This window comes from Protopterus annectens, chromosome 13.part0, assembly GCF_019279795.1.
Source record: "Protopterus annectens isolate FY-2018-M chromosome 13.part0, PAN1.0, whole genome shotgun sequence".
NCBI lineage: Eukaryota > Metazoa > Chordata > Ceratodontiformes > Protopteridae > Protopterus > Protopterus annectens.
The window spans coordinates 1,178,789,203-1,178,861,291 of NC_056747.1; positions in this window are offsets into that span (position 1 = coordinate 1,178,789,203).

Below are 72,089 nucleotides of genomic sequence, written 5' to 3' on the forward strand. Positions count from 1 at the left end.
ATGCATGCGCAGCATTTCTGATATCCGGACTGCTGGTGAACCAGTCTGGAGCATGCGCACAAAATCCAGACTGTCTCACCAGCAGTCTGGATTAGGAAGACAAGGATTCAGCAGCATATCCCAGGAGTCTATGCAGTTACAACTGCATAGGGATTGGACTGCAATGTCCACAGACTGGGTCCTACCCAGCCTACTCTCACGGGAAGAACACATCTGTATTGGGGCTTTGGTTGGATGCTCAACTGTAACATCCGTGGGCTTTTGCAGGAAGGAACACTTGGGTTTATTGACTTCAGCATCCACAGGTTATTGGATTTACTGACCTCAATTACTGCAGGAAGGCATATGTACTTTAAATGCAACATCCGCAAGCTATGGAACTAGACAAACTGCAGGAAGGAATACTGTGTGTGTGTTTGCATACATACTTTAATGCGACATCTGCAGGCTATGGAACTAGACAAACTCCACAGGAAACTGCAAGAAGTAATACTGTGTGTGTGTGTGTGTGTGTGTGTGTGTGTGTGTGTGTATGATGCCCCAGTTGCTATATGGTGGTAGATAGAGAATAGGGCTTGAGCCCTGTACTTGGGGTCCAGGTGGCAAGAGCCTGAATTCCCTACCCACCACCATTTGCAAAAAATTTGCAGATATTTGCCTCATATTTGTTCTGTTCTGTTACTCATAAAATCTGTGGTTTCTGACTATATATTTGTATTTACCCAGTCAGTAGTGTAATGGTGCAGTGGTAGCATTGTTGCCTGACAACTACAAGTTTGTTGGTTTGATTCTTAGCTGGGGTGCCCTCTGGTTAGAGTCTGCATGTCCTCTATGGGTTTGCTGTGGTGTCCTCCCATCTTATAAAGACATGTGTCTGGAGTGTTTCTCCCTGGGCCTCTGTTGAAAATTGGCTTTTGTTCCAAGTTAGACTTTCCTGGTTAACAAATGTGAAATAAATAAAAATGACAAGCATTTGAATTTCAGACTTCATATCCTTAAGAAAGTACATGGTAACACAAAACCTTTTATTCTAGCAATTTTCTAAGTTTATAAGATGGATATTTAAAATTTGTCCCTATTTTTGGGACTGTATTCCCCCATTATTGGCCTCATCCAGGTTATTTTTTTGTTAAGTTTGAGAGCTATGGTGAAAACTGAATATGTTTGAGGGCTGTATTCCCCCATTACTGGCTTTGTAAAGGTGTTTTGTGCTGAGAGGTTGACAGCTATGGTGAGAACTGAATTCACTAAATGGTAGCCATTTAAGTTTCAGTCTTCCTCTTTTTACTTTGCCATAGTGTTATGTTATTCTGACTGTGTGTGTGTGTGTGTGTGTGTGTGTGTGTGTCTAATGCACCAGTTGCTATATGGTGGTGGGTAGAGAATAGGGCTTGAACCCTGTACCTTGGGTCCAGGTGGCAAGAGCCTGAATTCCCTACCCACCACCATTTGTAAAATAATTGTAGATTTTTGCCTCATATTTGTTCTGTTCTGTTCCTCATAAAATCTGTGGTTTCTGACTGTATTTTTGTCTTTGTGCAGTCAGTGGTGCAGTGGTAGCATTGTTGGCTAACAACTACAGGTTTGCTGGTTTGATTCTTGACTGGGGTGCCTTTTGGTTAGAGTCTGCATGTTCTCTGTGGGTTTGCTCTGGTGTCCTCCAATCTTACAAAGACATGTGTCTGGAGTGTTTCTCCCTGGGCCTTTGTTGAAAATTGGCTTTTGTTCCAAGTCAGACTTTCCTGGTTAACAAATGTGAAATAAATAAAAATGACAAGCATTTGAATTTCAGATTTCATATACTTAAGAAAGTACATGATAACACAAAACCTTTTATTCTAGCAATTTTCTAAGTTTATAAGATGGATATTTGAAATTTGTCCCTATTTTGGGACTGTATTCCCCCATTATTGGCTTCATCCAGGTTTTTTGTGTTAAGGTTGAGAGCTGTGGTGAGAACTGAATTCACTGAATATGTTTGAAGGCTGTATTCCCCCATTACTGGCTTTGTCCAGGTGTTTTGTGCTAAGAGGTTGACAGCTATGGTGAGAACTGAATTCATTAAATGGTAGCCATTTAAGTTTCACTCTTCCTCTCTTTTTGAGTTGGCATAGTGGTATGTTACTCTGACTGTTTTGCACAGGGTCCTGGGTTCAAGACATGGCAATGAAATGTATGGTGGTAACTCAGCATTTTATATTAGCAAGTTTCCAAGATTATACAAGTAATGTTTAAAACATGTTCCTGGTTTTTGGGCTTTTGCCCCCCCCCAATAAATGTTGGCTTTTTCCAGATTTCTTGTGCTGCAAAGTTGAGAGATATACAGTTGAGTGTGGAGTAGATTTTACACTATGAGCTGAGAGCTGCAGGGGAAGAGAAGTTTAATGTTGCTTATGGTAAGTCTGCTTGCATTGTTAATAGAACAACAGGTAGCATATTTGCTTTTGATGCAAAAGGCTGTGGGTTCTACTCTCACAGGGAGTGGATACTGCCATACTAAGAATGTCCTCTTTGGCGAAGATACAGGCACATTATTTGTAGATGAAACTATGAAATATAAAGTTGTTTGTTAGCAGCAACCTCTTCATTAGTTACAGATCTCTTTAATGTGGAATTTCGTAGATGACTTTTACTTCTACAGAGATTCTGTATATTTACTGATACTGGTGGACTGTAGAAGTTTAAGTAGACTTTTATGATGGAAATGTTCTCAGTTGGGCAGTTTTGTCATTATTGGTGCATGTATTTTGTTTAATTGTTTACTGGAAAAATGTTCAAAACAATAAATTTAAAACACCCTCTAACAACTGTACTGTATTATACAAGGAATATGATTTAATACAATTAGGAAGGTCGGCACATAAAAATCAACTACCAATCATTAGCGGACCAGCGTTCTGCTGTGGCAACCCCTAACCGGGAAAAGCCGAAAGACACAACAACAACAATTAGGAAGGTGTATCACACAATGCATGTGTGTCTTGTTTGCAAGGGGTCTATCATTTAAAAACAGACCAAAGTTAATCTTTATACTAGCCAAATGTATTTTCTTTGAATGTGGATTTCAATGCTGTTTCAATAAATGTGAGTTTCAAGGGCAGAGAAGATTTAATGCTAAGTCTATTTTCATTGTGAGATTGCATTGTTTAGCAGATGTCTTAGTGTTTGTGCTGTAAAATGCAAAATAAAACTTTCAAATGAAATCCAAATCATTGTAGAAGTAAAGCAGTATGCACATTACAGTGTTTATGGTAAATGGGGTGAAATACCCAAGTAATGGGACATTGGAATTGCTGCAGTGGGATGCTCCATTCGACCATGATTTTGGGAGGGGAAAGGGCAGCAAACTCAAAGACAGCCCCGGCTGAACTATACCTCTCAATTGTCCAGATTTTCACAGAATTAATAGATTTTTGATTCTTATTTTTGGTTTGTTCCTCATAAAATATGTGGTTTTCTGGCAAATCATTTAGGAATTAAGTCACTAAATAATGACAGACATTGAGTTTCAGACTTCATAATCTTCAGAAAAATGCATGCTAAAGCAAGACCTGTTATTTTATCAACTAAGTTTATACAAGAGCACTATTTAGTACTGTTTGTATGTTCCCCCAATATATTTGGCCTTGTCCATATTTCCTGCATTAACAGGTTGAGAGGTGCATGCAAATAAATTGCTTTATAGAATTAGGCATATCTAAACCTCTCAACTGTCCCTGATTTTGGCTCAAAATGTTGCTCTCCCTCTAATAATCCCTCTACAAAATGGCAATTTTGGAAGAAAACATGGAGGGTTTACAATTACCAAATAACTATAATAATCAGAGTTGTAGATTACTTTTATTTCAGAAATGCATGTAGATTTGTTTATTTTGCCAGCTGCTCAAGTTAACAGTACTAATATTTAAAAAGTGTCTTTTCTTTGACAGGTTCCCAGCTGTATTGTGTGGCTACTTTATATCTTTGCATCATATTTTTGGTCCATTTTTCATAAAATTGTAGTTTTCTGGCAAATTAGAGGCAAATCATTATAGACTGAAGTTAGAAAATAATGACAGACATTTGAGTTTCAGATTTCATACCCTTCAGAAAATTCATACTAATGCAAGACAAACTATTCTATTAGAAAGTTTATAAGAGCAGTATTTAAATATTGTCCTTATTTTGGGGCCTTTGTCCCACTTCTATGTATGGCTTTGGCCAGATTTCTTGCTCTGAGGTTGAGAGGTATGACAAATGTGTCAGGGCCATCACAGTCAGCCAGAGACATTTCAAATTGCGACATACTTGTTGCACCCACTCCCCCATGTAGTGACTCTGGATGTGTCCAAGCAAGGCAAGGAACAGTTATGCAGTGTAACTGTTCAGAGTATCCTGCTATCCAAGGTAGATAGGTACTGCAGTGGCTTTTCATCTGTCCTTGCTTGATTTTGCAGAATGTTCTGTTTTTCTGTCACATTTTCATACTGTTGATTTATGCTTCTTATTATTCAGAAAATGCCCGTTGCTCTGTGTTTAATTAGCAATGCTTTCCTGACCATCATGTAAGCTTGTCTGAAACTGTAAGATGCAAGTGAACTTTAATAAACATACTGTTAAAGAATTACCAACGTTGAAAGCCTTTTTATTGTTGCTATGCAGAGAATACTTACAAAACTAGATAGCGTATAAGCCTTGGGTAGTGAAATGCATATGACAGTATTTGTAATAAAGGACAGGATTACAGTATTTTAAGAAGCTCATTACCTTTGTTGGAGACTTGCAGTCATCTTTGCAGGCTTTACCCATAAACTAAACAGAATGCCAATCTATCATGTGTGGTCTATAACCTGTGCAGTAATCCTTTAAGGAATTTATCTTGAGCTTGTTTCTTGTTTGCTGTTCATTTTTTACTTTGATCAAGTTTTCCCCATGAAACAAGTAGATGGTTGTTGTCAGGCAGCAGGTCTTTTTTAGATAAGAAACATTTTTACAAATGGGAGTATCACAGAGATTGCTACTTTCGGCTTGTTACTTGGTACTTTTATAAAGTTGAATATAAATTATAATTAGAACTGTAGTGCAAGGAGACGTGGTTTGAGTTGGGTGCTGCTTGTTTTTCTTATACTTGACTTTGGCTGGCATTCCAGTAATGTATTTAAAAAGTAATTTTTTTTATGCCTTGCAATCTTTTTTGTTTCCATCTAGATATTAAGTAAGCTGTCATGCAGCCAATGCATTGAAATATTTTTTTCTTCTACACTTCATTTTGTCTTGATAGGACTCTCAAACATAAAACTACTGTTCAATCTCAGCCTTACTACAGGATATGTACCCAAAGAGTGGCGTACAGCAACAGTAGTCCCTCTCCACAAAGGTGGTGCCTCAACAGATCCTGGAAACTATTGCCCCATAAGCCTGACTAGCTTTGTCTGCAAAGCTATGGAAAGGATCATCATGGACCTCATAAATAAAGATATTGATGACCTACAGACACTGGATCCTACCCAGTTCGGCTTTGTTAAGGGCAGATCCTGCCTCTTAAACCTGGTTGATTTATTTGAAACAGTCACCAAGGCCATTGACGAGGGGAAGGTGGTCCACACAGTCTACCTGGACCTCGCAAAAGCCTTCAATACAATACCCCACTCAGGCATTATGGATAAGCTCACCAGCTTAAATATAAACCCCTATGTCACTAGATGGGTTGCAAACTGGCACAAGGACAGAACCCACATGGTTAGAATTGCTGGAGCCATGTCAGACTCCAAACCAGTTACAAGTGGCGTCCCACAAGGCTCAGTCCTGGGACCTCTCTTGTTCGGTATATATTTCTCGGAGGTACAGGCCAACACGGAAGGACTGTGGCTGACCAAGTTCGCAGATGACTGCAAACTGGGTGCCATAATCGACTCTCCAGCCGACACAAGCATCCACCAAAAGGGCCTCATAGAAACAGACAACTGGTGCCAGAGCCATGGCCTCAAGCTAAACACCAAAAAGTGTATAGTCATCCCCTTTGGCAAAAACAAAGTGCCCACAAATTATCACATAGGTGGTAATCCATTAAATACAGAAGAAGTAATTAGGGACCTGGGGACCCATGTAGATAGCAATCTCTCATTTGACAACCACGTGGCCAAAGTGGTTAGAAAAACATTTTATATAGCCCACCTAATCATGAAGGGATTCACATCTAGATCAGGGGAGGTCATCGTACCTCTTTACTCATCCCTCATCAGGCCCATAATTGAGTACAATGCCCCTTTTGGGATGTACCTTACCAGACACCTGCAGCAACTGGAAAGACCCCAAAAGTACCTCACCAAGAGGATCAAAGGGCTCAAACAGATGCCATATGCTGCCCGGTTAAAGAAACTCCAGCTCTACTCAGTGGCATACCGCCTGCTCAGAGGCGATCTGTGCCTGATGTATAAAGCCATGTCCAGCCCGAATTAATGGACATGCTGCACCTCAGAAAATCCAAATCCCATCGAGCTACGCGCTCGAGACTTGAACCTCAGCACTGAAATAAACAGGACATGCTGGAGGGACAGATTCATAACCCAGAGGCTCCCTTCACTCTGGAATAAAATCCCAGCCCAGGTTAGGCAGAGTCCCTCATTGACTCTCTTCAAGAGGAATCTTGATGAGTGGATGGGAGATCGTAGGTTTACCCCGGGTATCACTTCTGTGTCACTGTTAGACAGAGGCACAGTATACTAACCTCGAAAAAGGGCATAGCAAAATTAATTTAAAATGGGTGGCGAAAGCCAAACACACTCTGGCTAGCCTTATAAATGCCCTAGTGCAGATAGCCTAGTATGAACCTATGAACCTATGGTTTGGCACCAGGGCAGAGTATTTAATTAAAGTTCCAGTGTTTGTGGTTTTGAGCATAGCTCCTTCCCTTTCTAGCTGGCCGCACCCCTTCCCATTGGCCCAACCCATTCAGCTGTCTCCTGCAGCCCCCTTTGATTTGAAGTCACCAGCCACCACTGATGGTGGAGCAATTATGCTTATGAATTAACTTAGCTTGATTTTCTCTGAACTGCTGCCATAACACATCATGTTAATATTATCACCTAGGCATTACTGTCATGCTTGCCATTTCTGTCACCAGGCTAATGAGATAAGTGCGCGCTATGGAACAATTCTGTGGAAGTAATACTTTTGGTACATACATACATACATACATACATACAGACATACATACCAGATGAAAAGAAAAATTCAACATCAGCTCGAGATCCAGTAGACACTTTTAATAAAACAGCCATTAAAAACACAACAAAACAACCTATGTTAAGCACTTTTGCCTTAAAACCAGAACAGTGTGTATAGAAACTTTTTGTTGTGTCTTTCAGCTTTTCCCGGTTAGGGGTCGCCACAGCGGAACTCCGGTCCGCTAATGATTGGTAGTTGAATTTTTACATGCCGAGTTACCAGCCCTGATGCACAACCTTCAACGAATGTATGCCCTTTCACGCATGTCTCCATGCAGAAGATGCTCTAGCTGAGAATTGAACCGGACAGCGTCTGACTGTGAGGCGGCAACGCTATCGCAGCACCACCACCGCGGGTAACAGTGTGTATAGAAACTAAAAATGTTTAAGTACCCCCTTATAGGTCTCCGCTCACTCACGTAATGCAGTAGTAATTGAATCTATTTTTAAAGAGCCAGGTTGTAATTCAAACTCTAGAAAACCTTGCTGCAAATATAATGCACAGCAAATATAAAATACTGATGTAGCATGTGGGAAAAATACTGATATAGCAAGTGGAAAAAAAACATTGTGTTAAACACAATCAAACAATGCACGCCTTTCTTTAAGTTCACTTGTAATGGATATATTGTCATTTAACCCTGGAAAGGCCGTGGCATCAAGCCTTAGTTGCCAAAGTATCTGTCGATGTAGTAAAAAGTTTTCCCAGTCCCCCAAATAAACAGTAGACCAAATATGTTCCAGAACTAGGAACTGGACTTTTTTAAAACCACTACATTGAGTTGCATTATGTGCCAGGGCACTTTTGTTATCAGATTGTTGCAGACTATATAGATGTTGGTATATTCTCTTATTTAATGCATTGTTATACCTATATAGAATGCGTGACATTGTGAACAGTGTGCCAGGTAAACCACCCATTCAGAACCACAATGAAACCTTCCACCCTTGGAATGTTTTGCAGAATTGTCATCTAAATTGCCAGTGTAGTTACTGTTAATGTATGCACATTGATTGCATCTTCCACAAGGTCTAGTTGAAGGGAAAGACCTTTCAATGTTAAGTTGGCAATTTTCCAATAGGCTCATAGTATTATATTTCCTTCTGTATGTAAATCCTGGATTATGAGAAATAAGCTGTTCGGTGGTGTCATCACATTGAAAAACTGACCAGTATTTTCAAACTATGTTTTCAATGTCCTTGACATCAAGTGAATAATGAATAACCATATTGTTGGAAAAATCATATCTCACGTTAACAAGTGAGGTGTCTTTGTTGTTAAAGTGTAGCCCATATTTAAGAATAGAGCCGTATTTTCCATTTCTCTCAGACCAAATTTCTCTTTTTATAGTCTCGAGAAGCTCTGTAGGGTATCCCCTAACCTGAAACATCTCATATAATGAGGTGAACTCTTTTTTGTCAATGTTCGTCATTAGATGTCAGTCTGGAAATTCTGGAAAATTGGCTCTTGACTATCCCTCTTTTTTGGTGGTACATATGGCAGTTGGTAAAAAATAAATATGTATTGCAAAATGTTGGTTTCCTGTATATACCTGTGGATAGTCCAGTTTCAGGGGACCACCATATGTTGACATCAAGGTAGTTAATCTCTTTCCAGCCCAGTTTATAGGTGAATTTTAAAAAACTGGTGCTGTTTTCCATGAAGTCAAAGAAAGTAGTAAATTCTTGTGTGTTCTCTTGCCATGTGATGAGTAGGTCATCCAAAAACACTAGTAACCTTTACATAACTTGAAAAGAGGAGTTTGGAATACTATGTCTAATTCCTATTTTAACAAAATTCAATTTGCATTTGCAAAGGTTAAGATGCATGCAGCGCCAATGGCAACCCCTGTCAGCTGTTTGAAATATTCTCCACAAAATTACTGAAGTTGTTTGATAACACCATTTCCATAGAGTCATGCACAAGTAAAGTTTCATAATCCATGAGGTTGCAAAACTGTTGTATTATGTCATCAAACCATTGCAATTCCAGTTCATGGGGAATTACAGAAAATAAGTTTTTGACATCACAGGTTACAAAAAGACAGTTTTCATCAAATTTTACTGCATGGACCTTGTCAAACAGGTTCCATGAGTCACAAATGATGTGGGGAATGGACTAAATAAGTTCTTAGCATCCACAAATGTTGCTAGTGGTTTCATCACTGAGCCATGGGCTGTCACAACTGGTCGTAGAGGGGGGGGGGGTCTTCTGCATTGGAATGGATTTTGGGAATGCCAAATATCCTGGGAATTACTGGGTTGGTGACTCTTAAGAATTCATGCAAATCCAGACTGATGTAATCATAAAGTAGCCATTCATCAACGGCCACCTTAATGCTGTTGTATGCAATATTAATTTCGCTTAAAGATGCTAAACTATAGGTGTCACTATCTCCCAGTAAGTTGTACATTCAACGGTTATAATCCAATTCATACATAATAACCAGACCTCCCCCCTTGTCTGGTCACATACATCTAATATCTTTGTCATGTTTTAAAGTGAACAAAATCCTCTGATCCTCTCCCTGAGGTTATAATACCCATGATTGCATTTTTTAGTCAACAATGACCCGATGTCCCTCTCACACATTTTTTCAAATGTGTGAACCACTGGCAATAAAGGTGGGTTAACTGTACTTCTTTTAAATTAGTTTGTATGCACAGAGGTTCAGGGTTGTCATTCATTAAGCAGTGTAAATTAAGCTTGCGAGTGAACAACTTTAAGTCTAATAAAGTTTGTTCAATATTAGCTGTCCCTGAAGGTACAAAGTTAAACCCCTTTAAGAATAGTAAATGATGCCCGGGTTTATATTGAGCTCAGTAAAAGTGTATATACTGAACTCATAAAATGAAGTAAGGTTTACAGTACCCGGTGTTAAAGAGGTCACAATGTCTTCTGTTAAGCCCTCGTCTGTGTCCGATTCTTGTTCCTCTGTGATCCCTGTGATTCTCAAGAGCTTTTCAGCTGTTCTTCTGACACACCTCTTCCTTTTTTTGTTTTCTCCTTCTGCAGTTCCTGCTGTGATAGAAGCAGCCACCTGGATTCATTTTGGTTGTTGGGCCTGGTGCTGGATCACAAGTGGTCAACAGAACAAGCACTGATCAGAGGACAAAGCTTATCCTGCTAAAGATGGCCTGGAGGACAGACTGATAACCTTTGTGGCCACATCTTAGAAGGGGGGATGGGGGCTTCTTTTCATAGAGTGGTCCAGTGAGATACCCCCATGGTCACCCAGCATCAGGTGTGTGTCTGTTCACATTTACGGTGCACTGGCTGATGAACTCCCACACTGGATCCATAGAGAGAACCTTGGTCTGGTTAATAGAGTCATGTGACCAAACATTTCTGACTATTAGGCCATAAGAGGCAGAGCCTACCCATGATATCAGCCACAGAGCTGACTGACATCTGCATAGGAGCTCCTTTGGTCTGGTCAGACAAGCCACCTGCACCAAGCCCCAACCTGTTTGGAGACCTCGCCTTCAAATCACCAGTTTTCTCTCTTTATGTTTTTGTCCATCTACTGTTGTCCTCATCTTTTATGTGCATACTAACCTTGTCATTCTGTGTCACTTTATGTTTGTTTGTCTGCCCCTGTTACATTTCCTTCTCTCTCTATCCTTGGCACATACAAGTTCTTCTTTTAATTTCTCAACTACCCTTCTTAAAAAAAATAAAATGGGTACCAGTCCCAGAAAATATGTTTTTCCTTCCCCAACAAGATTACCATTGTATGTTTGTTATCCCCCTTTTCTACCTTTACTATTGCCCCCTTTCCTGCAAATTTCTATAAAGAACTGACTTTGTACTTTCCTATGCTGTCTCTCTCTGCCCTTTGTACTGTGCCTGAGCTGCAGACACGAAGTGCTTCATTGCTTGTTTGCACGCACGTAGTCTAGGGCATGCCATCTTAGTACTCTTGTGGTACTGGTCATGTGACTTCCCATAGTGTGGCTGTTTTGCCACATTGTATAGTGTAACTACTGCCAATGATGCATCTGCTCTAATTTATTTCGTAGAACTTTTCTCAAGATGCTGCGACTGTACAACGAAACATCAGGCTGAGTCACAGTATATGATCTGTGATATATAGTACAGCACTGCGTCTTGGAAAATGTTTCTGAATACTCCCAAGTATTGTTAAATCGTATTGACAAAAGAGAACATCAAGACATTCATACCTCTTTTAGCCTGTTTCAAAATAACTTGGAGTATAAAAGGCAATATAGTTGTTAACTTGTAAAATATTGACTAAAACCTACATTGAGTATTTGATATGACACAGAATTGTGATTATAAAAGGAAAATAGGACAAAACTTAAAGGAATTAACAGAATAGACCAGCAGGAATGGAACTCGTGGCTTAACTCAATACAGAGAACCACACCACATTTGGGTGCAGAAAAGACTGACAGACTGATAGCCTTTCCTTAGTTGTGTGGGTGATGCTACATGGATGTCCTTAGCTGATAAAAATTATTTGTCTGGTTAATTCTGATGACAGAAAGAGACTAAATCATGCTAATTAGTCAAGGGCTGTCTACAGTCCTGCCTAACAAAAAACATTGAAACAACAATGTCCAACAGCTACATATGTACGTTTATGGTACTGTTTCAGTGAAGTAAAGGAATAAGTACTGTTGCTCATCATGTCACTATGCAATAGATGAGTATTTGTGGGCTCTGTTCAAGCAGCTTTATTATATTCAAACACATTACGGTTATAGCTATTAACTTCAACTTAGGTAACTTATATACAAACTAACTACATTCATTCTCACATGCATTACTCTCTGGCTGCACGTTCAAAATGGCACTAGGTACAGCACGTGCCTGCTATTTATACATGCACGTTCAGCACTTGCTATGCTTCTTAAAGACTCATCACACATTGTGCTTTACATCCTCCCTCTTTTAGAATATGCGATGCAGAGGATATCAGTGGGCATACAAATAATACAAATAGCTTTTTTTGTCATGCACTATACAAAATTATATACATACATACAGTTATGTCCAAGTTGCCATGTATCTCACACCTGGTCTGGACGTACGACCAAACTGTGTGATGTAAAACTAGGAATTAAGCTTAACAACTTGAACTGTCCCTTCTGAGTGTTCGACCTTAGGAATACAGGGAACATCCTCAGGATTGGAATCAGATGGTACAGGTTCTGGAACAGGAACAATGTCTGGATTGCTCTGAGATCTAGCATCTATATGCTGCGATAACAATTCTGGTACAGGAAGGAGATGTCTGCAATTCCTCCTGCAATCCACACCCTCGGATTCTACAAAGTAGGATCTTGGCTCGATAAATATACCTGTTACTTGACCAATCCGGTTTAAACCTTTCGCTGTTTGTATCCTCACTGTCTCTCCTTCTTTCAATGGATAAATAAATCTGCTCAATTTATCATAACTGGACTTCTGGATAGAACGTTTCTTGAATAATTGGGCTCTGATGGTTCTGTTGTTTTTAGCTTTAGGCCTTAATAAACTGGAACTAACAGGTAATGTTGTTCTGATTTGCCTGGATAGAAGTCTCTGAGCAGGTGAGCCAAGTATATCATCACAAGGTATGTTTCTGAGATTAAGTAGATTCAAAAAGACATCAGTATTGTCACGCTTTGACCCTTCAAATAATTGCTTTATGAATGTCTTTCACTGGTGAAGGCCAAAATACTAGTTATCTCACCCTTCTTTTGGTAGTCGGAACCTGGGTGACCGCGATGCAAAATTTGGATATATTCGTGCTGTAAGAAGCAGGAACAACAATTTTAGGACCTTTGAAAATAATGTCATTTTCCATCAATATCTCATCTCTGTAAGGAAAATAGATTTGCACTTCAAGTGGTACACTAGATTGCTTTGATGGCTATCAAATATTAATGCAGTGGTTGAGCTTTTGAAAAATTGGATTAGTCCTTGTATGATTTCTCAGCTCGTCAAGTCTCATGGTAGAAAAATTATGCACTGCCATTACGTCAAAATCAAAATTCTCTGTGTCAAGCTGCTCCATTGTATTTCTGGCGATCTGGATAAGGTATCAGCCAGATAAAGAAGTTTGCCTTTGAGGGGCGTGGCTAGGATGCTGAACTGATAGCTGCACTTCATTTCAGCTCTCTTACCTCAATACAGTTCCTGACAGGAATTTTACAAAATAATATTTAATTTGAAGAAATTTTTATTACTAACTTATTTCTAATAACTCTGAGCATCTATAAGAAAAATTTTATTGTCAGAACTTGAATAATTCCTGTCAAATTAATTACTGGAAAATCAGCACCAATATCAGCTTTACAGCATGAGTCATCTAAGGAATACAGCACAAGACTCTTCTCTCAAAAAGACCTGCAGTCTCTCATTACAAATATACAGGAACTTACAATAAAAATCGACAAGATGGACAATAAAATAGATACTTTTAAAGAAAAGTGCTCACAACAACTGGAACAGCTTCAAGAAATGTTTACACAGCAGAAAGGACAGATATCACTTATTGAACAGTCATTAAGTGACATTGACACTAGAGTCCAAATAGAAGAACAACAAACTGAATTCTTACTTCAACAGAATACATATTTACTAGAAAAGCTTGATGATATGGAAAACCGAACAAGAAGAAATAATATTAGAATATATGGTCTACCAGAAAAATCTGAAGGGGACAATATGATAAACTTTCTTACCACCTGGATACCAGATGTAACAAAAATACCTGAAGCTCTTTCATATGGTATAGAACGGCGCATAGATCACTAGCAGCTTCTGGAAATGCTTCTTCTCCGGTAAGAACAAGCCGAGATCTATAATTGTGAGACTTTTTCTACACAAGATAAAGATCTTATATTAAGAAATGCTTGGGCAAATTCTCCCATCAAATACAATGATTCATTAATAAGATTTGACAATGATTATTCTACAAAGGTGGTTTCAAAAGAAAAGAATTTCTACCAATAAAAAACCTTGAAGAAAAAGCAACTGAAAGTCCATCTTTTATTTCCAGCAAGACTGAAAGTTTTCTACCAAATGGAATAAAATCTTTGAAACAGTAGATTCAGCAATAAAATACCTTACCAACAACAACATCCTAACACAAGAAGAATCTATGGACTGGACAATAAGAACACGGAAGAGAAATGCTGAAGTAAATAATTGGATAACTGTTGAGCAAAAGAAAAAAACTAAAGGACAAATAATCTTACATATGTTATATTCTGTAAAAATCTAAATAATAATACTAACAACAAAATAAAAGTTCTTACTGTCTTCAAGTTACACCAAAACAGGTACTGTTTTCAATTATATTTTAAATGTCAAAATTAGCATAAATGTAAATACATTTATCTCAAATCACATCAATATACTAAGCATAATTTAAACATTACTCTATTTTTCATTATTATCCATCTATTATTTTCATATTCTTAATCAGAGAAATCAATGCATAATAATGTTCCCAAATAGTTTATTTATTTATTTATTTATTTTCTCTCTTTGTGTTTTGTTGTTTTTATTTTTCTTATTTTATTAAATCTTCATTAACTTATAATACTTTAATCAGTATATGGTTATATTGCTTAATAGGTATAGTAACGGCTGATATATTACTTATTATCAGTTACATCCCTGATAGTATTACTTTTTATAAGTTAAAAGTGTCCCTGTTTGGATAAACGCTAATGCTGGGCAGAAATGTGTTGCTTTTGAAATGAAGTATTTCAGTTAGGATGTATCATAAGACTACTTTAAATAATTTTAAAAGATGTTCTGCCTTTGACCCATATGCACATACTGATATAGTCCAGTGAAAAAATATGTTTTAAGTGATATTTTGAGGCTATAAGTCATGTGTGTTGTGGCTCCAGACATCCGGAGTTGAAAGATGCTTGTGACTAGCTTAGATATCCTGTTGTCTTTTCTTTTGTAGAGAAATAAGGCATAGCATGTTTAAAATGCAAAGTTTGACAGTTGTGAACACTACTCCGTAAACTAGAGTGCTTGCACACTACATGAGTTTGTCACCAAATAAGAGGAGGAAAAGAAAAAGAAAAACACATACCTTTTCCCGCTTGGTTCTCGAGACAATTTAACAGCCACAAACATCACTAGAAACTTGAGTTACTTATTGCTTGTCGCATTTACTTGTGTACGGCATCCCTGACTCTTTCTAATTGGCGTCTAGTCAGAAAATAAGCTAGGTTCACATTTAAAGATACAGAAACCTAAATTCCTTCTAAGGAAACATAAATAATATAAAGGTTCATATAAATATACACAGATATTTATTTTTGAAGCACTTTCAGTTTATGGCTACTGATGTCTTCTAGCACCTTGATAGACAAGGACATATATCTGCTTGTCTTTCTATCAGTTTAGATTTCCAGACATTTTAGCTATCCCTTACTATGTTTTATACAGCAGAGTTTAAAAGCAGAAATTAATCATCAGCAAATAAAATCACTGCTGTTTTACAAATTCTCTAAAGAAACTAGTAAATGTCAAGCAACTGACAGGTTTGTTTTGGGGAGGGTTGCCATTTCCCACGCTGGTGCTCCTGCAGAATACTACTGATGTCCTGCTGCCAAGGTATGCCCTCGGGTGGGCAGGTGGGATGCAACAAGAAGGTTGGATGTGCATTTGGCAAATCAAACATTTAGATGGCGGTATGGTATACTAGATGGAGAAAGTGGAAGCAATGATTGTATAGGCAACTATAATGAGTAACATAACAACAGTGGATTTGACCCGTGTGTCAATTATACAATGTTTATATCCCATGTGGCTTTGGGCTTTGTCAAGCATCTGTGTTCTACACACATATTGTGTTGGATCTGATTTGAGTGGAAGGGAGAGGCTTAGCCCACACCCTAATTTGTTACTGGGTTGCCATGCATTATGGGCATGCATTGTGGCAGGTACTCAACGGGCTATCCATCCTTAGATGGCTCATGCTGTTCCGTTTGCTCATCTGAATGGTGCCTGCGGCTGTGCTCTTCTTGTTATGTTGCCTGGCTGCGGCTTCACTCTTCTCATAATATTGGCTGGCTTCTTACATTATCAACAATGACACAATACTAGTGTATGGGTATATCATGTTACTGTTAGTGTGGACAAGGATGCTTGACAATGCAACTATGATTCTTGGACCTTTCTGCAGACGGGTGTGTTGTCTGGCAGTTGAGAGCCTGGTTGTTCCTGATCAGCGGACCTGTATTTTGGTGTTTCAATGTGACTGCATGAAAGGATGCCAGTATTGGTCTGCAAGTTTGGTGGGCAGTAGATTCGTTGGGGATTGATTTGAGGAGACACTTGTATTATGGCTGGGGCACTTGACATTTGATAAATGTATCCTCTCAATGATGCGTTCTGTCTGGTCATTGGCTGTAAAACAGCTTTTCTGAGAAATATTGTTGTGGTGCCAGTTAATGATTTGGATTAAATGTTTCTATATACAGTCGTGAAGCAATTGCCAGGATAAAATGGTACTCTTGCAGTGCATGGATCATCGTGGCTGTCCTCCGATGTTGGAGGAAAAACAAGCTTCTTGGACACCTTTTTGACGTGGTAAAGGTGTTACCCCATGGTTTGAATATGTTTTGTCTCTTTGCTGCAAAATGGGTTGGGAATTTTGGCCTGTAATATTTTTGTACATGGTGGTTTGAATCTTGGCAGCTTCCATTGTTTTGATGTGTTCTCCAGTATACTTTTGTTCAGTCATAGGATTGAATTACTGGTGTTGAGTAGGTCAGGATTGTATCTCCAGCACTTGTTGTCAGCAGATAGACTCACTGGTTGGGTGTCAGTCTAAGCTGTGGGAGTTGATGTGTGATATACATAGATGTTTGCTTTGAGGGTGTGGTCAAGTGCTGCAGTTTTACCTCTGTACTGTGTCAGTTTTCATTGTGCAGGGTCCCTCTGAGGGTTGATGGAAGTGTTGGCAACAAGACACTCAATCAGGTAACAACATTATGAGTGGTCTCTTGGATAAGGGAGCTGTCTAAATTGTGATCTTGTTGTCTCCAGCCATGGGAATTGTCATTGAAAAGCTGAAAAATGCAATCAGAGGAACATATTTAATGTCTACTAAAGAAATATTAATATACTTATACATTGTATCGCATTTCAGTTTATGTTAAACATGAAATATGATGTGGTTTCAGAACTATTCATGTTTTATTCCAATATGACTTTGCAAATATTAATTTAAACACTGGTTTCGGACTTGAGTAGTCTAAAACAATTGCACAACAATGGTACTGTATTATACAGTGATGTCAGTAAATAGTTTTCAACAGATGTATGAAATATACAGTTATAGATTTTAACATGATGTTTATTAATACCCTAAATTATTTTGAAATGATACTACCTTAATCTAAATATTTGTACCTTTTGAAACCTGCTTAGAAGTAAGTATTATTGAATTACAATAAGATGAGTAAAGAATATATGTATATATTTTAGCTGATTAGATTATCTTAATATATTATTCAATTATCTTTATTTAAAACTAAGAGGATAAGAGAAACTGATCCAAATATTATTTGTGAGGGTAGAAAGTTTGTTTGGTTAGATTCACTAACCAAACGAAGAGGTATATTACCTCATAGCAATAGGGAATGGTTTTAAGGTTAAGAATTACAAGTTTGGAAGTTCTTTGTTTTTTTTTTATTCTATCACTTTGGTGTCACTCAGAAACATGCAAAAATCATACAAGAAAAACTTTTTGAATTCTGTATCCAAGATGGAACTAAGAATAAACAATATTTACATAAACTCACACATAAAACAAACTCAAAACTAGGAAATGAAATGTTTATCCATAAATGTTAATGGTCTAAATAATAGTAATAAAAGGAGAAGCCTATTCAAGTACATAAACTTACATAAACCACAAATAGTCTTTTTACAAGAAACACACTTATTAGATAGAGATATAAACAACTTAAATATTAATAATTACACAGTACTAATAAACTCTCAATACAAAACAAAAAAAGAGGAGTAGCTATACTACTTCGCAACTCAACTATAACACCTAAAATAATTACTACTCATCAAGATACATCAGGTATGTTTTGTCTAGTTTCAATAGAGTTAAATAAGAGAATCTATACGTTAGTAAATCTATATTGGATCCCAGGACTAGGATTAAAAACAGTTAAACAGCATTTTGAAGAGATAATTCATTTAACTAAGGGTAGCCTGATATTGGCAGGAGACTTCAACTGTATAATGAATGAAAAAGATACAGATTCTAAATCCAAAAGATGAAAACAACCCATCTCTAAAGCACTATCAAAATTTATAGATACATTGTATTTAAAAGATATAAATGAATTTGCAGAACCAGACTCACTAATCTTCACATTTTATTCTCATAGATATAAAACTAACTCTAGAATTGATAGAATATATGTTGCCAATGACCTAATAACAAAATTGACAAAGTCAAAATCATAAATTGTCCTTTATCTGATCATAATGCCATAGTCTTTGAGATAGAGCTTACACCATTTTATTCAAATCCCATTACTAGGATACCTTCCTATATCACAAAATTGAGAGATTTCAAAGAATTTTATGAAGAAACAATCAAAAACTTTCTAGAAATAAATTACACAGAAGATATTTCAGAAATATATGTCTGGGATTCATTAAAAGCAGTTACATATGGGAAGATATTATCCTGGTACATAAATAAAAGGAAGTTATGGAATAAAGATATGCTAGACTTACAAAACAAAGCAGATAAATTGAAACTGGAAATACAAAAGGGTAATGCTACTCAAGTTCAAGAACTTACACAAATCAATAAGAAGTATACAGAATTGCTACACCATAAGATTATGATTAACTTAGAAAAGATAAAAATAAACTCATACTCTACTAATTCAGCACACCTGAGATACTTAACTAATAGAACAAAAAATAATTAAATCTAAGCAAATAAAAGAAATATTTATTCCCAATACTAACAAAAGAGTTACGGAACTAAATGATATTTTAGAAGCATTCAGACTCAATTTAACATTGATAATTCCATAAATACTCAAGATACACCTACTAAGGATATAAAAATACTTAGAAAACAATATTCATATTAAATTAACACAAGAACAAATAGACATTATAAACAAACCAATCAATATGACAGAATTAAAATCACAAATTAAAAGCTCAAGACAAATAAAGCACCTGGCCCAGACAATATGCTACCAGAAATGTATAAATTAATACCCAATCAAGCCATATCTTTATTATTAAAAGTATATGATATAGCCAATAAAGATTTGAATATACCACCCTCTTGGAAATATTCATTGATATCCCCAATTATCAAACCAGATAAAGATGAGAAACAGTGTTCCTCATATAGGCCAATATCATTACTCAATATAGACTACAAGATGTTTATGGCTATATACGAGATAGGATCAAACACTTTCTTCCTTTCTTAATTCACAAAGATCAAACAGGTTTTATTAAAGGAAGAAATACTTCAGATAATATTAAAAGAATACTAACATTAATAGATTATAGCAAACATAATGTCCTAAATTTAAATGTAATCTCATTAGATATTAATAAAGCTTTTGATTAGGTTAACTGGAACTTTCTTTCACTAGTTTTAAAAGAATATAACTTTCCTTCTAATTTTAATAATCTTATCCAAATACTATATGAAAAATCTACTGCATATGTTAAACTGGGATCATATAGATCAGGCCCTATAACAATAAAAAGGGAACTAAACAAGGTTGCCCTTTATCACCATTGTTATTTGCATTACTCATAGAACCCTTTGCAAATCAAATCAGATCAAACAATAACATAAAGGGCATTTGTATTAATAAAATGTTAAACCTTAAAATCCAACTCTTTGCTGATGACATACTATTAACTCTCTCAGATGCAAATGAGTCTTTGAATGCTCTATTTAACTCCATGAATACATTTCAAAATATTTCAGGCTTAAAATTTAATGAAAACAAAACTAAAATTATGCCCTGTAATTGTAAAAAAAAATAATATAAACAAAAGATTTTCCAAATATATAGTAACAGAAAGTAAATTATTATATCTGGGAATAAATCTACTCAATGAATTAACAGATTCTCTAATATTTAACTATAATAAAATACTAGACAAAATAGAACAAACAATTGGTTACTGGAATAAATATATCTTTTCAACAGCAGACAGATTATATCTTATTAAAATAATCATATTTCCCAAAATATTATACTTAATACAAAATTTTTCATTGCCACCTCCCAAATATATTATTCAAAGATACAATAAACTAATTTTAAATTTTCTATGGTTTCCAAATAAACCCCGTATAGCCTTAAATAAACATTTACCATATTGAGAAGACGGTGGAATTAATGAATATTGATTTATATATTACCTCATCTGTTATTAAAAACATAACACTATGGTTAAATAATTCATACACACCTATATGGAAACAAGCCCATGAGCAGATTTACATAGAAATCAATTATAATCACATACAAGACAACTTAACAGTAATACCATCACCCCTTATATGGATGTTAAAAGATTATTTTTAGGGAAAAGGAATAATATTAATAAATTGCCATCAAACTATGTAAGTTCTACACTTTCAGTGTTCAGAACATATATAAACAAAATACCAAATATTAATTCTTGGATTTTTCTTATTTTCCTATAGCTTTTACACTAAATATTCTAGATACATTCCAAATATCTAAAATAAATATACTTAAAGAAGAAACATTACTCTTTTGGCATCAACTTATAGAGAAAGGGAAAATTCTAACAAAGGAACAGATAATTTATAATTATAATATAAATAAAGACAATTGGCTGTTTTACAAAATCTAAGGCATTTTCTTATAAATAAAATAGAACAAATGCAACCTTCAGTTAGACATGAAGCTCCAAAACTCATTGAATACCTTATTCTTATCACAAAACAGCCTTATCAGGGTACAGGTTATTTGTCTAATATCTATAAAATTGTTAAAAACAAAAACTATCATGAAAAATCATACTGGGATTATTATACTTTAATAAACAACCATCCTCCAGTTGAAGAAGAAAAAAGTAATATTCTAAAATCTTCCAAATTTTCTACATTATCAAAATACTGGCAATTATTCACTTGGAGATATCTACACAGAAGTTTCTATACACCACATAGGTTAGCCAAAATGTATTCTATTGAAGATCAATGTTGGAGATGCCATACCAAGATAAAAGCAGATTGGCAGCATGTTTTTTATGAATGTATATGTCTCAATATGTACTGGAAATCCATTATTTTTTTCAGACTGTTTATAATGATAATTTTCAATTAACAAAGTCTTTAATTTTATTCAACTCTCCTATTCCAAACTGTGTACCAAAAAAAGACACTAAAATCCTATGGTCACTATTGGCAATTTCACGTAAAATCATAACTATACACTGGAAAAATGAGGCTTCGCCTACGTTCAAGGAATTTGAGACTTTAACAACAACAGTTGCTCACATGGAAATATTAACAGTGAAGAACAGAACTAAAAGATCTACTTCTTACTATTACTCTTGGATGAAAGTACTGGAAATACTTGAAAATATCGAAGAAGATATATCATCTTATGTTTCTAACTTTATATAATATAGAATTTCAATGTTATTTGCATAGACACCAATGTAAATAGTTATATAATGGTTTGAAGTTAGTAATGTTTTAGAATTGTAAATATGTTATTTATCTTTATTTCATGTAATGTTTAAGACATCTTATTTGAAATAATAAAAAAAAAATATTTAGTGAAAGAAGTTTGCCTTTTGTGTAGACCATTTTGAAGTTGTACTTTTGCAATATGAGCATCATTCTTTGTAATCTCGCTGGAGCTGAATGCATAGGCTTCTTTAAAATAGTAACTAGAGGTTGGTGATCAGTTTCAATCTGAATAGCTCGATCATAAATATAATCATGAAACTTGGAACATACAAATACTATTTCCAAATGTTCTTTCTCAATTTGAGCATACTGCATCTCAGTTTGGGTAAGTGTTCTAGAGGCATAGGCTACTGGTCTGCCTTCCTGAAGAATAACTGCACCAAGGCCAAATTTTGAAGCATCACAGGAAAGAGTGACTGGTTTATTGACATAATAGCATCTTAATGTAGGTGGGGTGGCAGTTTTCTGCTTAAGGTTTTCAAATGCCTTCTGGTGCTGTTCCAACCAAGACCATGTAACATTTTTGTGCATTAGCTCTCTTACAGGTGCTGTCATCTCACTGAAATCTGGTATAAACTTGCCTAGATAATTGACCATGACATGGAAACATTTTAAAGTTTGAATATTATCTGGCGTTGACATCTCAAGGATAGCTGCTTGCTTAGATGGGTCTGTACTAAAGCCAGTGCTAGTAAATAAATGACCTACATATGTAATTTCTGTTAGACTGAATTTGCACTTCAGAGGTTTGAACTTTAAGTTCACTTCACGTGTTCTGTCTAGAACTCTGTTAAGGTTTCCGTTCTGCTCTGCTTCACCATTGCCTCCAACCAATAAATCATCCATTATTATGGCACAAGGATAACCTGAAAAAAATTTGCTCCATTGCATGCTGGATGACTTCACTTGCAGAATTTATTCCAAATGGCATCCTCAGGAATCTATATCTGCCAAACGGGGTACCAAAAGTGGTCAGTAATGAGGATTTGCGATCAAGCATTACTTGCCAAAATGAACTCTTTGCATCCAAGACAGAAAAAACAGTGGCATTTGGTATTAGGCCTACGACCTCTTCTACTGTACACATAGGATGATATGGTCTCTTTAATGCTTTGTTCAAATCTCTTGGGTCAATACATATTATGATTTCTTCTGAGTCTTTCTTGTGGGCTGCTACCATAGACAACACCCATTCGGTTGGTTCTGTAACTGGACAAATTACACCTTGCAGCACCATTTTATCCAACTGAGCTTTAACTTTATATTGCATACCTATTGCAACTTTTCTCACTGATCTGACTACTGGACTGACTTCTGGGTCTAACTTCATAGAATACCCAACTGGAATCTTGCCCAACTTGTCATTGAAAACATCAGCATACTCTGAGAAAATGGCTTCAGAAAAATTGGAACTTGGACATGCACTTATATGATGAACTTCTTTGGCAAAAGAAAGCAGATTCATTCTCAAACTATCTTTGAACTATATAGAATAAAAGCTGTAATAATTCTTAGCCAGATAACATGAAAGTACTACTGAGCCTTCGGTTTGAATTTCTACACCTCCATAAGCAAGAATATTCTCACTACTAGCCACATTGAGTTGCTCATTAGTTCTCACCTTAGCAAATTACCATTGCTCTGGACAGTACAAACTACTTTGTTTCTTGCCAGCAAATTTGCTGCATCGACCCTTTCACCAATTACTGATATACCATCTACATAGAAAGTGGAGTTGCAGTCTACTTGATCAATTTGCTTTTTTGAGTGACCCTTCTTTATAACCTTGTGAGACTTAATTTGCAAAACTTTTGAAAATGGTTCCATTTTTTATACTTGCGGCATTGCTGACCAAATGCTAAGCATTTCTCTCTCTCTTAGACTCATGATTGGCACCACAATTGCAACAGTTAACAATGAAGCTATATTTAGGTTTTGCTGACTCATGCTTGTACTGCACTGAGCATGCTCCTTCCTTAGAACTTGCTGGAAACTATGTGGTTTCCCTGGGGAACCAGCAGAGACTGTGGCTGCCATGTGCTTAGGCTTGCTTCTGTTTGCCATGTGTTGCATACTATTTAAATCTGCTTTGCAGCCTGCTGAAATCATGCTCTTGTCACTTGCAAACATACTTGTATGTCTTTCTGTAACTTCATGGATTTGACAAATCTCAATGGCTTTACTCAATGTTAAATCACTGTCACAAGGCAAAATATTTCTCAAACACAAGCCTGTCCTTTATTAACTCATCTTTTAAGTCACCAAACTGACACATTTTAGCTTTGTTTCTCAGGTCAGTAATATAAGCTGCAAAAGTTTCCCCTCGTTTCTGATCTCTTGTGTAAAACCAATGTCTCTCTAATGTAATATTTGTCTGGGGGTTGCACATTTCTTTGAATTTGTGTTTCAAACACCTGGGGTCTTTCTTTGATTTGGCCGGTACAAAAATATGACAATTTTCACCTTCTCCCTCATATACTGCTGGTGCATACACAAATGAACGCTGTATTTCAATGGCCTCTGACCCAGCTAGGTTTAACAAAATGAATGCCCAGGTGCATGCATCTTTGTCAGAATAAGCTGCTTGTATAAAAATATCATACTCTTGCTAAAATATTCTCCAGTTCTCTGCAATATTCTGATCAAATACAAGTGGTGAGGGCTTTCAAAATCCACCTTCCATATTAATGCATACCAGTGAAGGGTTTTGCAAATATACACGATTGCTCATATATAGACATATATCAGAAATTTATGCCAGCATTTGTAACTTTGCCCAATGACACAACAAGCCTCTGAATAACTGAATCTTGTGAAATAAGCCTCTCAAGCACTTTAACACCCTTGAAATTATGGTACAGCAAAAATCATTTATCATCATTTTAAGGAACATTTCAAATAACTGAACTGTGTGAATGAACTGGGCTAAAGAAGCTCAGTGTTAGAAACATTTTGAGGTAACTGTACTTTGTGAATAAACAGTACATGGCACATTGGAACTTCCCCAAAATGGTGGTGCTTTGCTAGATAATTCTTTACAGTGCAAGAAACACTGTAATGGCAGTCCTTTGTGAATAGACACAACCAGCACAAGAAACTTTTTGAAATGACTGTACTTTGACTGTATTTTATGAAATAGTTGCACTTTGCACACAGATAAGATCTTCAGAATACATGCACAACAATAAGAGTACATTGTAATTACTTTTACACACTTTGAGATATTTCGAATAACTCTAGTTATGCTTTTGCTACAATACGAAGTCTTAGTTAGGCCAAAAGACAGCACTTTGCCAAAAAACATGCAGTCTCCTTGCTTTATTTATGCTTAATGTGCCTTTTTTGCCCTTTTTATATTCGTTTTGCTCGTTTAACCTCTTTTCATGCCCACTGTACTCTTCTTGTGCTCATTTTACTCTAAACATGCTCATTTTGCTTTAAACATGCTCATTTTACTCTAAACATGCTCATTTTACTTTAAACATGTTCGTTTTACTCTAAACATGCTCATTTTGCTTTAAACACATTTGTTTCACTTTAAACATACTTATTTTGTTTTAAACATATTAATTTTGCTTTAAACATACTCATTTTGCTTTAAACATCTTAATCTTAAACATTTCACTTAATTAAACCTTGTGTGCTGCTTGCTTGTTTAATAATGTGGTGTGCGCATTTGTAATACTCCATTTTATCTTTTTTTATAAAGTAAACTGTTTGAGCAAGTTTTCATTATATTTGGTTCTTTTCTGGCTCTTTTTCATGCTCGTTTCTCTTAGTTTACCTTCACTGTTATGTCCACACCTCGTGGCTCTGAATATCAATCTCTGGAATCCCGGTTCTGATACCATATCGCTCATCATGTCACTATGTAATAGACGAGTCTTTGTGGGTTCTGTTCAAGCAGCTTTATTATGTACAAACGCATTACGGTTATAGCTATTAACTTCAACTTAGATGACTCATGTATAAACTAACTACATTCATTCTCACATGCTTACCTTTGGCTGCACTTTCCAAATGGCACTAGGTACAACATGTGCCTGGTATTTATATATGCATGTTCATCACTTGCTATGCTCCTTAAAGACACATCACACACTGTGCTCTACACGTGCCATAACAGCTCCCAACATATACAAGATTATGTTGCTGTAATAATTCCAGCACAAAATAAGAAACAAAAATTGCTGAAACAACAAACCTGCTTACAAAAGGGAAATTCTTGGTAACGATAATAGGTTTGAGGGAGACAAAACAACATAGGAAAAACTGACAAAGAAAATTGATAAATGGATGGCTAAGAGAGTAACAGAAATGACATACTATGATATGCTGAGATATCACAGACCTTGGAAGAGATGGAAAGAAAACAAAAAGCCCATTTGTGTGATAACGATCCCTGTTTTGTACCATCGTTTCAGATCCCAGTCACTATCATGCAGTAGATTGTGTAGAAGAGAGTTGATGAAAATGACAAATTTCTTTCATGAAAACATGATTGATTAGCAGTAATATCTTTGTCTCAGAGCTGCAGGGTTGGGGTTTCAACCCTGACTTCTTCTCACTGTCTATACAGAGTTTTCCACATATTCCCCTGCATCTGTGTGGGGATTTTTTGTGAAATTTGGTTCTCTACCACCATTCCAATCCAAGCGGTTTGATTGGATACACTAAATTGTAGTTTGTTGTTTTTGTGAGAATGCACATTTGTATAATAGCTGCTGCATACTACACTACCATAGCTAAGTTGACAAAAGATGTAATTTGGGTAAGTGACCCATTTACTTCTTTGTTTGCCAGATTGTTTGTCTTCTTGGCTCTGATAAAGGTCATGCATTCTCTTTAACACTTCAATGTATCCTATTTGTCTCAGAGATGTATTTCATAGAATAATCTTACTGGTGCAACTGGATCTGTAAAGATATCACTTATTTTCCTTGCTGAGTGCAAGTGAATGTATTTTTAAATGTTATGTTTGCTACATCTGACACTTGTAATTAAACTTCATTTTCCAAATCACTCATTGTATTTCTGTTATTTGTCAGTTCTCAAACAGAACTGTGCAACTATGTACACAATGCTTTTGGAGGCAGAACTGTGATGCTTAGACACAATTAAACAGAGGGCCAGATTCTGTAAAGCTCATAGAATCTGACACATTATGCTGATATCAATATGAAACTTGTGGATAACACTGTAATATGCTACTGTATGACAAGAAACTCAGAATACCATGGCACACTGTAGAAATATACACACAATCCATAATATTAAGAAATGGTTATCCAATGACTTTGTACATTACCAAACAGAAAGGTGATCACAATTCAAGAATCCTGATAGTTGTTCAGAAATATTATGAAATAGATACATAACGTTACAGACAACTATGGAATGTAACAGACTCCGTTGTGATAAACAAAAAAAAAAAAAACACATTAAAAAGGCAAGTATCCCAAAATAAGCTGCATGGCATTCATAACATAAATTTGCAGGAGTACACACAGAAACATCTCAGACAACTGTGGAAATTTCTGCATGTCATCCTCTAAATTATAATACTTGCTTTCAAGCCGTAAGGCTATTTGTAATATACATGTATCTTCACACCACTCATTACACTAAACTCAGAGACAACTATGGATAACTACATAATACATACACCATTGAAAATATTAGCTTGGACTTATGGACTCTGATGGAATCTGTAAATTTCCTAATTAAATAAATTAAAGGCAAAGGGCAATCACAGCCACATTGCCATAGCTAACCGTCACTAACAATGGGTTCAGGACTTGTGTGGGGAACACAAGAAATGCACACACCCAAAGAAAGTGGGAGATAGAAAAGCAGATGTGGGGTATAGGTGAAGAAGAGGGACAAACAAGAGGGATGTTTGAACAGGAAAAACTGAGGGAAAGTCAGAGGGGCATGGACAATTTTTTTGGTGGAAATAGACCCCATTTTTTTCTGTTTTTGAAGGATATAAAGGAAGGTAAACATAGGGATAGAGATTGTGAAGGTAATCACAGCAGGTATATCCATAGAACAAATAGCACAACACAAGACAGACAAAGGTCAGAAAAAAAGAGTAAGAACTGGTAAGTTACACAGGCAGCACACCGCACAACACAGGCAATGGCAAGTTGCCAAACAGGGTGGGGATGCATAACAGCCTTAGTGAAATACAGAAAAATAAATCTACCTTTGCACTGTCACATTACCACATCACAAACTGTGTGGCAGTCATACCTGGATGTGTATGACCAATGGTAAATGTGTCTTGTAAGGTAATAAATAAGGAGCATAGTACAAACTGGATAAATAAACCTATATCCAAGTACTCTGTCAGCAGTGCAAGTGTAAGCCAAGCAACATCACAGATGAACAAATGCAGATCTCACAATGCTAGATATCTCCAGAGGACAGAACCAAACCTACAAACATCCATGTGAAAGGCAAACAACCAAGCACAGTGCCAAACATACGTATTGCAGAAGATCAGCAAGGGCTGCTACATAAACAAGTAGGTGTACACAACCAAAACAAACATATAATGGAATGTGTGTATGTTACACACATATGCCACATCAAGGGCAACATACAGGTGTCCATTTGTATATGTATGTGGGCCAGTGGTATACATGGAATGTACATGAAATCAAGGTCAGTAGACATACTTACACCAATGACATGTAATAATGTGTTTAAATATGCAACAGTACAGAATAATGAATGTAGCAGGTTGTGCACATGGATGTGATGGGTAACACACAAGTACAATGAGAACAAGGATGTACTGCACGCATTAGCCAGCAACTTGTGTGTACATGTCCTGCATTGTGCAGCGGGCATACATGTGGCACATACAGACTGTGTCAAATTAATAAGTAGCAATGGACAGTAGTTTTAACAAAGACAAACATACCTGCAAAAAATTCCAGGGAAATAGTAAGGTGGGAGGGAAGTGGACAACCTGGGGTCACATCAGGGTAAAGCAGGACATGGTAAATTTACATAATGCAAATGCACACAGGATGCTGTAGAAGCCACACAGGCATACATTTAAAAAAATGGAAAATGTATGTCAAATGCACAGATGGATTTCTGATGTCCACAAATCTGGACATGTATAAAACACACATACACAGTAATGTGCAATCATGTCACATCAGCATGTGTAGGTAACTAAGTTAAAAATTGCAGTCACATACTCATATATTGTCATGCAGATATCAAATAAAGAAATGCAGGTGTATGTAACCTCCCTCCTTATTACAGAGCAAAGGACACTCCTGTGAGCATCACTACAGCACATCAGCAGTAAATCACTGAATGCTCACTTGTCAAAGTTACATTTCTGTTTTCAGTATGTATCAAACTATGTGCACACACGTAAAGTCATAATGTGCACAACTATTTATGGAAGGTTTACACCAATGTCACTACATCATAGGTGTTGAAATGCTACATACAACAGACACAATGGAATGTACTGTGAAAGCATATGTAACCTGTAACATTGTATATCGCTAAATGTTACCTTGATGTTTGATGCAGTCCAAAAAGAAGGACTGCATGTAGACAGGATATACCTGTATATGATCCCACATGGCATTAGTACTGCCAAACCATGGCACACCATCACATCATGACAGTGGGAGACCATGACAAATGTCATCCAAAAACATGTGGAATGATGTCTGCATGCTGCACATATCTGATATTGTAAAACAGGCATCCAAGGCATATGACATTGTTAGTGATGGACTATCGGCAACATATGTTATCTGTCAGTCACCCCAGCAAGACACATGCTTACAGGCTGCCTGTTCCAGCACTATCAATAGGTTAACTGCCACAATGCATAGACAGTTGAATGTATGTGGATAGTGTAATATGTTAATGCATGTCATGCACACATTGAAACCAAAGTAAATGTCGCACGATAATAGAATATAAGCATGGCAGATACATGGCATGCATGCACTAGAGTCCAATCAATTAAGTGGCAACCACCATGTTGGCAGCATAACATAAGTGGATCGCACAGACAATACCTACTGACTAGAGGGAACAGGCTGATGTAGCTCAGACTCTGGAATGACCTCACGAGCTATCATCCTGAATGAATCCAGCATAGCGCATGCCATCACATCAAAGGAGGTCCCCATCATGTCCCTCATCTGTGTTCAGAAACCATTGGCCATGACTTCCCAGATCTCATCCCAAAAATTGTCTCTATCCTGGTCATGTTAACATCTCTTCTTGGGTGGAGGAAGAATGTCTTGGGCAGGAGTTGGTCCAAGTTCCTCAGCTTCATCATCATCATCATCATCTTCTTTGGAAGAATCTGGCAGTGGCCTCTCATGTGCTGTCATTATCTGAGGATTGGTGAATGTCTTCAGGTACCATGCTCTATAAATATTAGTGGCAAAACACTTCAGAAAAGAAAAAAATGTCTATTAAGCAGAACAGTCAGATGAATATCATAGCACAATAGAATATCATTATGATGACAATTTACACAGGGACTGAGACGCATGCATTACGGACAGAGCTGCGTATGGCTCTATGTCGCACTTCTAAAACGGACAACGGTATTCTTACCTGACCAATTCTATATGCTTAAAAACAAACGCACACACACACACACACACACACACACACACACACACACACACACACACACACATACACAAACCTATACATGGATCATTAGCTTTGTAAAAATGTGACTGTTCAAAAACATATTTTACTGTCTGCATTTAATTATTTATTTGAGCAGCCACAACATTCCATTGTAAAAAATGAGGAAAAGATTTTGGATGATACTGTGGACGTTAGGCAAACCATATGACAAATGTCTGAGACAGGCAACATAATATTTGGCTGAACACATCATTATAATCAGTAGAACACTAAAAACTGTGATATGTTCAATCAACACAACTTTAGACATATGTTCAAAACAATCAGGAATCAGTAGCCTGAAAAACAAACAAAATAAAAAAACTCTGTGACAATGCTATCAAATGGGTGCCTGCTCAAGTGACACTAGTCTATAGCAGTGTTTTTATAAAAACAACCAAGGGGTTGGAGAAAGAAACAGTACCAATGCTGACCTGCAGGGAGTGTTGATTATAAACTGCTGCTATCAAATGGGTACCTGTTCAACTGTCAGTCAACTTAAGCTATAACAGCATTTTTAAAAACACACCAATAGTGTCAAAGGCAGATACAGTACCAATGTTGAATTGAAGGGCATGCTACACAGTCTGCAAACAACAGTGGTAACACTAACATAGCAGACTTACATTCATTCTGTGAATGGACAGAATACACACAACAATCATCAGAAAACAAAGCCAGACATACAAGTGTGCCAAATAAATAAGTATGTGCATGCATATATAAACATTCACCCTAAACAAATCTGTGTGACAGATACACACAACAAACTGTTATTTAGGGTGTGGATGTATTGGTAAAAAATGTGTGCTGACAAAATGGATCAAAAATGCATACTATATCAACACTCTAAGTATTATACACAGTTGTAATGGCAGCTACTGTTTGCTGATTTCACTTACCTTACTGATGCATGATGGGTACTCCTGCATTCTAACCAATAAACCTGTTAATTTGAAAATTACAGGCCTGAAAACAGCGGGATATGCATTTCAGTTCAAAATATACATAAAATAATCAACATACCTCTCTCCTTCTGCTCACATTACTCTGTTCCAACTGTGGTCCTATTCCTCTGAAAAAAATATTCCTCAAAAAACAATGAAATATATTTCTCAGCACATTGTTTTTTCTGAGAATGTTAGATGAGCACAATTCTCAGTTGACATTTTTACATTCAGGTGTTAATTGGAGGACATCCAAACTCTTACCTTAGAGCCTACTTGCCCCCTAACACAGCTTAACTGTGAAAACATCTTTTTCAGGTAGTGAAAAGTGTTATCGTTATGACATCATCTTGATAGGGTGTTTTCTACTAATCGTGATCTTGGCTTAGGATTGTAAAGTATGAACATGTACTGCTCATGTAGCTAAACCGTTTGAAAATTACATTCATGTCATCATTGTGTTCAGAAACATTAACATTAATGAACAGCATGCAATCTTCAGACAGCATGACAGTGTCATGTAACATCCAGCATCTGTGAACAGAATCATCTGTGCTACTGTGCATTATGGGCACAGAAAGGTATGTGTGAGGACCATTACTCCTTGTTAAATTGCACATCACTAGTTAAATACATACATCTTCCCTGGTCTTCATTTCAACTTTTAGGACAGGCTGAGCTAACCGTCAGCACATTAATGTCAAACAGACACTGATCTACAAATCCTATTATTAGAAAGCTGATGTTAGAACATTACAGATTATGGCCATATTCATAGAAATTTGAAGACTATATCAGAGAGTCATTACCATGCACAGTATAAACCTTAATATAAACTATTGCAATATAGTTCTTCCAAAAACTGCTATGGGTGAAGTTAACCAAGGTAACAGGTAGAGATATATGTTTCCCCTGTGTGGTTTGTAACCCACAACACACCAAAATTTAGACATGTTGTCCAGCTGCTATACAGGCTAAGCTAATATTCAGCAAGTGTTCACTGTAGAAAACAGGTACTGCAGATGTTTCTTAGAAATCTTGCGGTAAATGGATGTATATGGAAAATGCAAACAATTTTGTACCTTTCATAGTAAAGAAATAACAGCTATCAATACATAACTAAAACAAATGTGTAAGCAATGAGACAGGTATTACTTTTTAAATTAAATAAACATGTCTCTGCAATTGTTTAGGAGGAATGATGCAAGGAAGTTATATATACATGTTTATATTCCAATGTGTAATTGTCCAATAAGTGATACAGTGGGATTATAATGAAAAACTACAAAATGTGCAGTCATCCATGGCCTAGGTGCTATAGACATCCATGATGCATGAGAACAGTGGCTATGTAAAATTCTGTATTTAGATAGTTATGGATGTTATTTGATTATTAAGTAAAATAACAACATGGGTATCAAACCCATAGTTAGGAGGGTAGCATTTACAAAGTCCACTGAGTTATCCCCACAAGCTAATTCTTACAGCAGCTAATGCATGGTTATAAAAACATCTATATAATATATATGGTTCAAAAATATCTGTAAAATCCGTAGCAATGCCAAGTTATACATAGAATATTGGTACTTACTGTAGGGATCTACAGGCTGCTTCCACACTTCATCGACCCTCCTTTGAAGATCTGCTGTGTGCCTCAGATGCAAGTCATCATAGCTGTGGTAAACCTGCACTCCAGGGCAGTGGATCCCTGTCCTCCATCGATGCTACCTTGAGATCCGGTTCCACACATCAATCATAGCAAAATTCCAGGGTCTGGCTCTCATCTTCTGTTCCAGTACAGCTTACACCATCAGCGTGTGAGTTCTCTTCAGTGGTCCAACTAGGTGCACTGACATGCCTAAGTCGCCTTGAAGTAGCTATCATGATCCTCAAGTGAAATCTGAAAAGTACAAAAACACAGAAATGTTCACTGAGGAACCAGTCAGTTCACAGTAAGCAATGATCTGATCAATATCTGAAAGTGGTGCTGATGTCATGTTCTAAGATTATTGGAAGATTATGGGCACGTGCCACACATGGTACCATTTATCAATACCCATTGAGGGTTTACATGGTACACCTGGGCATTTCAGCGCATAATGGCAATTTACGCTGATGTGCATTCATGGGATTCCAAAAACTTGAATTTTAATGAACCTCATTAATTATGTATGCCGCACATGGTGCTTAAAGATGGGTTCACACAAGGTGCATTTTGATTCGGTGAGTCTGAGTGAGAGGTACATTAGCAAGTAGTAGAATTTCTGTAGGGGTAATTAGTAAATGTGTTAAAGATAATCATTTCAAAAGGTACATGTTTAAAGTCATATTTACTCAAAATGCTAAGTTTAACAGATGTTGTTATAAGTTCCTGGAGTCATGCTATCTGGAAAATCATGCATACACGTGTTGTTCTTCTAAATATTTTGGTTCACTCCCATATGCAGTTGTACAAACAGGCTTCCACAGCAAATGATAATTGTATATGTAAGAGGATTTATGGATGATCTGCAGTTCTTGCTGGTAATTCCTTGCTCTCAGTGCTCTAATTATGACAGATCTGTATTTATTATGTGATGTTGATATCATGGATATTTCTTAAATCACGTTTCCTAAATCAGTGTTAAAACATGTGTTGTTGCTGTTACAGATATTTCTTCAATGATCCTTCTTAACAAAGGTATTATCACTCCCAACTCAATGTACTATGGATGTGGATTGCCTGAGTTATTCCTGCACTTTCAGTAATTTGTTTAATTGTTAATTGATGTATTATTCTGAAGCAAAAAGCAAGCATACTCTAATGGCTTGACGCTGATGTCTTTAGACTTCTGTTCAAAATATGTTCAGTTAGGGGTTTTAATCCCAGTTATGATCTGTGCAGCTATTAAAAGGTATGTTGATTTCACAGATCTGGCATTGTTTTTCTTACATGTCATGTTAGTATTTATGTGGGTCTATATTATAATCGCGACTGTTTAATGGATCCAATGCATAAAGATCGAACTTGATGCATCAAACCATTAAACAGTCGAAACTGAATAAAAAAAATTTACAACAAAAAAAAATTGACGTGTGTAGGTAGGGAGACAAGTCCCCTGCACCCCCCCATGTGGGGGGCTGCACCTCCCCCACCCCCTACTACTTAAATATACCAACTCTGAGATTGCACTACAGTGCAGGAAAGGGACATTTTCCCTTTTCCGCACCATACTACGATAAAGTGCAACCTCGGAGATGGCATATTTAAGTAGCGGGGGGTGGGGGAGTGCAGGGGTGCTTGCCCCCCTGCTTAAACCCATTAAGGTAAGTATTTATAGTTTCAATTTTTTATTTATTTTTATTTTTGAAGTTACGGAACTTCGACAATATGGTGTCGACCATATTGTATTTGATGTTCCATAACTTCGAGGTTATAATATAGACCCGTATTTATGCTTCTTTTTACATGTCATGTTAGTATTTATCGCAGACAGTGTTATACAGATCTTTGCATTGCACAAGAATGCATGATGCTTATTTTGACATATGTTGTTTACAGAATCAAATGCATAAATGTGCTTAACAATGAATATTATCATATGTGTATCAATGTGTTTCAGATGGCCAACCATCTATGGGTGACAACTCCCCCCTCCCAGGAAAAGGAAATCATAAATGATATCTCCACCAACATGGAAAGAGACTCCTAGGCCATTCAGGTGATACTGTTTGGAGAAATAAAATTGGAACGAACCTCACCAACATAATCAAAGCAGTTGGAGTACACAGCCAATCCCCATGAAACCTGTAGACAACAGTGCTCAGGCATGATTCTTCATGCAGCCAACAGAGTGACATGTTATAAGAGATCAAGGGATGTCACCAGTGGTGGAGCACCACTGACCCCCCCGAAGTCATCACAATATTTTGGCCCGATTATATACAGCAACAGGGAAGCAACAAATCCCTGGTGGTGAGATTGAAGCTGAAGTGCCAGGATGGACATATATGCATTTATGTCCTTACAGGGATGAGTATTGTGACTCTCAGTCCATATTGCTTCCGCATGCATATTCACATATTGCTGTTTATGATTTACAGCAGCAGAGTTGAGCCTGAAACACACTTCCACACATGGTCAGGATGATGAATGTAAGTATAATTACATGTTTTGGTACATTTGAGTTAGAGATAGAGCAGTGCAAACAGCATTTGCAATGTTTATTGCATTAATATTCACAACTCAATCTACTTCAGGCATACACCAGGGATGCAGCATGTGAGTGTCTCTATACTGTTGCTGTGCACATTACCTTGGTAGCGCCCTCACCTCATTTCATGGCACTACTGTTTATTGTTATATTGTTGATTCCCTAACATTGAACACTACAGGTACATCCAGTGGAGGGGCAAGCCATGCATTATCAAGTGAAGAATGACCAGGTATGTTACAGTAACATTGTCATAGCTTTCAACAATGTGTAGAACACGTGATGCATGACATTTTTGTTAATATTTGCAAATACAGGCCCTTCTGGTGTATAGTTGCAATGTCCACCATGTGAGTATTCGCAGCCTATATTACTGATTTGTACATGTGATCAGTGGCAGATCCAGGAATTTGCAGAGAGGGGGCACAGTATAGAAAGGAGACATTCTGGATATGTGGAAAGTAGATGAAATGAATGGGGGCTGTAGAAAGAGGACCAGCTAGAGCTGCTCTGACAGCAGGTGTGAAAAGACAGCAATATGCATTCAGCTGTACATCCTTGTAGTGCAGCTGTGTTATTGGTAGTAGGTAACTCCTCTCTAGCACACATCAAATTTACAGACAGTACCAGATGTTTCAAGGTATGGCTGTGAGTGATGTCTGGTCATCTATGCCAAGTCATAGTCCCTTTTCATGATGGCATGGCTTACATATGAATTATGATACTCTAGGAAATAGTGCCAATGAAAATGATGTGGCCACAACAAGTATTGATAATGCAGGCATTGTAACCTGATAACCCCAAATATCCTATTAACTGGTGACTCAGCTGTCTGCTAAATAGGTGTGTATATCACTGGTCAGTGTAAAAAAAAGTTTCTGACATTATTATGTCTGCCTGGGGCCAAAATTAGGGACCTCAGCTCTGACTAAAGGTAACTATGACATGACCATTGTTCATGCTGCAATCAAAACTTAAAGTCCTTCATCTCACATGTGCAATAGGATGGGTGGGATTATCAAACATCCTAACAAGCACAAGAAAATAACACCTGCTTACAGAAGTCTTCTCATCACCTCATGCGGCACCTGAATCCTATAAAAAAACACTGGTATTCAATCAGTGGCTAAGGGCATGGTGTCATAGAGAGGAGATTCACTGCTTTCCTGTTTATAATATTTTAATATCAATGCATTATCAAAATATGGTCCAAAATGCACATCATAGATTCCAGTATATGCCTCCTTTTGCTGAATATTGTGGCATTGGGAACTTATGTAGACATTGACTAGCATGTGTCTATTGTTATCAGAAAGTCCTTCTGTATACTGCATGGCTTATAAACAGAGGGATTGTGCCTAGATCTAGGGATGTCACTGTTCCCCTTTACTTGGCCCATATTAGGTCAGTCATTTAATATAATACCCTCTTCAGCATGTATTTGTCAAGACACATGCAACTAGTTATTTATTTATTTATTTATTTATTTCAGTTTGATGACCGGGGGGGGGGGTCCACTGGGCCCGTTTTCAGTGGAAGCCCGTAGAGAAAAGCTCCACATTACATTAAACATTAAATTTTACAGATTAAAGTTACAATTCAAGATGCAGATACATTAAGATAAACAAAATAAAGTTAACATTAAGGATGCGGGTGCATTATAAATCAGAGACATGAAGTGGTACATTCGTTAATTAGCATATGAGTCATATGTTGACATGGATTTTTCAATGGTTACATAGAATATGAGTCTTGTTAAGGCAGATTTGGGAGAAGAAGTACAAATGATAGGGAGGGCAGAAAAGGGAGAGCAAGCTATTTACAATATTTACACTGTGCACATGAGGTAACACTGAAGAATGAGTTGTTTCCAGGGGAGTTTAGTAAGGAAAGGACAAGTAAGGAAAATGGAGGGAGAAGAAGGCTAGGTGGGGAAAGTGCAATTGCACTTCCAGTTAGAGAAAAAGTGGGAATGGAGATGGGTTTTGAAGTTATCAAAGTTTTCTATAATTCATAGAGAAGGAGGGAGAGAGTTCCATTTTTTGACTAAGGAGAAGGACAGGAGGTGCCGTCCAGCAGGGTGGTTTGGTTTGAAGACAGTGATAAAGTTTAGGTGAGCAGATCTAAGTGACCTGTTAGGGTGTATGGTTGTAGGATGTTGGAAAGTGCAGGGCATATAGAAGGGTTAAACAATAGCCTATGGGTAGTACTAAGTTGTAGGTAGTCTAGATGGTTGGGAAGTTTAAGCCAGTTAAGTAAGTGGAGGGCAAAGCAATGCCGGGAGGAGTATTTGGCTTTAATGGCAAATTTAGAGATTTTATTGTAACAACTTTCCTTGGAAGAGATGGAGGCAGATAAGTTAGTTAGTAAAGGGGCACCATACAATAGACATGGGAGAAGGTATGTAGTGGCGAGGGTTTGTCTAGTAGAAGGAGAGAGATGGTGGATGTTTCTGTATAGCAGGCTACATTTGTGATGTGTTTTCTTGATGTTTAGTTGAATATGGGTGTCAAATTTTAGGTGTTCATCTATGGTAACCCTAAGTAGATTGGCATAGGGAACAATTTTTATAGTAGAATTGGTGTGACTTCTAATTTGGAAAGAAGTTTTATCAAGAGGGGAGGATTTTGAGGGTGGGAAGAGTAGTATTTTGGATTTGTTAGCATTTAGAGATAGATGGTTTTGGAGCATCCAGTTCTCAGTGGTGGAGAAGACAGTTTGAGTGTATGATTGAAGTTCTGGAGGTTGGTGGCACAGCAGATTAAAGTGGAGTTGTCAGCATATTGTACTATTTTAGTATTTGGGATGGCAGAGTGGAAATCATTAACAAAGATGTTAAACAGCATGGGCCAAGAATGGATCCTTGGGGAAATCCAGTAGGAGTGGGATTGAAGTTTGAGATGCCTTTCTTCCATTTTACAGCTTGAGATCTGTCTAATAGATAACTTGAAAACCATGACAGGGTACTGTGAGAAAGGTTTAGATTAGCAAGGTGGCTGAGGAGATGGGTATGGGAGATTGTATTGAAAGCCTTGGAGAGGTCTAATAGAACCGTAAAACTATTTTTCCAGAGTCTTGGGCATGGTTGACTATCTCTAGGAATGACATAAGAGCAGTATTGTGCTATGGCCAGGGTGGAAGTCATGTTGGGTTTGAGAGATAAGATGATTTTTGGTTAGGAAGGGCATTAGTTGGGTATGAATGCATTTTTCCAATATTTTTGATTTTGGGGAGAGGATGGCTATGCAGTGAAAGTTTGAGGTATTATTATTTTTACCACCTTTGTGGAGAGGATGTATAAAGGCAGCACGCCAAAGCTTGGGGACATAAGATTCCTGTATAGATATGTTGATTAAGACGCTAACGGGGAGGACAATACCATCTGCAGTAATGTTTAAGAAGTTAGAGGGAATGTTGCCTGGGCCATTGGGTCATGGTTTTAGTTTGCTGAGGAGTTTTTTATGTAGGAGGTAAAAATTGGTTTAAGTTCAAAGGTAGGGGGAGAGTTGGGTTGAGAGGCTGGGGTAGAGTGACTAACTTGTGTGGATGGGGTATTTGGGAAGGACTTAGTTCAGCTATAGAATTAGTAAAGAAGGAGTTGAATAGAGTGGCAATTTCTGGGTCAGTCTTAGTGGTGTTAGGGCAAGGGCTGTTTTTGGTAACTGGGTTAAGGAGTGAGTTGATGGAGTTCCAGAATTGTTTGGGTTTTTTGGAGTAGTTGTCTTGGAGTTTTATATAGTGGGATTGTTTGTCTTTGATTATATGTCTTTTAGTGACGTTGCAGAGTTGCTTATATTTAAGAAGGGTTTCAGGATGTTTATTGCTCTGAGAAAGTTTCCAGCATTTATCTCATTGTTGCATAAGTTTTTTGGTTTCCTTAGTTAGACATGGTGCGGAGTTGGGTTTGACTCTTATAGTTCGTGGAGGGTCTTGGGTATTAAGTACATTTAGGAAAGCAGAGTTGTAGTAATCAGTGGCGTTATCTAGAGGAAGTGTTTTTAAATTATTCCAGTTAGTTTGTTTGAGGATGTTAGAGAAGGTTGTAGGGTTGAAGTTTGTAAGGTTATGAGTATGTATATATTGGTGTTGGTGAGAGGAGGAGTGGGTTGCTCGGTGGATGAAGGCAGGCAGGTGGTCGCTAATAGAGTCAGAAAGGATGCCTGAGTCTAAGATGTTGTTAGGGTGGATAGCTAGGATCCAGTCCAGAGTGGATCCAGGAGGATTGATTTTATTGGGTCTGGTGATAGAGTTAGTAAATTGAGTAAAGTTGAATAGATTGACAGACACGGCAGGATTCTGGTTGTTAATTTTGTTCCAGTCTATGTTAACGTCACTTAGAATGTAGGTCTATAGGTTATTAGTTGAGGCCCCATTGGAGGATTTCTTCTAATGTAGTGGTGTTGTTACCTGGGAAAATATAGAGGGATATGATGCAGATACATTTATGATTATTCATTTGTAGCACACCTATTACAAGTTCTGGGTTGTTAAACTGAGGAATGGGATTTGGGTATGAATAATGGGGAATATATTAGAGAATACCAAGGCTACCCCTCCATCTTTTCTATTCAAGCAGCCATATCTAAGGGCTTGGAAACCAGGGGGTAGAATTTCTGAGTCAGAGATGTATGGTTTTAACCATGTCTCAGAGACGGCTACAATGTCAGGTAGGTTCTGGTTAAGCCAGGCATGGAAGATAGTTGCTTTATTTCGTAGACTCTGGGCATTGAGAGTAACTAATTTCAGGCTTTTGAGGCTGGTGGTTTTAGTTATTTTTGGGGGGATGGGGTTGTTAGTAGTAGTAGGTCTATTACTAGGTTTGGGTGTATATCACCTGCTAGAAATAGGTGGATGAATAAAGAAGGTAGTAGATGATTTAGTTTTCCTTTTGAATGTTGGGGATAATATGACAGAGGTTTAGGGAAGTTGTATTTTGTTAAGCTGGGTAAGATCTTTGGTTTGAAGTAGTAGAGATGGTTGGGCTGTATTAATGGGGATTATATGGTATGGAAGTGTGGTATTGTAAGGGTGAGATAGGGCCTGGGAGAGGTGCAGTGGGACAGGAAAGAAGGAGGAAGAGGAGTGGAGGAATAGGCGGTAGTATGGTGTAATAGAATTAGAATTAGCAAGGTGACAGAGGGGATGCGAAGGGTTTGTAGTAGTGCAGAATGCATAATGAGATGGTATAGATTTATAAGATAGAGTAGAGAGGGAGATATAATGTAGGTGAGGTATAAGAGACAGAATGAAGAAGGGGGTGTGGAGTGGAGTATAGTGTATACTATAAGGGGAGTGGCCCTTAATTGAGGGGTGGAGGTGAGAAGAGAAGGGGTAGAGAGAGGAGGGCAGTGATTGGAGTGGTGGATGAAGGGAGAAGACTACTGGATGGAATAAATGTAGGAGTAGTGGGGGCGGGTGAGAATTGGGGGCAGGGTAGGGGAACGGAGTGGGTAGAGCCAAGAAGAGGAAAATACTGCAAGACAAACAACCAGTGACAGAGGCTATGGATAATGCTGGTCCTGTTGTACTGGGGTAAGTGTCAAGCTAGGGGAAAACTAAGTGCCAAGATAGCAGGCACAGAAAGTGACTGGTTGGCTAACTGTAGATTTAGATCACTAGCTCTTGCTATGTAAATTAAGAAAATAGGATGATGAAATACTTTTACTGGGGAGTGCTGACATCTAGTGGCAGAAATGGGGTAATAGCTGGTTGCTAAAAAGTGGAATGTACCTGTGGGATACAGGGAGCTTTACAGGAGGGGAGCGGGGGGGTGGCTGCGGAAGGCTGCAAGCACACACACGAGAGGTCAAGTTTACAGAGAGACAACTGTTACAGTCACAGTTCCAAAGTTTATTTAATCTACCTACAACTGTTAAGTCACAGTTCCAAAGTTTATTTAATCTACCTACACAGTAGATTGCTGACTGAATTTCCAAAAGGCAGGTAGGTCACAGTATAACAAAAGGGCAGTTCAGGGCATCCATTCAGAGATGGCAGGAGAACGTTATTTCCTGTTTAGTAGCAGAGAAGGCACCTGAGGAGAATGGCTGTAATGAAAGAGAGAATAGAGTTAGACACTGTAAGAGGAGAGGGAAGTTCAGGACAGAAAAAGCGATGAGAGTATACTGCTGAGAGGAGGAGGATGAGGGGGCAGGGATGAGAAAGAAGACAAGGAATAGTGAGGAAGGTAAAGAGCAGGGGAAAATCAATAATAGTAGCAAGTGGAGGCACATTAAGAAATAAGAGATACATTTACACTATTAAAGGCATCGCTAAGGAAAACTAACATTTCTTCAGATAAATGCAGGATCCGGCCACTATGCAAACACAGAAATCAGCTGGAATAAAACCACTGTTAGTAGTATTAAAAGCAAAACAAAAAAATGCAGACCAAGTGATAAATACTCCATTGCTAAAAATATATAAATAACTGAAATAATATAAATAACTGAAATAATGTAACAGGTAAGCAACGGATGAACCAGGCAGAAGCCAAGCAGACAAATGCAGCTGCTGTAGCAATGAGACACAGTCACCAATTCTTCAAGTAAACAAAATACTCCATAAGGAAAATGCAGGCATCAAGGCAGGAAAAACACAGTCACAAAGTCCTCCAGTAGTAAAAAGCAATCCAGGATATTTATTATAATAATAATTGCACAATAAATATCCTGGATTGCTTTTTACTACTGGAGGACTTTGTGACTGTGTTTTTCCTGCCTTGATGCCTGCATTTTCCTTATGGAGTATTTTGTTTACTGGAAAAAATGGTGACTGTGTGTCATTGCTCTACAAGCTGCATTTCTCTGCTTGGCTTCTGCCTGCTTCATCCATTGCTTACCTGTTACACTATTATTAGTATGCTGGAAAACTAAACACGTCTTCAGAATATTGAAGGTTCCGGTTGTTATGCAAGCACAGCAAACTGGTGTATAAAGACACTATTGGTAACACAACTGGAACACATGCAGAGATACCTTACAATAAGGATAGAAGGCCTAAACAACATGTCCTACATGGACTGGCACAAAGCCCTGTTGCTATATTTGGTATCCTATAGACTGCTAAGAGTTGATTTGTGTCTGGCATACAAGGCATCCTCTGACTCAGTACTGATGGATTTACTAAACATCAGCAAGTCAGCTGGCATCAGAAATACTTAGTCTAGAGAGCTAAACCTCTTCTGCAACATCAGCAGAACAGTTTTGAGGGACGTATATATTTCGCATAGGATACCACTGCTATGCAACAGACTTCCCATCCACATAAAACAAAGTTCATCCCTGTCCATTTTCAAGTACAGCTCAGATCTGTGGATGGGAAACAGAAAACTTACCCCAGGAATGCTCCATGTACTCCCAATGGACAAAGGCAGTTCCTAAATGTTTTATCACATGCACAAGTCCCCTCAAATTATCTACGGTATGATCCCAGTTATTCTCATTAAGGGTAATATATAAGTATTGACCATGGGATGGGTAAGGCCAGTCTCTAACCAAATGGGATTGGTTAATTTGAATACATGAAGGGAAACTGGCTAGGCTTAAAACAGTCCGCAAAACCTATTAATTGAAGAGGTAACAGCTCTTGATGAAGGGCTCACAGTGCTTAATGCTTATCTTGACTATGCTAAAAACTTATGACACTATTCCTAATAAGGGAAACTGATAAGTTAAAGGCAGTAAATGTCAACCCATAAGTAATTCAATGGATAAAACATGATTAAGCAACAGGATGTAGCAAGTTAAGCTGGAGGTTTAATTGTCTACCCTAACAGGGGTAATTAGTGTAACCCCACAGCAGCACTGTATTGATGCAATAGGAAGTTAGCTGTAGATAATCAAATGTGATAATAATTACAAATTGATTAGCATAATTACTTCAAGAAAATATGTGAAAGTTTTCTAAGATGATGTACAAAAATACATGTTTAGTTCAGCAGTAATGGCCCCAGTGTTAATGCCACTGAGTGAAGCAACATGAGACATGGCAAAAAATAATATAAATTATGACTGAAATAAAATACCATAATTAAAGATCCAAACATAATAGAAAACTATAGTATAAACTGTGGCCAGCGTGTACTGACAGAGTCAGACAAGCATAGACCATAACTCACCTCTAAAGGCAATACAGAGCTAGAAAAGCCTGTTCTTTAACCAGTCAAATTCTAAAAGGCATGTCTGGTCACTTTGGCAAGATCAGTGTACCACTTCATACCTCGCCACTCCAACACACTATTTAATATAATGCTGTGTTTTATAGCTTTTAGACAAGCTACATTAAAATACTTGACAAAACATACAGTTCTTTGCTAGGAGAATCATAGAGCTGGAAGACCAATTCAGAAAGGCTTCTGGAACTGTTATTATATTCTGTTTTCTAACAGTTAGTTATATATAGTCTCTACCTGATCTGTAATGCATTGTCTGGTACAGTACTGTGTGAAAATCTCTGTCTGGAATTAAAATTGTAAATCTGAATGCATGACTGGCCTTCGCTGCTGGGAGCAAGCAAAAGATTCAGGTATCTAATGCTAAAGATGACTAATATTAATAGAAAAAGTAACATTTACTTTACCCATTATCTCCTAAGATTATGGAATAAACTTCAGCTTACAATCAGAAAACATCAGTCATCAGCTTCCTTCAAAAATAATCTTGATAGGTATATAGGAAGTAGAAACAATCAGCATGGGGTCTGGGTAATCATACTACTTTTTTAAAGGTCAGTAGGTCATTTCCTTGACAACTGAACCTATGAACCTGTAAGAGTGGGGGGTATAGAGACTTACAGCCACATCACATTCAGTGTCTGTGTACTACTAAACTATGATTGTCAGTATTTGGATGGGAGGACAAAAATAATGAATCTGACCTTGCTAGCTGTCATTATTATAAATCACGTATGTGCAGATTGTGCATCATAAATGACGTGTAACTAGTGCTGAGGTGGCATTGCTGTGACAAGGGGATCAGAGGTCTAGTAACCCACCCATTCAGATGTGCTCACTGACCTCTCATAGGCAGAACTGCATAGACTGCACCTCATTGTCAGGAGATAGAAGAAGACCATTACTACAACAAATTTGCAAGCGTGCATGTGTATTTATGTTTCTGTCTGTGTGTGTGAGTGAATGCATGCATGAAAGCAAAAGAGTGTGTGTGTGTGTGTGTGTGTGTGTGTGTGTGTGTGTGTGTGTGTGTGTGTGTGTGTGTGTGTGTGTGTGTGTGTGTGTGTGTGTGAGAGAGAGAGAGAGAGAGAGAGTGAGAGTGATTGACCTTTGCCCTGGCAGTAGTATCAGTTAAGAGATTTCTGTATCTCTTGACCATACTTCACAACCTCTTAGCACAAGAAATCTGGACAGAGACACAAAAAAAGGGGCAACAAAGGACCGAAAATAGGGATGGATTTTAAATATTGCTCTTATAAAGTTGCTAGAATAACAGGGTTTCCAAAAGCATGCATTTTCTGAAGCAGAGGTGTGTTTGTGAGAGAGAGCGAGTCAGAAAACTAATGGCACCAGCACCAATAAAGAGGTTTGCATGCGTCTGGACCTTTCAGCTTAAGAAATCTGGATAAAGCCTAAAATAAAGGGGGAACAAAGGCTCTAAAACAGAAACAGATTTTAATTATTGCCTTTATAAAATTACAAAGTTGCTTAAGTAAAGGATTTGAGTTAGCATGGATTTTCTGAAGGAATTAAAAGGCTGCAATTTAAATGTAAGTCATTATATAGTAACTTCAGTTTCCAATGACTGCAAATAAACCAAACAATTTAGGAGTATGGGACCAAAAGGTAAAGTAAATACCTGGTTATTTTTTTAAAGTGTTATATTTTAGATGTAAAATGCTTCCTCCAATACTATTAACATATAGTACAGCAAGTCTGAAACATTAGGTGGAGTAACTATTCTACATCAAAAATACATTAACAAATATATTAATAAAAAAGTAAGTAAAACACAACAATTTTACAGACAGCCCATTCTCTAAGAGCAATAATGTCCTCCAGGGTATGTGTTAATATGTAATTAATGCCCTTCCAGGGGTGCCGAGGCCCTACGCCTGTGGCAGCGGGCCTCATAACACCCCTGGGCAGGTGTTACTTACACATTAACACACACCATTTAGGCATTATTGCTTACTTACTGAATGATCACTTGTGACATAGGCAAACTTACATTTATATAAAAGTAATCAAGCCATATTACGTTCACTTTTACAAACGTTATACACTACATATATTTTTATATGCCATATAATCAAAACAACATACATAAACCATTCCTCCTCCAAAACATTTTTCTGCATGTACTGTTCCCATAATTCCCATTTTTCTGTGTAATTTACTCCTGCCCTTTTCTAAAGATCCCACTTCCTATTTTTTATCTCTGTTATAATATTTACTACCTCAAGAATAGTTTGTTTAGATTTTAATTTCTGTTTTCCACTAATTGCTTTTTTGGCAGCCACCAGATAAACTTCTACATCTTTGACCAGATACACATACTTTGTATTGCCCCCAACAGCCAAATTTAACACTGACATCTGGCTAGAGGCAGAACTAGCTGAGCTGTGTAGCATTTAGTTGTGCAATCTATTTTGTTCAAATAATGTCCACTGTGGTTCCACTGTGCAGTTTCAACAGTTCCCATATAGTTTTGGTGTTCTAGGGTACAGAAAACATAATTGAAGCTTGCAGTTCTAAGCATACAGTGTTGTACAACAGAACTGCAAGCCATAATAACAATAATTGCTGTTATTATTATTATAAAACCAGTAGCACTTGTGGTTAAACTGTGTAAAAAGACTGCAAAGCAATGTTTAGCACTGAAGTCCAAATGGTAAGAGCGAAAAAAACATGCAGTTGTTAAATGACTTGATACAGTAATTCCTCTGCTCGTGCAAGGTATGTGGCAGGACAAACAGGTAGAGGCATTGTTGACATAAACTGGGGTTTGCATCAACAGACCTTTTCTGAAGAAAAAGAAGCATGACACCAACATAAAGCATTACTGACTAACCCGTATCTTCAGCACTTTGTCAGAAAATCAAACGTTGTATAAATAACATGGTAAGATAATAGGCAAAGTCAGTGACATCTTGCAAAAACAGGGAGAGCTAAGATGTATGTTGATATTTCTGCTGCAAAATACACAGTAAAGCACTTTCTTTTTATATATTTATTTTTTTCGTTTTTACTTTCTTATCATTCTGCTTGGTCTTTAAAGTCTTTTGGCTTTTCCCGGTTAGGGGTCACTGCAGCGGAACTCCAATCCACTAATGATTGCCAGTGGATTTTTTTTACGTTGCCGAGTTGCCAGCCCAATGTCCAACTTTCAAGGAAGGTACACCTATTCATGCATGTACCTACCTGCATGTCTTTAAACATAACTCGACGGCGAGGAGGACATGCAGACTCCACACAGAAGGCGCTCCAGCCAAAAATCGAATTGGAGAACCTCTTGCTGTGAGGTGACAATGGTAACCGCTGCACCACCGCGGACTCATCAGTCTGCTTGGTGTATCTGTGAAATAACAGTCGCACTACCACGATCGCGATTGGTGACCGGGAACAACAATTTCCCTTTAAATTTACCTTAAAAGATATTTAGATTACAAGATTCAGCACCCAATGCCAGACTTTCTTGTTTAGCTGACAACTTATAGACCTCCCATGGTTCTGCTATTTCACTGAGTCATTGCCATTTGTCTGATTGTTCCAAAAATAAAATTACATTAAAAAAATAAAAAATATAATCAGATGCATGCAGCACCAGCAAGTATGAGAGTCCAATCACACAAAAGCTCAGACAGTTAAGGCACTGCAAAATACTGGAAGTCATTCATATTAAAACAGTAGTGCAGGCACAGAGTGAAAGTATATTTACAAATAGTAACATTGCTCCTGTGACGATCATGCTGGGGAAGTAAAAAATACGAGGAATGTCAGAAATGGCATACTTATAGTGAAAGTGGAAGGTGGGACAGAAAGATATAATGTCTGTGTGATTGGAAGCTGTTTCTGAGCAAAGTTGAAAGCGGAACATGGGAACTTTGACACACTACCTTTTATGTCTTTCAGGTGTTTTTTATGTTGTTTTTGTCATTTATTTATTTTTATTTTATTCTATTTATTTTTTATTTTACATTTGTTGACTGGGCTAGTCTAGCTGGATGCATGTCCATTTTCATTAGAGACCTGGGGAGAAAAGCTCCATGTTGATTACAACAAGCCATTAACAAATGATATACAAAATAGCAATATAGAATAAAAAACACCAAAATTAAGTACAATCATGAAAAAGTATACAGAAGAATACAGCAAAATAGAGTCAATGAAGAAGTATCAATTAGTTGTATACAAAAACAGAGCATAAAAAATTTATTTTTTTTATTTTTTTTTTAGTATAAGGCATGGCCAGAGCAATAAACATAGATGAACTATTGATATCTATGTGAAGACTTCAGTAAAATGTTATTATTTAATTAGCAGATAGTTTTCATGGAGGCAGCAGCAGTAAAAAGGGGTGGCGCGTGCCCATGCGCCAGAGCCTAAATCCACCATTGGTGATGTTGTCAGTATTTGTTTTGTTAAATACATGACTGTGCTGTCTTTCTCTTTAATTTCCCACTGCAGGATACACAGTACAACCCACAACCTCTACACAGGAGGAGTCCTCAAGTGCACATACAAGTGATATCTGCATGCCACACATTCTGTATGTTTTAACTGTGTTCACCTGGTTAATGGGGTGAATGATGTGATCCATAATTTTTTTTTTTTCTTACACCACCTGAAGTTCACCCCAGTGGAACAACAGCATCATCCTATGAGGGATTTTCAAGTGGGTTTATTTGTTTATGCATCACATATGTCATGTATTATGGCCATGTAAATAGATTAAATAGTCATGGTATGTAGAGTCCATGAAATATACATACAGTAGACTGCAAGTGAAGTCATTGGAGTTTGTAACATTGCAGTGAAATATATATGCCAAATGTCTTTGATATCCATCATGTGCTGTAGGCACATTGTCCTGATCTGTGTCATTTTATCTTGTAGCACATCAAATGTCTTAATCATCCAGCAGCCCATCCAGCAACCATGATGTTGTTCATGATGTGTCACAGCATGGTAGTATGGCCCCTGGCACAGAGGGCTTTGAGTTGTTCGGAGAGTCCATCTGTTGAGTTGACACTGATGTTGCATCATATGTATCCTTAGATGCTACACTTGTTGATGCATTCAGAGGATGATGGCACATTGGATGTTGAACAGGGTGAGGCCGTTGATCAACACACTACCGTTGGGAACACTACCGCTGGCAGATCCACACAACAACAAGACACAGGGCATCGCAATAGATGCAGGCAAGCAGATGTTGGGCATGACACGTCAGACGTCTTATGCTTCCTGCTGCAGACAAATGAATGGTCACAGCAACATTATCATTCAGGTGTCCATGCACTTGCCCATGCCACAGATCATGTGGCACACCAGCTATATGCCATGCATGAAGGACAAGAGCACAGACACAGTGAGATTATGGCTGCATTGGTCATTCAGAATGAGAATGTGCTACCTGTGGCATTGTCAGTGGAAACCCTGGCCTCTATGGCACAGCAGTGTCATACTGCAAGCAAATTGCAACCTGTGAGAGGCAGTCCACCTGTCCACAGAACCACCATTGCCAGTGATAATCCCTGGCTGTGGTCCAGTCTGCCCAGATGTTAACTGCTGGCACATCTATTGAGGTCCCACCTGTCACAAGGCCTTCACTTACAGTCATGCTCCTTCATCTCAACATGGTGTGTACCCCCATCAATCTCCTCTATGGAGAAACCAGAGCAGAACATGTCTGTGTGTGCTCATGGCAGGGCAGACTATGGTATGAGAAGTCAGTGAGGTCAACAAAAGCTTATTTAGAGGGTATCCAACAGTGTAATCCACATAACTGGCACATATTATTCCAATACCACTGTACAGTGATGTGTTTTCTGAAATAAAAATGTCTGCATTATGTCATGCATGATTTCTCTTTTTGCATGTTATAATGTGTACAGATGTGTAAGTGTAGCATTGATGTGTGTCCCTTATTGTTTGCCGTACGGTAATACAACAAACTCAGTGTGTATGCACACCTGTGCCAGTTGTGCCCTAACGTTTTTGATATACTTGCATATGCTTATGTTGGAATATGTTATGTTTATGTTATGTGTGATGCTCAGTTTGTACATCTAGTGGGTACTTGCCATTAGATGCAGTCTGTGTTGCTGTGGTTGGGCTAGAGACCAAAGACTTTGTCTTAGTTATTCTAGGAACATTAAAGAATATACGAATGTTATAAATAAATATTGGAATATTTTAACCACAGATGAACAAATTAAAAAAAATTAAGTTTTATACCACAATATACATTTAAAAACAATCTATCCTTAAAAAGAAGATTATGTACCAATAAGGTAATAAAAGCACCACAGGAAATAGTAGGAACTACACCATGTAAACAATGTAACTGGTATAGTTATATAACAACAAAAATAGAATATAAACATCCAGATATGGGTAAGGTCTTCTATATGAGGGTTAATGCTGACTATAATACAAAGCATGTAGTCTATTTAACTAACTGTCAGGTATGTAATAATTTCTTTGTGGGAAAAACTGACAGGCCCTTAAAAGATAGACTAAGAGAACACATATACCATACTAGAAAAGGAAGTAATTTTAACGCCCTAGCAAAGCATGTGAAAGAAACCAATATGGAACATAAATTTAAATTTAGAGTATTAGGGACAATTGATGTTAATAAGAGATAGGGGGATATTAGAAATAAGACAGAGAAGATGGAAGCAGAATGGATAGTGAGGCTCAGGGCTAATGCAGGACATGGTCTCAATGATGTGATTCCATTGAGACCAATTTTAAAGAATAGACCTTTACATAGATAATGCATGTTTTTATTATATGTTTTTATATATATTTATATAGTTCTTTATACACTTGCTAATAGTTTTTAGTGTTAATGCAATTTAATGCTTTTATGCGAACACATTTAGATGTATTCATTTGCAAATCACTGATAGAGTGTAATATGTGTTTAAGAACTAATTAAATGGAACGCCATTTGATATATAAAGGGTGTGCTAATTAATGTAATCATACACCTGAAGAAGCCTATGGTGAAAGTGCTTGTGTTTGTGTGCCATTAAAGCAGTCTGCCTTTGAAAAGAAGCTGGAGCCTTGTCTTTGCTTAGTTACTTTTTGCCTTGTTATTCTGTGGATTTTTAGCAAAGACACTTGGTTGTTGTTGGTATATTTTTTCTTCATATTGTGGACTTATCTGTTTTCCAACCACACCAAAGAGATGGCTACTGGAATAGAAGATATTGAAACTATAGAACTGGATTACAATCCGAATCCTTGCACTAAAAATACTGAACTGAATATTATCCAGTTTATGAGTAAGGTGAGCGAAACAATTAATCCATTGCTTAACAGCCACCTGCAAGTAGAAGGAACAGACTCAGTAAATATTGACTTTATAGCAATGAAAAGTGATATTTTAGCCTTAGAAAAGGAGCTATTTAGGCTAAAAATGGTGGAATATGAAAGATTCCACCTTGAAGTCTGTTTAACTGAAAGTATTGTACCACGTGGGCTTAGGATCCTGAAAATGCCAGCTCAGGATCCATGTGATGCCACGCTATTGAGTGAATGGCAGAAATTAAATTTAAATACAAGTTTAAGCTACCTAAGACTGTTAATAGAATATGATAAAAGAGAAGCACATAAAATAATAGATCTAATAAAAACTAAATATACATCTATTAATGACAAGTATGATTCTGAACTAATCACTAAACTGTTAGATGACTCTATGAACAATGTCAACTGTTATGCTCAGAAGTTAGCTCAAATCAAGTTAAAGAAATTAATAAGGGATCATAAAGCTTATGCTTTGGGTCAAGTCTTTACTTGGCCCAGTGAATTTAACACAAATGCAGCGGCTGTTGAATCTCAAACAGTGATAGAAGTTGAACCGCTAGCTAATAACAGAAGTATGAATAATAATTTTACTCTGAATAAGGAAATACAAATAGATTTGGAAGATCAACCCAATGCTAGTAAAGCAACCAATAAGAACACCAACATACAGGAAGTTACGTCATTAGGAGCGAGAAGCAAGAACATCGTAGTGACTGCAGAAGTGCATCACAATGGCGAAGAGGACAGTGCGAGGAGATGTGTTTCTAATCAAGAACTCCCTTTTTTGGTGTCGGAGTCCATACAAAATCAAAAGGAAATGCCATTGCAGTTTCCACTACCTATCAAAGAAAGGTCATTGAGCAGTGGGACAAGAAACCAGCAGATAAGGGGAAGGAGTGTTACACGAGGCAAATGGAAGTTACAGGAAGAACGGGTGAGTCCTTACACTATAAAGAAAGTATTCAACAAGCTAAGAACTTAGTAGTTAATCTGTCAACACAAGTTTTAATGGTTGATGAAATGAATGTATTACAAAAAGGACTATCTTTTATACCCGCTGCGGATAGTGACATTACAGCTCTATTCCCTGACTTAAAATTTTTTACAAGAAATGTTATGCTTAAAGTGATGTTTGGAAGCAATGATTTACTAAATAATATGTTTAAGAAACTGAGCTTATTTATAACTAAGCAACATTTACTTATTAATGCATTTGAACAGATGTGTATTGATGAATTTTATAATACATATTATGAACAGAAAAGTAAGCAAGCTAAATGTAAATGGCATAATTTAACAAATAATGAATATAAAGCCTTATTAGATTTACAGCATAACCCTTACATTGTAATTAGACCAGCAGATAAAGCGGGTCAAATAGTGGTGCTAGACAAACATGCATATGAAGCTAAAATGTTTGAAATCTAAAGAATTCACAATTCTATGTATGTATTAGTCATATAGAAGTTGAACGAATGATGTTTAAAGTTAGTAGCAAGTTAAAGGCACTTGAAGTTTTAGACCTTATGGATGAGAGTCTATTTAAATATTTTGAAATAACTAGGTCCCACCATTCCTACTATTCAAGGTCAACCAAAGATACACAAAAATAAAAATAACCCCCCTATGAGACCTATTGTAGCTGGTAGGAACTGGTGTACAGAGCCTTTGTCCATTTACCTAGAGAAGAAATTAAATCCCCTTCTCAAGATATCTAAAGTTATTTTCAAAGACACAGAACATTATATTAGGGATCTATACTCATTGTATATGAAAGAAGGGCAGGAATTAAGGAAATGCTTGTTAGTTACACTAGATGTAGTGTCATTATTTACAGTCATCCCTAACGACATAGGAATTAAATACATTATTAAAATGATGACTGAGTCAGGTAATTATGTTACTAATGAAGTAGAATTGATACATTGAGTGGCACAGTGGTGCAGCGGTTAACGTTGTCGCCTCACAGCAAAAGGTTCTCCGGTTCGATTCTTGGCTGGGGTGCCTTCTGTGTGGAGTTTGCATGTTCTCCCTGTGTTCACGTGGGTTTCCTCCCACATTCCAAAGACATGCACCTGGAGCGTTTCTCCCTGGGCCTCCGCTGAAAACAGGCTCTGTGGAACCTAGTCAGACATTCCCAGTCAACAAATGTTAAATAAATAAAAATACAAGCCTTACTATATTTGGTATTAGAAAATAATATAGTTATGTTTGGAGAAAGTACCTACTGGCAAAAGAATGGCATAGCCATGGGTACATCATGCGCCAATACTTATGCAAACATAATAATGTCAGTATGGGAAAATGAGTATATAGAAGAAGGAGCTTATAAAGATCAAGTTTTATTCTTCCGCAGGTTTGTGGATGATCTTTTTTCTTATGGAAAGGTACTGCAGAACAACTAAAAGAATTTATAGTATATTTAAATACTTCTACACACTTTCTTAAATTCAGTGGAGTTTATTGCCAGTATGGAGTTAATTTTTTAGATATTACAGTTATTAAAAAGATGACAATAAAATAAGTACTAAGATGTACAGAAAAGAATGTCATGTCAACACGCTGCTAAGGAAGGATAGTATGCATCCTAATTTTATATTTAAGAATGTAGCACAAAATCAATTTTACAGAGCTTCCAGACTAAATGTTAAGAAGGAAGATTTTAAGTATCAGGTTAACATTACTAGGAATGAATTAATGGAAAGAGGTTATAATGAATTTGTTATAGATAGAAATGTAAATCAAATAGAAAAACTGAGAGAAAATAGAGCTAGGCCTTATTTCTCAGAACCTCTAGAACATGTAAGAAATAGTACAAAAAATAATGAGGCTAGAGAGCTAAGACTTTGTCTTAGTTATTCTAGGAACATTAAAGAATATATGAATATTATAAATAAATATTGGAATATTTTAACTACAGATGAACAAATTAAAAAAAAAATTAAGTCCTATACCACAATATACATTTAAAAACAATCTATCCTTAAAAAGAAGATTATGTACCAATAAATTAATAAAAGCACCACAGAAAATAGTAGGAACTACACCATGTAAACAATGTAACTAGTGTAGTTATATAACAACAGAAATAGAATATAAACATCCAGATATGGGTAAGGTCTTCTATATGAGGGTTAATGCTGACTGTAATACAAAGCATGTAGTCTATTTAGCTAACTGTCAGGTATGTAATAATTTCTTTGTGGGAAAAACTGACAGGCCCTTAAAAGATAGAATAAGAGAGCACATATACCATATTAGAAAAGAAAGTAATTTTAATGCCCTAGCAAAGCATGTAAAAGAAACCAATATGGAACATAAATTTAAATTTAGAGTATTACGGACAATTGATGTTAATAAGCGAAAGGGGGATATTAGAAATAAGACAGAGAAGATGGAAGTAGAATGGATAGTGAGGCTCAGGGCTAATGCAGGACATGGTCTCAATGATGTGATTCCATTGAGACCAATTTTAAAGAATAGACCTTTACGTAGATAATGAATGTTTTTATTATATGTTTTTATATATATTTATAGAGTTCTTTATATGCTTGCTAATATTTTTTAGTGTTAATGCAATTTAAAGCTTTTATGCGAACACATTTAGATGTATTCATTTGCAAATCACCGATAGAGTGTAATATGTGTTTAAGAACTAATTAAATGGAATGCCATTTGATATATAGAGGGTGTGCTAATTAAGGTAATCATACACCTGAAGAAGCCTATGGTGAAAGCACTTGTGTTTGTGTGCCATTAAAGCAGTCTGCCTTTGAAAAGAAGCTGGAGCCTTGTATTTGCTTAGTTACTTTTTACCTGAACATCAATGTTCAATCTGTGTACTCACATACATGTGACTTGTCAGGACTCAAATGTTTGGGTCAGATGCTGCTATGTGGCTTGGTCTTTTACTTGTGGTTGCACCCTATGTTGTCTATGCCTGTGACTTTTGTCGTCTATATCCTCATGCTCCTCCTCTAATAACTGTGGGATGTCCTCTTCAGGGGGCCTATGTCAAATTATTGAACATTCTCTTCCCCAGACTGCTACTCGTGGAGACCACTACGGTGAATATTTCATTCAGTGAATGATAATTCTGCCAAGTTTCACATTATCGAATTGCCATAGCCGGCCAACATCGCAGATGTTACAATACCTGGTGAGTAACAAAACTAAACAGAAAAGAACATTCACCTACACACATCACAAAAACTTATTTTGCAAAGAAGCAAGACCCCCTGCACCCCCATATTCCCTGCTAATTATATATACCAACTCCGAGATCGCACAACAGTGGGGAAAAGGGTAAATTTCCTGATCCCTAATGTAACATGATCTCAGTCAGAATGGTGAAGCAGTTTTTGTGGTGTGTGCAGGTCAGTGTTCTTTTCTTTTTACTTTTGTTATTCATTGGGTATTGTAACTTCTGCAATGTTGGCCAACTATGAAAATTCAACTATGCGAAACTCTGCGAATTAGTGTTTGCTGATAGAAATATTCACTCCTGTGGTCTCAATGAATAGTAGTTTGGGGAAGAGAATGTTCAATGCTGTGACATAGACCCCTCTTCAGACATTTCTTAGGGTAGTTCACCCACACCTACAGCTAGAATTACTGCCATGCACTCAGATTAGAATGTTGTGCAGCATGGCACACACCATTATCATCTGTGCTGCCTTTTCAGGTTTGTATTGCAGTGCACTCCCCGATGTGTCCAGACATCTGAATCCAACTTTCAGTGCACCAAGCACATGCTCCATGGTGTTTCTGGTTGTTGTATGTACTCTGTTGTAGACCTCCTGTGCAGGGCTGGATGGATCATGGTAAGGGGTCATTAGCCACGGCTCAAATGGATAACCACAGTCACCAGTTGTGGGTAATAAAATTTTTGGTTAGAATGGATATTGTTGAGGGGGATCCTTAGACTGCATCCTAACTATGTTCCTGTACTTACCCAGTAGCAATCCCTCAGGTATTTCACCTTGCTGGAATGCAGCCCTGAGTCCACTTTCCCTTCATATGTCAGCATCATGGATACTTCCATGGTGTTTTGCTACGATGTTTGTTATGCTGCCATCTGCTGCACACACAACTTGGCAGTTTGTGTAAGTCCATCCATTTCTGTTGATGTATTGGTCTGCTTCTGGATGTACTAGTGTCTTTATAGGTATGTGTGTGCAATCTATTTCAGTTAGTTAATGGGGGAAGTTTGCTATGTTGTAGAACTGATACACTGCATTTCTCCACTTAGTGGGGGTGGATGGGAAGTGCATGTGTTCATCCATCATGCTGCACCATTGCTTCCAAGAATTTTGCCAATATATGACTGGCAGCTGTCTGTGATACTCCCACAGCATCCCCCATGTGTCTCTGAAGAGTCCTGATGCAAGTACACCCAGGCAGGAACACACTTTGATTTTTGAGGTGATGGGGTTTCCTTGCAAGGTCTGCACAGATATGTGTGGAGCACGTGTTACAGACAGCCTGCAGCATCTGTTTATCTAGACAATATTTGTTGATTATTTCCTGGTCTGAGAACTGGTTTAGTTGCAGCCTTGCTCTGGCTCTAGCTAGCTGCCTTCTAGGATGCACAGCCACAACCTCACTTATGGCTGTATCACTGCAGCCTGTTGCAGTATATTACCAACATGTTGCATTTTTGTATGTTTTTTTGTGTTTTTATTTTACTATGAATTTCACCATAATCCATAGTATTCACTTGAATTCCTTGGGTCCATAAAGTATGAACCAAGGATTTCAAAAATGCAGTCAATGTGGCTGTTTGATGCATTTCAGTTGCATTGTGTGCACACAACGTGTTTTGGAATAACACTGGCATGTGCAGAATCCCTAATTATCCTATACTGAATACTTGCATACTCAGTCTGCCTTCAGCATGACTTCTGGAATCTCGTCTGCAGCAAGTGTGCTGAAGTCTTCCTTCAGCATGCTGAACTGTCCGCAAATAGCTTTCGGGAGCTTTGCAGAATCCAGCCCAGAATCTGTGAACAGTTCACACCTCATTAATTTCATTGTCATCTGTATTCAGCGATAGGAGTAACGCATTACAAAAGTTACTGTAATATATTAACATTCTTTACTAACTAGTAATATTAGGCACTACTTTTCAAAAAAGTAATGCAGTAATACTAATATATTACTTTTTTAGTAGCTAGTAACACAAATGTGCATTACTTTTGCGTTACTTTTGCTTCGAATCACGTATTACTGAATGCTCAAAAATAATAAAAAAAAAATTCTTAACATCACAGTGGTGGCCTCTTCTCCTTCAAGGAGAACCATGCATGCAGCGCATGCACACACGTCACTGCAGATGTAAACTTTTAAAGTCATTCACACACGGAATTTAAAATAGCTTCTCCAGTAAGACAAAAGGTAAGAGTGTGTGTGTGTGTGTGTGTGTGTGTGTGTGTGTGTGTGTGTGTGTGGGTGTGTGTGTGTTTGCACATGGACAAATTCTAAATATTTCTCTTATAAACTTAGAAAGTTGTTAGAATACCAGGATTTGTGTTGGCGTGTATTTACTAAAGGATATGAAGTCTTAGACTCAAATGTATGTCATTATTTAGTTATTTCATTCCTCATGATTTGTCTGAAAACTACAAATTTTTTGACAAACAGACCAAAAATATGAGGCAAAAATCTGGACAGTCTGTGAAAACCTGGACAGTTGAGACGCATGTAGGTGAACAGTGGCGGATTTACCGGGGATGATAGAGGAGCTAAAGCTCCCCCATTAACAGAACACACTTGGCTTAACTCGCTAATGTAACACTTTTGGCAGTATGGTAATTTTCTATTTTTTAATCTTGATTTGAATCAAGACTAAAAATCAGAATAATTACTGTACAACCAAAAGCAGCCCTATATCACTTTGCAGTGTAATGCCACAAGACTGATGCTTGAGAGGTTAAAGGTGAAGTATGAAAAATTCAGGAGTGAGTCATGCTGGCATCAAGGTTGTTTCTTTGCTTTACAGATAATCCGTTGTAACTCTGCTGATTAAAGCAGATAAGATTTTTTTTTTTAATCCTGGCAAGGGAAGCCAGATACTTGGTGCAGATTTGCCTAAGCTGTTTAATTCATTTATAGTCTGATCTTTATTCATTTATATCTATAGACATTGTTTTAACTGTAATTGGAGTCAGTTTTGGGGCAGTGATTATGAATTTGATATTGGTAGATGGTCACTTAATTTTGATAAAAACGCATCCTGCAATTAAGAAAATAAAAATGCATTTGTTTAAAAATTAATCCATAGAGTAAGTGCTATAATTGCAAGACTTGTCTGAAGTCTAGTTTTTGAGATTAAACTACTCACTCTATGGATTATGTTTTGTGATTTTTGAAGCAAATATATTTTATTTTTTGATTCATTGATAGCTGCTTTTATTGAATCTATTGTCTTGAGTTGCAGCAGTTCCTGATGTTTAGTCTTTATATGTAGATGGTCACTTAAATTATCCAGTAAGCATTTCTTATATTTCATCATCTTCTTTTGGCTGTTCCCGTTAGGGGTCGCCACAGTGGATCACCTGTTTTCATTTCTTCCTGTCCTCTGCATCTTGCTCTGTCACACCAACCACCTGCATGTCCTCTCTCACCACATCCATAAACGTTATCTTAGGCCTTCCTCTTTTCCTGTTACCTGGTAGCTTCATCCTTAGCATCTTTTTCCCAATATACTCAGCATCCCTCCTCAGCACATGTCCAAACCAACGTAATCTTGCCTCTCTGGCTTTGTCTCCAAACCTTCCAACCTGGGCTGACCCTCTAATATACTTATTCCTAATCCTGTCCACCCTCGTCACACCCAGTGCAAATCTTAACATCTTTAACTCTGCCACATCCAGCTCAAACTCCTGCCTTTTTGTCAATGCCACTGTCTCCAACCCATATAACATAGCTGGTCTCACTACCCTCTTGTAGACCTCCCATTTCACTCTTACAGGTACTAGTCTGTAACAAATCACTCCTGACACTCTTCTCCACCCACTCCATCCTGCCTGTACTCTCTTCTTCACCTCTCTTCCACACTCACCGTTACTCTGAACTATTGACCCCAAGTATTTAAACTCATCTACCTTCGCCACCTTTACTCCTTGCATCCTCACCATTCCCCTATCCTTCCTCTCATTCACACACATATATTCTTAGTCCTGCTGACCTTCATTCCTCTTCTCTCTAGAGCATATCTCCATCTCTCCAGGGTCTCCTCCACCTGTTCCTTACTCTCACTACAGATCACAATGTCATCTGCAAACATCATAGTCTACGGGGACTCCTGTCTGATCTCATCTGTCAACCTGTCCATCACCATTGCAAATAAGAAAGGGCCCAGAGCTGATCCTTGATGTAACCCCATCTCCACCTTAAACGCATTTGTCACTCTCACCGCAGACTTCACCGCTGTCACACTACCCTCGTACATATCCTGTACCACTCTTACATACTTCTCTGACAATTATGACTTCCTCATACAATACCACAACTCCTCTCTAGGCACCCTGTCATATGCTTTCTCTAAGTCTACAAAAACACAATGCAACTCCTTCTGGCATTCTCTGTACTTTTCCATCAACACTCTCAGAGCAAACATCGCATCTGTAGTGCTCTTTCGCGGCATGAAACCATACTGCTAATCACTAATCATCACGTCATTTCTTAACCTAGCTTCCACTACTCTTTCCCATAACTTCATGCTGTGACTGATCAATTTAATCCCTCTGTAGTTACTACAGCTCTGCACATCACCTTTATTCTTAAAAATCGGTACCAAAACACTTTTTCTCCATTCCTCAGGCATCCTCTCACTTTCCAAGATTTCATTAAACAATCTGATTAACAACTCCACTGCCATTTCACCTAAACACCTCCATGCCTCCACGGGTATGTCATCTGGGCCAACAGCCTTTCCATTCTTCATTCTCTTCATAGCTATCCTTACTTCCTCCTTGCTAATCCATTGTACTTCATGATTCACTATCCCTACATCATCCAACCTTCTCTCCCTCTCATTCTCTTCATTCATCAACCCCTCAAAGTACTCTTTCCATCTCCTCAACACACTCTCCTCGCTTGTGAGTATGTTTCCCTCATTATCCTTTATCACCTTTACCTGCTGCACATCTTTCCTAGCTCAGTCTCTCTGTCTAGCCAATTGGTACAGGTCCTTTTCTCCCTCCTTAGTGTCCAACCTTTCATACAACTCTTCATATGCCTTATCCTTAGCCTTTGCCACCTCTCTCTTTGCCATGCACCTCATCTCCTTATACTCCTGTCTACTTTCTTCATCTCTCTGACAATCCCACTTCTTCTTTGCCAACCTCTTTGTCTGTATACTCTCCTGTACTTCCTCATTCCACCACCATGTCTCCTTGTTGTCCTTCCTCTGTCCAGATGTGATACCAAGCACCTTTCTAGCCGTCTCCCTTACTAGCTCTGCTGTAGTTACCCAGCTATTTGGTAACTCTTCACTGCCACCCAGTGCCTGTCTTAACTCATCCCTGAACTCCACCTCACAATTACCCTTTTTCAATTTCCACCATTTGATCCTTGGTGCTGCCCTCACACTCCTCCTCCTCTTCTTGATCACCAACGTCATCCTACAAACCACCATCCTATGCTGCCTAACTACACTTTCTCCGGTCACCTCTTTACAGTCTCCAGTCTCCTTCAAACTGGCCCTCCTACATAAGATATAATCCACCTGTGTGCATCTTCCTCCACTCTTGTATGTCACCTTATGCTCCTCCCTCTTGTTAAAATACGTATTCACCACGGCCATGTCCATCCTTTTCGCAAAATCCACTACCATCTGACCTTCTGCATTCTTTTGTTTAACACCATACCTATCCATCACTTCCTCATCCCCTCTGTTCCCTTCACCAACATTTTTATTTATTATTTTATTTATTTAACATTTGTTGACCGGGAATGTCCAACTAGGTTCCACAGATCCTGTTTTCAGCGGGGGCCCGGGGAGAAATGCTCCAAAAGCATGTCTTTAGAATGCCCATTGAAATCTGCTCCAATCACCACTCTCTCACCCTTGGTTACAGTCATCACCACTTCATCCAATTCACTCCAAAATTTTTCTTTCTCATCCATTGCACACCCAACTTGTGGAGCATATGCACTGACAACATTCATCATTACACCATCAATTTTCAGCTTCATAAACATCACTCTATCCGACACTCTTTTCACCTCCAAAACACTCTTAGCATACTGTTCCTTCAGAATAACCCCTACGCCATTTCTCCTCCCATCCACACTATGATAAAACAATTTGAATCCACGTCTGATACACCTAGCCTTACTCCCCTTCCATCTGGTCTCTTGCACACACAATATACCAACCTTCCTTCTGTCCATCATATCAGCTAGCTCTCTCCCTATACCAGTCATACTGCCAACATTCAAAGTTCCGACCCTCACTACCACAGTCCTAGCCTTTCTCCACTCTTCCTGCTTTCGGCCATGCCTTCCGCCTCTTATCCTCCTTCGGCCAACAGTAGCCCAATTTCCACCAGCACCCTGTTGGCTAACAGTACTGGTGGCAGTCATTGTTAACCAGGGCCTCGACCGATCTGGTATGGAAATATTTACTGGTGTCTGCATGAAATGATTTGGCAAAGTTTTATGCCGGATGCCCTTCCTGATGCAACCCTCCCCATTTATCTGGGCTTGGGACGGGCACAAAGAAATGCACTGGCTTGTGCATCCTCAGTGGCCGGGTTAAGCATTCCATATATTTATATTTCATTATATTTATAAGTATACATGGTATATTAATTATTATTTAGCCCAGTACTGCACTACTTTTAAGTTCGATCTAGCTGGCTCTGTTACAGTTTGTGTGAGGTTGTTTTGAGTAGTAATGAATAGCATATGCTGCTTTGGGATATAAAAAGTTTATATTAAAGCTTTGGGATATAAAAAGTTTATATTAAAGTCTGTCATAAGTATTAGATTGTCTTTACTGTTAACTTTGTCTGTCTTGTAAAACTGTCTGAAGAATTGTAGGGCTTGAAGAAGGAGGAATGTTTACTACTTTTATGGTGAGCATGCCTTTGTCACCAATTATGATTTAACATGTTAGCCAATTAGGATCATTTTCATCTTTGGCATTTTTCCAAGAGGCTGAAATTTATTTTAGAATACTCATAACATGATAACAACTCTGATTTTTTTTCTTTCACAGGATCTGTTATTTAGATGCATGCAGCATTTAATTAGGATAAAGGTAGAGAAGCATGTATTACATGTGAATCACTTGTTAGATATTCTTAGTACTTGATGTGTGTTTTGTCTAAGACTAATGATCGTCTACAGGTTTCAACGAAACTGAAACGGGCGACCATACTTTTGCAAAACTGAGCTAAAAAAAAACATGAGAAAATGGCTTTTGCTAAGATCGCGGTACAGTGGGGTTAAGGGAATATTCCATTTTCCCCACTGTAATGCGCTCTCAGAGTGAGAATATAAAAGTAGGGGGTGTGTGGGTGGCACAGCCACCCACATTGAGGGGGTGCAGGGGGGCTTTCTCCCCTGCATAAACATGATTATTGTTAGCATTTTTTTAGCAGACTTTCACAAAAGTGTGCTCACCCGTTTCTGTTTCGTTGAAACGTGTCATTAGTATTAGTCCTAGATCCATATATATATATACATATACATATATATATATATCTATATATATATATATATATATATATATATATATATATATATATATATATATATATATATATATATATATATATATATATATATATATATATATATATATATATATATATATATATATATATACATGTATATACTGTAGGTGTTTAGGCATCATATAGAGAATTCCTTTTTTTACTTTTGGTTCATTGAGGTTGTTTTAATTGTACAGTGTTAGTAGAGGCTTTTTTGTCTAACACCAATGGTGTCACCTCCTCATATGCGACATCATCTGACAAATTAAGCCCCAAATCACTTCTCCAAACAAGATGCCCATTTTGTCCTTTCTGCTATATCTTAACTTGCTGGACTAGTTGAGATATGCTTGATTTCAATTCTGTAATGCAAACAGTACATTTGAACCTTTGAAAAAAAGTCTTCTTGCTGTGGGGACTGTCAAAAGCATATATAGCCCAGAAACCAGCAAAATGATAAACCTTGCTGAAATATTTCTGTGCGGTTTGTAAGGATATGTAATTTATGAATTTTTCATTTGTAAAGACACACTTGAAGGACCCTGTTTTTAAAAAACTGTGACTTAATGCTAGCCATTTCCTCCTTTTCAGAATGAACTCATTTTGCCACTACCATATATAATTTCCTGCCTTTGCAATTTCTGACAGACTTAAAAATTATGTGTCATAACAGCAGTGACAGTGAAATAAAGGTATACCGCTTCTAATATGTTTTGAATATAACATCAATTTATTACTTAATCAGAGCAGCATATGATATGAAACATATCAGATTGCAAAACAGATTGCTTAATAGGGCTGTCTGTGGATGAAACAATTAGCTTTGCTGTATAATGTGTTGTGATTCTCATTTTAGAAAATTAATGAGTATTTTGTGAAGCAAGCTGGAATACATAATATAACTATTGTTTTTCTAAAAAAAGTACATTGATGTCATCATTATTTTGTATCCTGGAAGGCTCAGACCAAATACTGTGGGTGGGCAATGGTTAAGGAGGCTGTCTGTTGGTGAAACAATTGGCCCTTTTATTTGGTGTTGTAGTTCAAATTTGGAAAACTAATGTGTATTGGGTGAAGCTATGACTAATGTGTCTTTGAAGCAAAAATATATTATTGTAATCATGTATTTTTTATCCTGAAAGGTTTAAGCCAAGTACTTTAGGTATATAATAGTATGGTAGCTGTCTATGGATGAAATTATTTGTCCTTGCTGTTTGCTACTGTAATTCTGGTTTTGGAAGATTAATAAGTTATCTGGGTGAAGCAAGCTGGAATACAAGACATGAGAGACTGCTGTTTTCATTAAATAATATACATTCATGTAGCCATTATTTTCTATCCTAGCAGGTTTAGACTAGATGCTGTTGGTTGGCAATGGGCATCCTGTTGATGAAATGACTGAGTCTATTTGCTGTTGTCATTATGGCTTTGCAAGACTAGTGTGCATTTTGATGAATCAAGCTAGAATAAAAATAATTACTGTTTCTATGAAACAAAAAGTAATTAATGTAATTGTTTTTTTTATCCTAGCATGGCCACACCAGACACCTTGGGTAGATAATGGGCATGGGGCTGTCCATGGATGAAATTACTTGCCCTGCTATTTGCTGTTGTAATTCTAGCTTTGCAGGACAAATGTCTATTTGGGTGAAGCAAGCTGTAGCAGCAGCTTTGTAGGATTAATATGTGTATTTGTGAGAAGCAAGTTGGACTTTTGATTGTGTAGTCATTGTGAATAGTTACATAAGGTCATATTTCTGTTAACTTTGTTCTGATAGTAGTCTTGTTAGACCTATATGCCACATTCTGTAAGCATGTTTACGCCCTCAGCATCAATTTTAGTAGATCAGCAGGTTAGCTTAATGTATGTTGTTGAAAATTTGATGGGTCTTATGTTGCTGGCTGTGTATACTTTGGTTTAAGTATTAAATTGTGACTCTCTGACTATAAAGACTAGACTGTGGGACTTTGTAAAGTGTAAAATGCTATTCATCATTATTGTAACACTGTGTATACAACTTTAATACACTCATATTAATGTGCAGTAAGCATGTATTCCTCACACACAAGTACTATGTGAGCAAATCTGAATATGAGAATTGATAAACTATGCTTATGTAAAAGTAACTCAATAGTAACTAGTTACTTTAGTTAGTAACTAGTAATAGTAATATATTACTTTTTTTAGAAAAGTACCAAGTAATAATAATATATTACTTTCATTTAAAAGTAACTAGTAATAGTAACTTATTACTTTTCTAAGTAAGTAGCACAACGTTTGTATTGCTTCAGTGCATGCAGACATTTGTCTGAGATCCCAGAGTCTTCTTTAGGAGGTAGTCAAGCAAAAAAAGAAACTACAGCAGCACAATTCTTCTTCTTCTTTTCCTGGTTAGGGGGTGCCACAGCAGATCACCTGTCTGCTCATGATTGGCAGTGGAGTTTTGCACCCAACCTACCACAGAAGGGACACACATGCACGTATTCATGCTTAGGGCCAATTTAGAGTATCCAATCCACCTACAGCATGTCTTTGGGTTGAAACTGGAGCACCTGGAGGAAAACCATGCAACCACAGGGAGGACATGCAAATTGCACAGAAGGCACCCTAGTTGAGGATTGAACTGGAGAACCTCTTGCTGTGAGGTGGCAACACTAACCGCTGCACCACCACGGCTGCCCCAAAATACAACAGCACAATACAGGTCATTAAGTTAAAATGTGGCTTATTTGAATTGTAGCTGTTGAACTCTTATGTGAACTTACAGTTTATAATGCAGTATTGAAATTCAAAACTGGCTGTCCCATCCCTTCCCATTTAACTTTCATTTACATATAAATATTGTGCAATGCAGTGTGATAATAGTCACATATTTTGGTATTTTTCTTGTGTGTGTGTGCGTTTGTGTGTGTGTGTGTGTGTGTGTGTGTGTGTGTGTGTGTGTGTGTGTGTTTACTGTCATGTTTCCTCATTTCATTGACTACACGTCTTTAACTATTATTTCTGTAATTCATGTCAGTGCAAACCAATATTTGGCATCATCATTTTTTTTTTTTTTTTTTGCTTGGTGGTAGAATTTATTACATCGCTGTGTTCTATGCATTTAACTGATACCTCAATGCGAAATTTGCTGCAGAGTTTCCATTGGAATGGATATGTCTTGATGAATAAACTGTCAATAATTCTGTAATGTCACCTTTCTCATAAAATAGTTCTAGCAATTGCCTGTACTTGTGGGTAGGAATGTAAGCAGTTACCTGTTCTGTCCAACCAAAAATATATATATTTTTCTTTCATAGCGTGTCTGTTCCTTTAGGTTGCAATGTAAATGAAATATACCACATGGACATTGCCCTTTTTTTTTCACTTTTTTGTCAAGATGTCCTGGGCTGCATCATTAGCAGTTAGCAAGCAAACAGCAATTTTGATTGATTGTTACAGCTGAAAAATATTGTAGCATCCAGTGCAAAGAACATGGAAAATGACTTTAAGCAATTTCCAGTACAAACTAGCCCAACGCATTGAAACCAAAGCTAATCTTCAAGGAGTCATTTCACATGTTGTCGTTTCCTGCTTAAAAACAGTAATCTGTTCACTTCAGTGAAGCATGGTGCTTTGACTTGTTTCCTGTGAGCCTGTGTGTGAATATCATAACCTAAAACAAGCAGAGATAGACATATGGTGAAATACAGCACACCAGAGGAATCCAGGTTGTCTCTACTCTGCAGCTAGGTCTTTCATAATTCTTTTGTAAACTGACAGCAACCACTAGAATGAAGGCAGAAGTTGTGCCAGAAATTGCTGGATATATGCCTCTTGCTATAAACCTAGAAACAATCAATGAGCAGTCATGAGCTACGTTTAAAAATCTTAGATGCAAGATTATACTGCTAGCTTTGCATTTAGTTCATGACCATGAACATTTTCTTTAATCAATAATGAAAATCTGGAAATGGATTCATTTACTGACTTTCACAAGATACGTGAAGCTACTATAAAGCAAACATTAAAATGACATGCTGACAGAAACAGAAATACTCAACTATACAACTGATAATTCTGCATCTTTTTGTCATCTTTCACCACACATTTCACCATTTCATATACTAAAATGAACATTAGTAAAGCAGGGTACAATCTGGATACAAATCATGATGTCAACAGCAAAAAAAGTAATTTGTTTTAAATTGCTGAACCGGATGCTTGGAGATTGATTGAGTCTCAATGTGAGACAAATGGAGATCAGTTAACAATGCATTCTCCCATATTACATGCAACTGCCAAAAAAGAAAAAAAAAGAAATGCAGATACAGGACTACTGGCCAGAAAACAGATGAGCTCACTACACTGTGGGTTAGCATTCCGCTGTAATAAGTAAAGAAAAAAGAAAAAAATGATGTGTTTGCTCATTCAGTACTGCAGACAGTATGTGTATGCTACAAACGTAACACCAGATGTTATTTTGATCGTTGATGAAATACATGCATAACAACAGTATTGTTTCTGTGATATGTAATTCCTCTATTCTGTAGTATCAGTTCCAAGAAATAGAAAGTTAAATAACTTGTTTACAGTAAGTTAGCCAATGGTTTATGGTGACTCCTCTCCATGTGAAAAGAACATAGCATGTGGGATAATGACAGCAAGAAAGGAAACAGTTTTAGTAGTTGATGGGTCTGTTTCTTACTTAGCAGTTGTTCATTGACACCATCAAGATCCTAGTTAATGGCATGGAAGACTTTGAAAGCAGAAGCAAAACTTTTAGTGGACAAGTTCTTGGCACATTGTCGTTTAAAACTATTTTATTCAGTGCATCCAAAGTTTCAACATTTTCAACTACCAGATCAGTTCTGGAGACCTTTATCCTTCCTTTGACCATCTACTTTCCAAGAAAAATGAGTAATTCTTAAAAGAAAATCACTGCTTATCATAAAATAGAAAATAAGGGGAACAGAAATAGAAAGGTTAGACACTGAAGATCCCCATTTCTTTATACTTAAAGGTACCCCTAGGCACACGGTTTCAGAGACAGACTAGGAAATCAGTGTCTCACGGTATTATAAGTGAGTTCAGAAAAAAAAATCACCTGATTTAGTCTGCCTAAGCTGTGACATACAATGTTAATACAATACATAGTATATTTGGGAAAAAATGAAGGATAAAAATTTACAAGCAATACTAAAGATTTAGAGTGAATCGTATGCCTTAGTACCACACAGAAGATTAAGACATCTTGCTTTCAGTTTCTTCATCAAGTTTCCATTCAGAGGGATGACTGTCACATTGGACAACTGCTTAGGAAGCTGACAGATAAATATGCCTTGCTTAAAGCCAGATTTCTATATTTACAACATATAAAAAAATTCCAGGGTGCAGTTTAGAAAATATATGTTTAGATGACACACAAGGTTACATAAGACTGGGCATTATAAAGAAATAATAGACCAGCCAAGAGTGTTCAAGAACCAAAACAGCACTGTAAGTAGATGCCTGCCACACCCTTAGCACTGAAGGCAGATGGTTGCCCCACCACACCCCTAGAAACTCTGTTATTTCCCTATAATGCACACAATGAAGTACATTTTGTTTCATTTAGCAAACAAGCTAACAGGCTCAGGCTTTTTTTTCTGAGTTTTTGACAAACTTTTTTTTTTCTTTTTTGTGAGTTTTAGAGAAAGTAGGCAATTTCTTTGTTTACTTACACAAGAATATTTCATATATTGTACTTTTAGAAATGGCTATATTTCATAGGATTATAGGAAATTACTAGGCTATTGGCCTGAGGCCCTTACAAGCCTAGCCAAGAATTTAGCCTATGTTCTGACAAGTCAGTGCCTGATGTCCCTGTTCAGCAGGGAGACATGTAGAATACCAGGGGTGTATTTTCTGTTCCCCATCCAGTTATCCAGGTTGCACTTAAAAAGCATTAATGAGGTACTCTGTTTGACGTGGAGAGGGAGTCTGTTCCACAGAAGGGGGAGTCTCTGGGTCACAAATCTGTTCTGCCAACAAGTCCTATTGATGTCACAGACCAGGTTGAGGTCGCAAGTGTGGGTTACTCAAGTGGAACTTGACTTGTCAATATGCAGCAGTCCCATCAAGGCAGGGTCTGAGATTGCTTTGCATGCCAGACAGAGGTCACCTCTGAGGAGTCTGTATGAGACTGAGTAAAGGGAGAGGGCCTTTAGCCTATCTGTGTAGGGTAGATGTTTGAAGCCCTGGATTCTCCTGGTGAGGAACCTCTGTTGTCTCAATAGCTGCTGCTTGTGCTTTGTGAGGTACATGCTGACAGGGGCATTGTACTCAATAATGGGTCTTATAAGGGAAGAATACAGGGATGTTATGACTACCTTGTCCCTGAATGAGACACCCTTACTAATAAGGTGGGCCATGTAGAAAGCTTTCCACACAACAGAGGCAATATGGTGGTCAAAAGTCAGTTTGCTATCAACCTGGGTGCCCAAGTCCCTCACAACTAATTGTGTGCTTAGGACCTTATTATTAATATGATAATTTGTGAGGACATCACTCTCCCCCAAGGGGATGATGATGATGCATTTTTTGGCATTCAGTTTGAGGCCATGTTTCTGGCACCAGTCATTTGTTTGGGTGAGACCCTCTTGGAGGATGTGCACATTACTAGAGGAACTGATGACAGCGCCCCGCTTGCAATCATCTGCAAACTTGGTCATCCATAGCCCAGTGGTTTTGACCTGCACCTCAGAAAAATATATCCCAAACAACAGAGGCCCCAAGACTGATCCATGGAGTACACTTCTTGTTATGGGTCTACTGCTTGAGGTGGCTTCCTCTATTTTAACTCAGTGGGTTCTATCAGTGAGCCAATTTGCTTCCCATCTGGTAATATACGGATTGATGCCTAGTTGAAAGAGTTTATCTATTATACCCAAGTGGAGAATACTATCAAAGACTTTGGCCAGGTAAAGGTAGGTGATGTGCACCATCTTCTCCCTCCTCCATGGCTTTGATTACTGTCTCAAAGAAGTCAACCAAATAAATTTAAAAGGCATGACCTCCCCTTGATGAAACCATACTGTGTGGGATTGAGTGTTTGTAGGTTGCCAGTGTCCTTGTTAATGAGGTCCACGATAACCTGCTCCATGGCCTTCCAAATCAGGTTAGTTAGGGTGATTGCTCTATAATTTCCTGGATCAGTGGACACTCCACCTTTGTGCAAAGGGATGACAGTGGCTGGCCTTCACTCGGATGAGATGAAGCCAATACTGAGGCTTTGGTTGAATAGGGTGCCTAATGGTGCTGCATGTTCCTGCCTGCGTTCATGTAGGATGCATGTTATCGGGTCCCATGGAGGCTGAATTTTTGCCTTTGAGAGGGCAGTGATGACTTGCTTGCTAGAGATAAGGGGAGGGAGGCAGGTGCTGGGGATTTCCTGATTTACTGACTGGGGGGACAGAGGGGTGAAGTTTTCACTGAACCTGTCTGCCAGCAGGTTGATTATATCGACAGCATTTGTGTATGTGATGTCCTTGACCACCAGTTCTAAGCAGATTTGAGTACTTCCTTTGAGATTGCAGACATATGTGAAGAAGGCCTTATGATTGTCTTTAGTAGACGTGGCCAGTTTGGACTCGAAGTTTGCTTTGGAGGATTTTACTAGTGCTCTTATTTGCTTGTTCAGGCTAAGGAGAGATTGCTTCCATTTAGGCACCTGCTCCTTCTTGGTCCTGGACAGCAATTTATTTTCCTTTTATTATAGAGTTTCTTTTTTGCAGATGTCTACCAGACAGGTTTACTCTTCTTTGAGGAGGATGATTTTGCCCTGTTGGGTACTCCTGATTCCATGCAGCTGTATAAATGCTTGTATAATACTTTAGTGTAGGTTTGGACATATGTGCCAGTTCCTATGGAGGCGGAGGGGGCTGTGAAACTGTTTATACCTTCCCTCAGGAGGTTGTCATCAGCTTTGGAGAGGTTTTTTTGTTTGCCCCGAGCTGGGGGGGGGGGGGTCAGGGGAGATGGTGAATTCAAAAGTGACCACTTTGTTGTCAGATCTTACCAGACCTCTCAACCACACCAAATTCCTCAGTACTTACCAGTTTTGAGGTCAAAATATTGGGGTGCCGTGAATTCCCGAATGGCCCCTTTAATTTCTGAATTTCCTGGTCTTTTTTTTTTTTTTTTGTATTACCACTTTAAATTTTTGGTTGATGTCATCACAAGACCAGCCTACAGGGGTGTGCATGATGACATTACCCACTGCCTGTGTTGGACTAGACTTTCAGAGGGAAATAGGGAATATAACAGCTATGGCAGGAAGCATAATTTAAATTTTGCAGAGTCCGCTCACATGTCCCAGCCTCCAGGTATGAAAAGAGCTGTTATCTATCGGGCCTGTAACATTTTAACTTTGTACTAGTAAGTCTCTAGAATGTTTTATTGTTGTGCATTATTTATCTGCTTAACTGTGTGCAAAAGTCTGTCTGGATCTTCCACATTATTTATCCGCTGGCTGGCCACAAGAACTTTGTTGTACATTTATTATTGGATGCTAATCAACCTTTGTTGTGCATTTATCAACTGTTGTCTTTATCTGCTGCTCTAATGAATCAACCATTGTATTAACTGAGTGCAAACGTCCATTATTTATCTACTAGCTGAACCTTTGTTGTGCATTTGTCAACCGTTGTACTTGGTGGGTAGGTGCGAATCAACCTATTTGTAATATGCTTTCCGCTCTAATTTATTTGTAATATGCTTGGCTGCTAATCAACCATTGTTTTGCATTTATCAATCATTTTATCTTCTGCTCCTATGAATCAACAGTTGTATTAACTGTGTGCAAAAGTCCGTTATTTATCTGGCCAAACTTTTTGTTGTGCATTTATCAACTGTCATATTGCTTTCCCTCAAATTAGTTCAGTATTTGTGTGTGTGTGTGTGTGTGTGTGTGTGTGTGTGTGTGTGTGTGTGTGTGTGTGTGTGTGTGTGTGTGTGTGTGTGTGTGTGTGTAATGCCCCAGTTCAATATACCTGGTGGTTAGTGTTACTCAGGCTCAAACTCTGTCCTTTATGTACAAGGAGCAAGAACCTAAATTGCCTAACCACACCACC